We start from the raw sequence: 72,089 nt of genomic DNA on the forward strand, positions 1-72,089 counted from the left end.
GGCATTGTTTAAGCGACTTTTTAAACTTTCGCCACTACCAAGGTGAAACAGGGAATGAAATATTTTTTGAAAAATGTTGCTATTGAGGCACTTTTGAAAATTGTCATTTGATTTGTCGGTCAGAAATAAAAAAAATACGTGTTTCAACATTTTTTAAAATTCAACGCCTAAGGGTGTGAAATAATGGACGATTTTTAAAAAAATAAATCAATTTTAAAGAACTACTAAAGCATTTTTAAAGCTACATCTATGATAACTGGTATTTGACTTCTCGGTTAGAAGCAAAAAAATACGTGTTTCACTGTTTTCGGAAATTCAACTCCTAAGGGGGTGAAATGGGCGACGAAAATTTTTATGAAATATTTCGTTATATTAAAACATTTATTTAATTGGTATTTGGCTTCTCAGTTGGAAATAAAGAAACATGTGCTATGATTTTTGAAGCTAAATCTATGAAAATTGATATTTGACTTCTCGGTTAGAAATAAAGAAATATATGTTAAGGGGGTAAAAGAAATACCATCCCAAGAACTCAAAAGGGAAAACTAACAAAAAATCTCCCACTTCAGCTACCAATATATTAATTAGCGTGAAAAGTTTAGAAGGTGTTGCAGTTTGTGAACAAGATTAAAGAATGCTATTTAATAGACATCACGACAAATCAGCTCTGTCAGGTTTGCATAGAAAAAGAAACGGATTTTTAGTACATTAATTTTTCCGTAGGCCTGATGTACATTTATAAAATTATTTTTGTTAGTGTTACGACGGAAACAAATCATTACTGAGGACAAAATGGTTACCATGTTTAAATCGATTCCACGTTCAGGAATATCCGTTTGAGATGAGATCGGCTGTAAGACTGGTGCCGATGGCTATAGAACCACTTATCCGATTTGTCTCTTTCTTTTTTTAATTGGCTATATGAAATTAAATTAAACCGGTTGGAACACTTTAATTATGCAGAGATTGGCAGGCGTGTAAAGAGTCACTAATTCTTTTATAGAGAGCAGAACATAATGTTTATTGTTTCGTTTGTTGTGTGTGTTATACAAATTCGATTAAAGAAAAACAACAAGAATCTGTGCAGACCATATGCGAGAGAATCAGCGGGCATTGATGCCTATGGCACTACGGTAGTAACTGTAGATTTCAAATTTTAGTTCACTCTTATACTAAAACCTTCGTGTATTGATCGACGATAAGTTGTAAGTCGTTTCAAAATAATCACTAATAGAGAAAAAGAGATTTACCTGGTTCTTAGCCGGCCGGTGTGGCCCAGCGGCTCTAAGCGCTTCAGTTTGGAACCGCGAGAATGCTACGGTCCCAGGTTCGAATCCTGCCTCGGGCATGAATGTGTGTGATGTCCTTAGGTTAGTTAGGTTTAAGTAGTTCTAAGTTCTAGGGGACTGATGACCTCAGATGTTAAGTCCCATAGTGCTCAGAGCCATTTGAACCTGGTTCTTACTCTTAGAGGATATTTGCATTTAATTTTGTGTTGCTACAGTAAGATTTTCTTTGCCATTAATTATAGACTATATTCTGATTCTTAAACTGACAAGGAAGAAATGTAAGGTAGAGGAATAGGAAGGACAATTACAGGTATCTAGACGCACGAGTAATTTCCTTGAAAACATGATCGACCCTATCGCCTCGTAAAACTCAACTTTCGAGATTTGATAGTGTGTCACTTCAGAATTTACTAAACAATAGATACATGCCGGCACTGTTTTCTGCTGGGCGGCAGTTGAGGGCTGTGAAGGGGAGAGCATTTTAAGTACCCTAGCAGAAGCGGTGCGCAGACGTCCACCTCGGCTGCTGCAATGTTTTCAGCGTGAGTACCTGCCAGTAGTTTCTCCTCGTCAGTGGAAACTTACCAGGCGGGTTCGCTGAATGATCACGCCGTGCTGCATCAGCTTTCATTCGTGGAAGCGATTACAGTGGCGGCTCTGCCCTCGGGGCTGTAATAATTGTGCATCACGCAGAATGTCGCCAGACAGTTCTTTCGCTCTTTTCGTGTGAAGAAAGTTTACTTCTGCAATTGTAGCTGGTCTCATACATTGACTAGAAGTTTCATCTGTGGGCTACCGCACTATCACAAATTATCCTAAGTGGCGTTATGAGACAACGATGTTTTATTAGGGTTCTGTACTTTAGTATAAGGAAACCTTATAGGATCACTTTTATTGTCCGTCTTTCTATCTGTCTGTCTCTCTGTGTCTCCGACTGTTAAGAGTCCTTTTTCTCAGGAACCGATAGAGATATGAACTCCAAATTTATGTCACATATTAATATCTACGGTCCCTTGGTAGTGTGAAAAATATAAGCTTCTACGTCAATGTAACCAAAAGATATGGCCATTTATGTTAAATATTTCGATACTCGCAAACTTACTCATCAAAACCTATAGGGCACTTCCCGTTTAATCAGAATCACGACATTTGACTAGAAGTAAGGTTTCACAGTACAAGTAAAAGAAAAAAATCCTAAAATTGTTGATTTGTAATTATATCACATAGAAATTATTTTTTGATATTTGTTATACAGTTGTCTGGCCATCCGTCTGTTAAGAACCTTTTTCTCAGGAACAGGTGGAGGGATCAAGTGCAAATTTATGTCACATACTAAGGTCTACGTTCCCTTGGCTACGTAAAAAAAAAAAAGTGCTTCTAAGTCAACGCAGTCAAGAGGTACGGCCACATACGTCACATATTTTTGTAATATCTTTCGTATGTGTTGCACCTGGTTAGACGTAAGAGACGGTCGTAAGTCTCTAATCTGGTTAGGCTAAATAAGCGATAAATATTTTTATGCTCGCAGACTGATTCAGCAAACCCGATCTATTTACAAGTCGCACGTGGTGGTGTAGCAGTAAAGCCGTGTCTTGAAAGCGAGAAATCGCGGTATCGAACCTCGGTCAGACCACCCATTTTTCAGTATTTCTTTTAACCTCGCCTTCGCCTATCAGCGATGTGAGGAATCACCAGAAACAGCACGTGATTAGGATACTACGTTAAACTGTAGGGCCCCTTTCCCCCATTGGATAACTGGGGTAGGTTAGTGACACCCAAGGTGCCGAAGTGGCGTCCTGTAGAGAGATTTGCATGGGGCCGCTGGCACCCAAACCTTCAGGTATCAGACATTCAGATCGGTACGAAATATTGTGTGTTGATAGAGTATCAACCAAAACACCGATTTAGTTCGTGCCACGTACTGTCGACCAGTAGAACATACGTAAACTGTAACTAAAAGTAACACCAGGAGTACGGAGCACAGGAAAAGCGTGTCTGTGAATAATGTGTTGAAGATCTTCAACAGACTATTCACAGATACGCTTTTCCTGTGCTCCGTACTCCTGGTGTTACTTTTAGTTACAGTTTACGTATGTTCTACTGGTCGACAGTACGTGGCACGAACTAAATCGGTGATTTGGTTGATACTCTATCAACACACAACATTTGGTACCGATCTGAATGTCTGACATCTGGAAGTTTGGGTGTGATCCGCATGAGAGTGTTATTATCTACATTAATAACTAGCTTTTATCGGCGGCTGTCCTCGCACGTCAGTAGTTACGTTATGATGAGCCATGGTGAGGGAGTCTGCTAATAATTTATAAATACCGGGGCGTATAGTGGTGAAGATAAGTATGTCTGTACGAATTAATTATACAGTGCTGGTATACAGGTACAAAATAACTGTGCTTTTTTTTCGTATGTCGAATCTTCGTCAGAAATATTAAAAACAGAAAACATTTTACTTTTGCATCAATTACTTATTACAAGATCTTAAGAAAGTCGTAAAAACAATGTTTTTGGTCTTGTTTTCTTTTCCAAGGACATAGATATTTTGCGTGTGCGCGCCGTGTACACGAGAAAAAGACATTTTTTGTAAAAGCACACTGGTAACTTAGAGCCCTTGTGTTTTATTTATATTCATTCCAAAAGAAATCAAGATTTTTGTCATTAAGAGAACTGGAACGTCAGCCTTTAACCTCAGTTTATTAGAAGACAGTCCTGGAAATTCTGACTCTACAATATCTCCAGCTACTTGTGACATAATATCTTTCATTTAGCTCTCCTAAAAATTCTTTAGTCGGCGCCAAAATTATCCTCTCACACAACCATTCGTTGTTTCCCATGTTTGCTTGCTGTTCAGGATGAACTTTCCACTCCAACTCTTATGCACTGTGAACAATATCACAGAATTCACGATGTAACGTGATAATGCCCTTGGCATCGGTATCAGTACGACCTTCGCCGATTTTCAGAAGAGCATTCCACATATTGTGCAGACTATGTGTCACTGTGCGCTGGACGCGTATGTTTGTTGTTAAACTAAATTTTTTAACAAGTTGTCATAAGGTTGACGCCTTTCAGCATGCAATTACTTCATCTGCCGTTGTGCCTTTAGTTATTACGGGCAGAGTATGTCAAGACATTGTAAACGCTTGCCAACAGCTTACATTACTGCAACATCTGTCCTCGATCGCTATTTTTATTGATGTTACAAGCAGCTATTATCTTCGTGAGCTAAGTTCAACGACAGCTTACGTACTTAGTATGAAGTACGGCCAACATTTTGAGCAGCGTGGGAGCTGTTCCTGAGGAGGCTACCGCAGCAGCAAGTCTTCTATTTTTCCATATTAGGACTAAGAGCAAATTGAAAAAAATGTCTTGCCGGTTCCCCCGGCCGCTTGGTACAGATCTTTTTACTTGACGTCATTTCAGCGATTTATACATGGATGATAAAATACGAACTCAGTCGCGAACGAAAAAAATCCTACCTCGTCTGCGATCGAACCCGGAACTCCACGACTGAGAGTCAGCAACGCAAACGACACAACAACCTGATTATTTTAATCAAGATGCGTCTCAGAACCTATAAGAGATGCGAGACGCTGAGCGTCTAAAATGGGGCGGGCTTGTCACTGATATTACTATGGAAGTATGGATTGAACACATAGATGGTTGTATAAGCATTTTATTCATTACGTTGAATCGTATTGTGCAGAACATATCAAACACTAAAAGCATTTGCAGAAACATGACAAAATTCTGTATTCAAAGAGTAAATAGCTTTTCTAAGGATAATTATTGTTCCATATTTCGCGGTATATACTTCAAATAAATAAATGTGTTGTACTTCACACTTTCTAAAATAGCCTATTTTCTTCCTCAGCATTCAGGCTATCTCCATACTAAATTTCATCAAAATTGATTGAGCGGTTTAGCCTTGAAAGTGTAACAGACAAAGTTACTTTATCATTTACTCTGAAGAGCCAAAGAAACTGGTACAGCTGCCTGATATCGTTTAGGGCCCCTGCGAGTACTCAGAAGTGCCGCACCACGACGTGACATGGACTCGACTAAAGTCTGAAGTAGCGCTGGAGATAGTTGACGCCGTGAATCCTGCAGGGCTGTCCATAAATTCGCAAGAGTACGAGGGGGTGGAGATCTCTTCTGAACAGCACGTTGTACGGCATCCCAGATAAGCTCAATAATTCTCATGTCTGGGGAGTTTGGTAGCCAGCGGAAGTCTTTAAACTCAGATGAAGAGTGTTCCTGAAGCCACTCTGTAGCAATTCTGAATGTATAGGGTGTCGTATTGTCCTGTTGGAATTGCCCAAGTCCGTCGGAATGCAAAATGGACCTGAATGGACGCAGGTGATCAGACAGGATGCTTACGTACGTATCTAGACGTATCAGGAGTCCCAATTCACCCGAACTGCACACGCCTCACACCATTACAGGCCCTCCACCAGCTTGAACAGTGCCCTGCTGACATGCAGGGTCCATGGATTCATGAGGTTGTCTCCATACACGTAGACGTCCATCCGCTCGATACAATTTGAAGCGTGACTCGTCCGACCAGGCAACATGTTTCCATGCATCAACAGTCCAATGTCGATGTTGAAGGGCGCAGGTGAGACGTTAAGCTTTGTGTCATATAGTCATCAAGGCTACACGAGTGGCCTTCGGCTGCGAAAGCCCATATCAACGATGTTTCGAGGAATAGTTCGCACGCTGACACTTGTAGATGGCCCAGCACTGAGCTCTGTAGCAATCTGCCAAATTGTTGCACTTCTGTCAAGCTGAACGATTCTCTTCTTTGAGTCATCGTTGATCCCGTTCTTGCAGGGTATTTTTCCGGCCTCGGCGATGTCGGAGATTTGATGTTTTACCTGATTCCTGACATTGACGGTACACTCGTGAAATGGTCGTACGGGAAAATCCCCAGTTCATCGCTAGCTCGGTGATGCTGTGTCCCATCGTACGTGCGCCGACTATAACGCCACGTTCAAACTCGCTTAAATCTTGACAACCTGCCATTGTAGCAGCAGTAAACCGATCTAACTGCGCCGACACTTGTTGTCTTATACGGCTGTTTGGGGAGGAAAGGTCGATATTTTAAACAGTAATACTATAAGTAATTCTGAACAAAAAATGTTATATGAACATAGGTCCGCAAATGCTTCGTTAGGGAAGGGTGGGTATTGAAAGGAACTTTAATTATGGAAAATTGATGTGCACAACATGAACTTATACGCAATACAACTGGACCGTAACGTGATTTTCATGCAAACAATGCACGAGTACATGCCATGTTTACGCCATGCAACCTACCACGTATTATGACCATGTGACGTACGTAGTACAATCACCCATTGTTTGCGCAGTTGTGCCTTGTAAGCCGCATTGTGTAGTGTACCGGCGACGGATCGGTTAGCTGTGTAGAGTATGGTGTTAACTGTGTTCGTACAAGCGCTACTAACAATGCCACACGTCTACAGTTTTGAGGAATACGCAGATATGGTGTATGTTCATGGCTTCTGCGACGGTAGTGCTACCGCTGCAAGGGAAGAATACCACAGGCGCTTTCCGACTCGACGATTACCTGATTGCTGGGCATTTACCAAAGAGTTTATAGCTTTGCGTGCAATAGGCTCTCCCAAGTTGACATTTTTCGTCAGGGCGTGCACGTCAACAAACTTTGCAAGAACAGGAAGAAATTATCGCAAGTGTTGAGTGAAGTTCCAGTACGAGCATATGAAATTTGTCCCTGCGTATGAATGTCCCACAGACACGTGTATGGGAAACATTACATGCGGAAAACCTGCATCCATTTCACATACAGCCTGCCCAAAATCTCCACGTTGGCGACAGTGCCCAACGACTTCAATTCTGTAACTGGGTAAATGAGAATAGTCATTTGCTTCCATATATACTATTCATTGACGAAGCCCAGTTTTCACTTCATGGAATAAACAACCCACGCAATAATCATCGATGGTCATGGGAAAATACACACGTTTCAGTGGATAGCAGTTTCCATGTTCGTTTTGCCATAAACGTTTGGTGCGGCGTGACCAGTAACCTTTTGATAGGTCCGTTTATTATTAATCAGCGATTGACGGGAGAGAGGTACCTGCATTATTTGGAAAAATCATTTGTGGTACTATTGGAAGACGTTCCTTTGGCCAAGGGAAATGGAATGTACTTTCAACATGACGGTGCCCCTGCACATTTTACCTTACGTGTGAGGCACCATCTCAACCGCACCTACCCTAATCGCTGGATTGGACGTGGCGGTGCTATTAACTGGCCTCCAGTATCACCTGACCTTACACCTTTAGATTTCTGTTTATGGCGTTGGATGAAATCAGAGATGCACAAAGTGAAGGTAAATACACGAGATGAACTGCTTCGTCGCATCATGGACGCTGCTGAATTGAACCAACCACAGGCAACTGAACGGGCAATATAACATGTTATCGCTAGAGCGCAAAAGTGCATTGACGTTCATGGTGGGATATCCGAACCTGTTCTGTGAACTATACAACATCTTTGTGATAAGTGTTGAAGCCGTTTGTAAAAGACGTGGTACGTCTTTTTCAACTGAATACATGTAAGATGCATGTTGTAATGCATTATGTACTAAATACAAAGTAAATAAACATTATGTAAAAATGTGTAGCAAAACTGTACTTCTCTGTAACATTGTTTTCAAGAAAGTCACGTTACTGTCCAGTTGTATTGCGTGTAAGTTCACGTCGTGCACACCAAATTTGCAGAATTAAAGTTCAATACCCATACCTCCCTAACCAAGCATTTGCGGACCTTTGTTCAAATAACATTTTTTGTTCAGAGTTACTTATACTGTGTAAAATATTGACCTTTCCTGCCCGAACACCCTGCGTAGACTTTGCCGACCGCAGCGCCGTATTCTGCCTGTTTACATATCTCTGTCTTTGAATACGCATGTCTATAGCAGTTTCTTTGGCGCTTCACTGTATAACTATTAGTATGGATTAAGTTTGTACGGAACCGTCAGAGGTGGATACTACTCGCACTTGTCAGCTTTTTTTTCTTAATTTTTATATTTTAACACCGTCTTGGAACCCTCTAATTATTGCCATTAAGAAATTTATCTTCCTTAAACAGTCTGTTATATTTGTGTGTTTAATTTTAGATTTCGAAAGTAAAATAAGCACAACGAGGGGCAGACCTCCTGCTGTGCCACGATACCGGCTGAGCTATTATTTATTTATTCTTTATATTTTGCATTACATTCATAATGACTGACGTTTTATAAGAGGTCTTGCACCTAGTACGGAATCTAATCCTTAGAAATGCGTAGGCACTTCAGAAGCTGAGGTACAAGTGTGGTCACACGCTAGGACCATTGCGCTGCAAGCGTGGCGCATTGTCAGAAGAGAGTACGTCTCCCGGGGTTCCAACAGGCAACAGCTCTGCTGTCTTGCGGATAACAGACGCATCAGAGTGTGCGAGTGAAATGACGCAGCATCCTCCACTGAAGCATGTGGACAGTACGGCTCTTGTGGGGAAAGCATCTAAACTGCGCACATATTCACCGTTAAATTCTGGCGGCATATGGACGAAAACCAGTGTCGCATGCAGCCGTAGTGAAATGGTGCCAACAATCGATCACGCCTCACAGACGTGGCTGATGCTGATTGGGAAGTAAGGCCATCTACTTCGGTCACAGACGACTGTCCGAGAAACGAGGAACCCATTCTCAGTAATCTCAGAGTGATTATGGCGGACAGATGAGCATCTCAATAGGCAGAGCTCTTTCCATCGTCCGAGTTCGTCTGCAGCGTCGAAAATCGAGCTCATACTGGGTCTGCGGTCACTGTCACTTGCACGCAAAGGCGTAGAGTTTATGGCGCCTCTGGACTTCCTTCCGTGTTACTCCGTGGAACGCAATGACTTTGTAAGGCCATTTTCTAGGATGGCTGTGTGTCTGAGAAGGGCTGTGTGGCGTATTATTGAGGTTCTAATAATTGTACCACAATGGTCTGTATCTACCCTGCCTAAAATCGTAGTACCTATGTGCGCATCTCACACCATTAGGCATAAATACAAACTCCCTATATAAGAAATTACCCGGACGACCTGCGCCTGGCCTTCCTTGTTCCTACCACACAGCAACGAATCGACGATTTAGCTTTAACATTTTATGAAAATAAGATTAATTATGCAGCTGCTGTAATTGAATTAGAGTTTGTATTTATGCCTAATGGTGTGAGATGCGCACATAGGTACTACGATTTTAGGCAGAGTAGATACAGACCATTGTGGTACAATTATTAGAACCTCAATAATACGCCACACAGCCCTTCTCAGACACACAGCCGTAGGCCATCCTAGAAAATGGCCTCACGTCCAGTGAGGTCTCCAAGCCAGGGTAGACAAAAATATAGGCTTGTTCACAAGTTGTCCAAGGAGAAAGTGGGTAAGGTGGCGTCCGTACGCTTCTAGTTTGTAACGTATTGTCGAAGGACGTCCAGTAACTGTTAATGTTAAAAATAAGCCAGGAATGGTTATAAAACACAGAGGGTTGGTTATATTTGTGTCTAACGAATTTACTATTGGTGATGAGGCATTAATATCACGTTTGAATGTTGTTCATGCTGACTGCCACATAATTCATTTCACAACTGCAACGAAGAATGCGTCTATTGAATGGAGATACACATCTTCGCCTCCGTGGAAGAAATGGAAAGTTGTACCATCAGCAGGGAAGGATATGGCTACTGATTATTTCGACTGTAAAGCAAAAGGCTCACTCATTAAAGCCGGTTAGTACTATGCAAAAGTGACATCGCTGCGTCACTCTATAAAGAACAAGAGGCCTAGAAAATTAAGGAAAGGCATTGTTCCCCCGCACGGAAATGCAACACCCCTCGCGGCGCACACACCTCGGGAACTCTATTTCAAACGTTTGCGCCTAGGGTTTTTCAAGCACCCACCATACAATCCAAACCGTGCACTCTGCGATTCTCATCTTTTCGGCTAGCTGTGGGAACATGTAGGGGCAAGAAATTTTCCAGTGACGAGGACGTTCAAACAGCTGTTCTGGAATGGCGGAGCGGTGCTATTAACTGAACGATTACTGGTATGTTCCGACTACTATTTATAGAGACCTGGTCACTATGTTGCAAAATAGTGTTGTTTATCTGTGTTGCTTTGAATTAGCGTAGTGCAGCATTCCTTAAAAGTTAGTTGGCCCGCATAGCAATGTGTTAATTACTTTTTAAGTCCCCTTGTAGTTATGACATGAATAGTGATAACAGCAATAGCAACAGCAGGGAAAAAATACACTTATTATATTTGTTTGTGAAACGAACAATCAGGATGATAAATTAATCCAGACAAGTCTAGACTGTGGGTCGTTGTAGTTACAGACGAGAGAGAAGAGATTGGAGAGGAAGAGAGACAGAAAAACATGTCAGAACACGAGTAATGAAAATACGGGACATGGAAACTATTAGAGAAAGAAGTAAAACTTATAATTTGCTTCGCTGTTTGACTGTATGTTTATCTTCCAAGAATGTAACCGGAAGAAGTAGTTTATCTTCTTAAATGAGACGGGATATCAAATTATGAGCAGAGTGGAAGATTGCGTGTTGCAGGGGCTACTAGCTGCGATGCAGGCGCAGTTTCATTTTCTTGTACTGATGAGTATAGTCAGGATATACCAGATAAGTGAAACTTTTGGGTTATGATTATCATGAAATGACAGGTAGAAACCTCAGTGAATTAGCTCCACGCTCCAAGACAACAAGCAGCGAAGACGGGGCTAAAAGTGTTCTTCTTGCACATCACAGCCGGAGCAGGGAGAGACCAAGAAGATGAACAGGGTAAATACCTGAGTGAGTGGTTGGAATTCAGTCTTTTCAAAAAATGGCAATATCGAGCAAACAAGCTGAGCCTAGAATACAAAGTGACCAGAAACAGCTGTAACTAAGGGAGTCTCTCTCCTGAAACAAAAATTGCGCCCTACCATACTGTCATCCGCTCCGGAGCTCTGTATGCTTCATAATGCCTAGGGTTTCACAGACAAACTATAAATCCAGGAGCGAAAGATAACGACGAAGATACTGGGACCAGACAAGGAAGAACGCATATAAGGGACCACCAAACCAGAAGCTCTACAAAAACAGTCAATATATCACGACGTGGCTAGGAAGACAGGTCTATCTTTATATGGATGTGCCTACAGGATTCATCCCAGCGGGCTGACCTGTCAGCTTCTCGCATACTCGAAAAGGAAGCATAACCAAGGTTGACGGAAGTGACCAAAGAACTGCAGGAACTGAGAGCTACATAAATAGACTCAAAAGACCGGACACCTCTCGAGAGAATGCTTAAGCAAATGAGATTCCAGGACGAACCACCAAGAAAGAAGCTAGTTCGCTCTGGACAAAGGAGAAGAAGGAACAAAACAGCTAGAGGGTGCGCAACTACTGGGCGAACGTCAAAATACACTCCGAACACAATAGTTGAATATGGTGGTCCTTAGTAGGCTTACACAAAACGAGGATAGGAAATGGTAGATATATGACCTAGGATGCCGAGGGGCTGCGTGAGTAGTCACACCGCGTAGTAGTCACTATTATGTTTGTTTCTAACTATCGTCACTAGGGAGATGTAGCTGAAATAGGTGTACGATGTTGGTTATCCTGTTAATGTTTATCGAAAGCAACGAAGCACTCAAGATAAAATCCTGAGATACCTGCACCAGAGTTTCTGCAGTTTCAAAATATGTGTTGGGTATAAAACGGATACAAAAATGTAATTTACAGTGCTGTGCTAAAATGTGATTATTCGACCACTGACCATATACAGCTACACCTTGTAATAACAATTAACAATTATTAAATAAAATTCATCATAATGTTGTACAGAATTACGACAGAGTTGTGCATTTTTTCATTCATATAATTCACCTCCGTGGCTGCTTGAGTACTTAACAGCTACGAACGGATTCTGGCTTAGATATACAACATTTCTTTGATGGGTGGACTGGCACGCGTTTCGGAAGGAAATGATGGTGGAAAAGAGTTTGCCAATTAAAATGGTGGAAAATAATACATATGTTATTAGTTAAAAGGGTAGTTAAAACTAAAATAAAATAATGTTATTGCAGCCGCAAAACTGTCCCTCCTTAACATGTTTAAAATCGTTTTAATCTATCTCCACCCTCTGCAAGTTTTGAACTCAGTTCCCGCTGGCAACTTTACCTAGTGACATGCTCTGCGGGTTTTAATACGCCTGTAATCTGTATGTTCAGGTGATTGTAGGAACACTCATAATAATACACTGTTAGGTATCAAAACCTCTAGAACTTGACGGCGGTATGTAAGAAACGTCAAACTGGTATAAATTGGGCTACATGTTTGGATATGCAAATGATCAGTGCTACAGCGCAACCGGTCAGTGAAGCTGGGAGTAACGCTAGGAGTACATTCCATATGCAGGAGAAGTTTTGGCAGCAGTTTTCTCCTTCGGATGTCACGTTTGAATGTTAGTTATTTTTCAGAAGATCGGTTATGCCTCGTGTAAGAAGGCGAAACGTCTACCATGACGTGACAGAAGTCTACAGAGGCAGGATAGTGTCAAATCGAGACTGGTTTACCCTTTTGCGACATTGCTGTTCTCGTTGGTCTCGATCCCACGGCTGCCATGCGAATATCGAAGCGATGGATCCAGGGCGGCCACACTCAACGCCATGCAAGAGAACTCAGCGGCCGCACACGACTAGCGCCTAAGGGGACTCGCATATTGTTCACTCGGCCGTCCACTGTCGTTCAGCTACGCCAGGAACACTGGTGTGCAAAACTGAAAGATGAAAGTAACTTTCGCATGATGTGTCACTGCCGACTAACATACAGGGTGACCATTATTGAACTATATGAAAAAAACGTAAATTAGTTACAAACTGCGGGATGCACACACTTTATTCAACATGTTAACGTCACTGCAGATATTCGGATTTAAATTATGACGTGTTCGATACGCCTGCCATCAATGGCGAAGACGTGGCACAGATGAATAGCAAAATTCTGCATGACCCATGGAACATCGATGTTGCCAATAACCTCCTGAATGGCTGTTTTCGGCTCAGCAATGGTTTTGGGGCTATTGCGGTACATCTTGTCTTTAATATAGCCCCACAAAAAGGGGTCGCATATGTTCAGATCCGGGGAATATAGCGGCTGGTCGACGTCCACGCCAGTGGCCTCTGGGTACCCCAGAGCCAGAATGCGGTCCCCAGAGTGCTCCTCCAGGACAACAAACACTCTCCTGCTTCGATGGTCGAGCTCCGTCTTGCACGAACCACATCTTGTCAAAATCAGAGTCACTTTAGATAATTGGGATGAACCTTCACGTACCGTTCGGTACTCAGCGTACCATCATGGAATATCGCGCCGATTCTTCCGTGAGTGGACATTGCACACCACACAGTCACCCGTTTAGGGTGTAGAGACTTCTCGATCGCGAAATGCGGATTCTCAGCCCCCCTCATATGCGCCAGTTTTGCTTATTGACGAACCCTTACAATTGAAAGTGGGCTTCGTCGCTGAACCAAATCGAGTTCACATCAAAGTCCCGTTCGCCAGGTCTGTGGACAATAGTGTTGGGGAAACACAACCACTGTTCCATGACCCTGGGGCCTAATGGCTGATGGGTTTGAATTTGTATGGGGAGAGATGCAGGTCCTCAACAGCAATTTGTCGCAGTGTCTCGCGGTTCATTTCTGTGGTGTCACCGCCAGACACCACACTTGCTAGGTGGTAGCTTAAATCGGCCGCGGTCCATTTAGTACATGTCGGACCCGCGTGTCGCCACTGTGTGATCGCAGACCGAGCGCCACCACAAGGCAGGTCTCGAGATACGATAGAGCACTCGCCCAGTTGTACGACGACATTGCTAGCGACAATACGGACGAAGCCTTCCTCTCATTTGCCGAGAGACAGTTAGAATAGCCTTCTGCTAAGTCCACGGCTACGACCTAGCAAGGCGCCATTAGCCTTGCCTACTTTGAGAGTTATCGTATAAATGTCTCAAGAAGAACGTTGTAAACCAACAAAGATTAAAAGTTAAGTATAAAGCAGCTACGTACTTTTCTTGCTACCATTCAATAGTTATCCTGTTCCAGACTTGACGCCAGTCGGCGTGTGTGTACGCGTGCCTTTCGGCTCCCTTCTCAATGTGGCGTAGCTAGCTTGTTACGCCACAACAATTTCCACATGCTGCGCCGGCCGGTGTGGCCAAGCGGTTAAAGGCGCTACAGTCTGGAACCGCGTGACCGCTACGGTCGCAGGTTCGCATCCTGCCTCGGGCATGGATGCGTGTGATGTCCTTAGGTGGGTTAGGTTTAAGTAGTTCTGAGTTCTAGGGGACTGATGACCTTAGAAGTTCAGTCCCATAGTGCTCAGAGCCGAGCCACATGCTGCACAGCCCGTCTGATCGATTTCCTGGGGCTGGTTTGAAACACAGCGCGTGTCTTCACGATGTTTTCAGGCGTTTTCACCTTTTATTGGAAGACCGACATTGCGAACACAGCCATCGCGAACACCACCCATTCTCTCGAAGTTGTGAATGAAATTCTTGATTGTTAGCACACTTGGACCCCTTGTCTTCAGCTCGAACTTGGTCGCAAATTTCCTTTGAGCTGCAGTTAGGTTGTTATTGCTCGCATAGTATACCTTCACAACCACTATATGCTCAGGTACTGTGACGGCAGCAAAGAGATACGTAACGAAAATACATTTATTCTGGCGTGAATCAAGTAATTGTTATTAATAAATATTTGCTAACAAAAATTGTCTTTTGCTACTCAGACATTAGGAGGAGTCTACGGGTCATAAATACTATTTTTCAATAATTTTACAATGCCAGGAAACGTTGATGTTAATAAACAAATGAATAACTTTGGCATAACCGAAGATGTAGGATCTTGTACTAAAGTAACCGACTGTACGCTCAAGATGCAGACTGTGCGCCATTGTCGGGAGCCGTCGGTAGGATGTCTTTTAATCTAATCAAGCGGTGGACCATATTCTCGTACCGTTAATAGCTTATAATCAGTGTGAACAAGTTCATTTTGAGGTGTTTCTTGAATAAACGTACCATAATGGCATCCCGTGTAAAAAATATTTGCACAAAAAATCTTCTTCTCTCTTCATTACATAAAGCATAGACAGTGGTGTTGCACTTTCCGACGTCGCTGCCACGGCTCTGCGAGGGGACATAAACTTACGAGAGCATCTCTACATAACAGGCAGGAAGAATTCCTACGCGGCGGCTCACTAACTCAGTTCGAGGACAGGGTGACTCAGTTATTGCAGAACAAGGGCGGGAAAGCGCGGCCAGTTATACTGTACGTCCCTTGTACTACCGTCTATCGACTCGCCGGCTAAATTGAGACATTTACGGAGGTTTAGTACGAGAGGGGTTTCCTGCACCTCCCTCTGGATTGCCCACAGCGTGCAGCGTTATCCACCGCTCCGCATCACTTGTTTCCACTCATCCAATATCCAGTGGTCTCGCTCTTTACCACACTTCAAGTGTCACTTAGCACTGACTACACAAATGCGAGGCTTACGAGGAACTGCTCGACTATCGTATCCTATTCTAACTTCTTACACACTCTGATAGCTGGACTGCTAGTACCACTTTAGAACTCACGAGTGCTTCCTTCCGCCGACTTCATGCGTCTTTTTAATAACCACCCTCCGCAGTGATCGTGGTCTGCGTGCTCTTGTTTTAGCCGTGATTGTTCCTTCGCCTTTCCATTTCACAGTCACGTCACCAACAGCCAACGTGGGCAGTCTGAAAAGCATCGAAACGTCCCTGACGGACGTGCGACTCGGTCAGTTCAAATGACTAGTCCACACTGGAAGTCACTGAGATCTTCTAATCGAACCACTCCGCTGTCGCTGCTTCTCTCCCGACAACACAACACTTCCTGGCTGCTTTTGTACTGGCGGGATCGCCTCTCATGAGATGTACTGGTCAATTCCGCATTGTATAAAGGTGGCCGCATATTTTCGATCAGATAGCGTATGTATCTTTTCATGCTCCACAATCAATTGGAATAGCAAGAAAGCCTAGTCTATCAATAATACACTGGAAATAATGTTTTTAGATCTTAGCCTGTGACGAAAAGGTGTTAATTGTTTCGGCTTGAACACTCTCCAGTACGATAGTAATGAGTTTTGTTCAGGGAAACTGCGGCGATTTCAGCTGGAGTCCAAAATGGATAATTAATGTGGAAATACAAGGAACTGTATTGTACTTTTATTACATGCCTTCATCTGGTTCACCTAATCGTTTAAATTGTGTAAATGCTCTCAGGTGCATTACTTTAATCAGCCTCCGGGACAGCTCATTCATAAGGGATAGACGACCCTGAACCACCAGAAATTCTGTGATATAATTTTATTCTGTGTGTTTCTTTCAGTATTTCATCAAACAGTTTGAGTGTGACATGGTTTAGGTTTAGCACTAGTGACAGAGACCAGAGGTAATTAAGCCCAGTTACCAACGCTCCATTACAGAGATACATTGTTACCTGAGTTGCCGGTAGCCCTGCCCTGCCAGCCGTCGCCGCTATCCCTCTCTCACCCCCTCCCCTCCGCGCATCCTTCGGACTGTGACGAACCTGTTTTCCTTTCCTCGCCCAACGCCGCGTGGCCAGGGTCTCGTGGGCAGTAAACAGTCCACGCCGCTGGATACGAAAACAGCAGTGACATGACCGAGCTATCCCCCTCCCCCTCCTTGCCCACCTGTCCACTCGTCTACACAAAGTCTGGGGAAACCCGGCTTGGGCCGATGGGCCGTAGCACAGACAAAGATACTCTGTGGCCGTAACCAGAATTTTCCCTCGCATCACTTTACGCGCCTGTCTCTATCGCTGTCACATGCCTTACTGCGTTCCCCCCTCCCCCCACCTCCATCCCCACCCCCAAACCTACTGCCTTTCGTCAACGAGAAATATCGCAGACAGCAAACGAGACCATCTCTCAGCAACGTTTCTTGTTCTGGAGCTGTGTGGATGAAACGCGAATATTCTTATAACTATTTCAAAGTGAATGAAATTTATACTAAAATGTAGGCTTTCACGGTCGGAAATGTCATGTCCATTATAATTATCCGGGCTGTTATGCCGTGGTCGGTTGATGAATTCTGTGTTAATTCCCAACGTTTCGTCCCCGTCTGCGGAGGACTTCTTCAAGGCGGTCTGTAGCTCGATGGAAGGTCCAACACACCCACTGGCTCGCTACTGACACACAGAATTCATCCACCGACCACGGCATAACAGCCCGGACAATTATAATATTATTATGAATGAAGTATCTGTATATTGTTTGCTAAAACCGTCCTTTAATTTATTCAGTATGGAAGAGAAGCTAGAAATCAAGTGCTCAGGCGTGTATCAACAAACTACAACATCACACCCACCCACCCACACACACACACACACACACACACACACACCAACAAATTGCTGACTTAACTTCTGTGTATATTTCATTTTTAGCCTCCCCTCCCCCCCCCCCCCCCCCTTCACATAACGTTGACTCAATTTATGTGCATTTGCATATATCTTATAATTAGCTACAGTATTTCGGGATTATGCCTATATTTATAACTGTGTAATTACCATATTTACTATTTTTCTAAATGAAGGTTATATACGAGAGAACAATTCGGAACAATTCCGCAATAAAGATTACTGACTTTGTAGCTGGACCTCACCAGCGAAAATGAGCACCAGCACTGATTATCCTGCGTGACTGCTGTTTCCTACAGATAAGTGCCCTACATTTAATTACCAACGCAGCTAATGTTAATTACCTTCCCAATCCGGACAGAATTATATCTTCCATCACCACATATAGGTCTACATGGAGTATGCCCATCGAGAGATAACCACGTAAAACAAGGTTCCTTGTGGGTCAAACAAATTCACAAGAGCCCAACGTTCCCATAGAATCTGGACACTTTCATTCAGCGTACATGAATGAGACATCTTGTGTACATCAACATCCGAAATGTCAATTCCCAAACGTTAATGAACCTTACGGTCTCATCAGTGATGTACATTTCCATTGGTGCAGAGGCCTGTGAACAGAATACTGTCGGACTGTCCAGCACTTCATCAGACGACTGAGTGCCGTGCCTGAACATTGTCACTATTTCCATAGAACTGCAACGTAGTTGACACTATTCACGAGCGGAGTGCGTCATTTTTCTGTTACTGTTTCGCATATTTTCAAAATTTGCCACTTGAGTGAATAGACGTTCCGAAGACATGCTGACAACAGCACATTGCTGTCAACATCATTCAATTTGTACTCCACATAGAATAATGTGACTCCCGTCTTCAACAGGCCCTAAGAAAATGAAAAAGAAAGGAAAAATATGGTACCGATGAGTAGCTTGCTGCAACTTGCAGAGGGATGGGAGTAAAAAATAAGTTGAAACATAAGGAAGCTACTGCGACTTCAGTACGGTCCTCTTTTCTATGCTACGCGAATACCTTTCCAACGCTGCGATTTTTTCTCACGTTTCTAACATGATGCAGTGATGATAAAATTACTCTTGTGTCAGCGTCCATACTGGCACGAAGTCCGACACAACTGTAGGGAATGTCACGTTTATAAGATAATTGCGGAGAAGTAAATGGGAAGTTAAGTTAAGAAGATGTTTCGACTCATCCAGATTACTTCATGAAAAAAATTATTTTTTTCATTCTACTGTTGCTAGATAGAGATATGCAGTTCAGTAACACAAAGGAGTTAATAATTTTACAGTAACCTCTCTAATTTGTATCAGCCAGCAGCCCACAGACTCTGAGCATCTCAGAGATACTAGTTTCACATGTCAGTTATTTCAACTGAAAAACTGGGCTATTCGGCATTATCTACATCTGCATCTACATCTACATGGATACTCTGCAAATCACACTTAAGTAACTGGCAGAGGCTTAATCGAACCACCTTCACAATTCTCTATTCTTCCAATCTCGTATAGCACGCGGAAACAACGAACACCTATATCTTTCCATACGAGCTCTGATTTCCTTTATTTTATCATGGTGATCATTTCTCCATACGTAGGTCGGTGTCAACAAAACATTTTCGCATTCGGAGAAGAAAGTTGGTAATTGGAATTTAGTGAGAAGATTGCCCCGCAACGAAAATCGCCTTTGTTTTAATGATGTCCATCCCAAATCCTGTATCATTTCAGGCTCTGAGCACTATGGGACTTAACATCTGAGGTCATCAGTTCCCTAGAACTTAGAACCACTTAAACCTAACTAACCTAAGGACATCACACACATCCATGCCCGAGGCAGGATTCGAACCTGCGACCGTAGCGGTCACGCGGTTCCAGACTGAAGTGCCTAGAACCGCGCGGCCACACCGGCCGGCTGTATCATTTCAGTGACACTCTCTCCCATATTTCGCGATAATACAAAATATGCTGCCCTTCTTTGAACTTTTTCGATGTACTTCGTCAAGCTTATCTGGCAAGGATTCGCCACCGCGCAGCATTTTTCTGAAAGAGGACGGACAAGCGTTATGTAGGCAGTCTCCTTAGTAGACCTCTTACATTCTCTGTGTGTCCTGCCCATAAAACGAAGTCTTTGCTTAGCCTTCTCCACAACATTTTCTATGTGTTCCTTCCAAGTTAAGTTGTTCGTAATTGTAATTCCTAGGTATTTAGTTGAATTTACAGCCTTTATATTTGACTGAATTATCGTGTAACCGAAGTTTAACGGATTTCTTTTAGCACTCATGTGGAAGACCCCACACCTTTCGTTATTTAGGATCAACTGCCAATTTTCGCACCATGCAGATATCCTTTCAAAAATCTTTTTGCAATTTTTTTTGATCTTCTGACAACTTTATTAGTTGATAAACGACTGCGTCATCTGTAAACAACCTAAGACGGCAGCTCAGATTGTCTCCCAAATCGTTTATATAGATAAGGAACAGCAAAGGGCCTATTATACTACCTTGGGGAACGCTAGAAATCACTTCCATTTTACTCGATGGCTTTCCGTTAAATACTACGAACTGTGACCTCTCTGACGGGAAATCACGAATTCAGTCACATACTCAGACGATATTCTATAAGCACGCAATATCACAACAAGTCACTTGTGTGGTACAATGTCAGAAGCCTTCCGGAAATCCAGAAATACGGAAGCAATCTCAAATCTCTTGTCAGTAGCACTCAACACATCATGCGACTAAAGAGCTAGTTGTGTTTCACAAGAACGGTGTTTTCTAAATCCATGTTGACTGTGTGTCGGTAGACCGTTTTCTTCGAGGTAATTCATAATGTTAGAACACAATATACGTTCCAAAATCCTGCTGTATATCGACGTAAATGATATGGGCCTGCCAGGTTTCGAGACAAAGTATCGTTGTGCGAATCACTGTACGCATCTTGCATTGAAGTCTGCGCTAAATTTCAAGCTTCTGTAAAAGATCGCCAATCTTGGGAATTTTGCCTCTATTTAAATTTGGCATGTTTGTTTCGTTGTTTCTGCAACAGTGTTCTAACACGTTTTGTGTACCAAGGAGTATCAGGTCCGTCGGTTGTTAATTTATTTGATATAAATCTCTTAATTGCTGCCGATACGATTTCTTTGAATCTTGATAAACATCTGGTCTACACTTACATTGTTAATTTGGAAGCAATGGAGACTGTCTCTCAGAAAGTCGACCAGTGAATTTTTATCTGCTTTTTTAAATAGATATATTTTTCGTTTATATTTGGAGAATTTGGGGGTTACAGTATTCAATCTCGCTACGATAACCCTGTGTTCACTAATCCCTGTATCCGTTTTGGTGCTCATTTTTAACTCAGGATTATTTGTTGCTAGGGGGTCAAGTGTGTTTTCACAACCGTTTATTATTCGCGTGGTCTCATGAACCATGTGACATTCTGAGCATGTTTGTGTCCATGTGTCACGTATTGTGGAGAATAATTATATTTTCTTAAGAACAATTAAGATGCAGCTGAAGGCAGTAAAAATTTGACTACATTCAACAATTTTTTTTCTGCCATGGACAACTAACAAGAATAGAAGTTGACATTCTAGAACAACTGGTCTTCTTATACAGAATAAAAATATAATCTACCATAAAGAAACTATTTTACACCTCTTCAAATTACAAAGTGGCAGTTGTTCATCAATACCACTATAGTATTTCGCTCATATCTGGAATAGTTTTAAACGTCTTAATGTATGTTAAGTTTAGTTTGTTGGCAAAATACATATTTCAAAAACAGAGCGTTTTTAGTTACTTAGCACAATAAATAATATTTGTAATTACGTTTCAAATTATGAGTTATGTTTTTTAAACTTTTTAAACACTGTAATATATTTTTAACTGAGAAACTACTCAATAAAATGATCTGATTTTTCTTGATTCTGTTGATATTATATAGTTGCACACACCCAAAAAGTTTCAGATGTTTACGTTGCTTAGTTTTTGAGTTATGAAGGAAACGGATCGACAAAAAGTGAAGTGCAGAAAACGGGCGATAAACATTGCTAATGCATTTTTCGTACTTTCGTTGTTGCACTAATGTAAATCAAAAGTCACCAGCAGGGTATGTTGCCCTTTCTAATGATTGGTTTCTGTCTTGTCTGATCTGAGCTTTCTCCTTCTTTCCCTTGCCTCTTTCGCTTTTTCTAGCATGCTTTCTCTGATAACTTTCTTAACACTATATCCGCTTGGTACAATGCAAGTTTGCAAAACTTCCCAAGCTCAATTTCTAACTGCTTAATTATTTCCAGTCTGGCTTTCATGCCTTTACCGAATGTAATTAGTGCATCATTAGGTGTAATTTTAATGATAATTTTCCCACAAAATCCAGTTTTGGGACAAACTTAACAAATTTTACTGTTCAGTGACTCAATTACGTATGTGTATCAGCTCCAACACCTGTTTTTAAGATCTCTGTGGCAACCAAATTTTTAAACGCAGGCTTCATGGATTACATCACTGCATGTGGTAAAGTATTTTTATGCCTATAGGTATTAACAGCTCCTTCAGACGTTATAAGCTGACATGGACGCCATGGCTCATTACTCTGGGGACAAAAGTAACGCATCGGGTTGGAACCAGAAGAGCATTTGTGGTATCATATAGCTCGTACAGCTGCTCACGTGTTAATAACATAATCAGAATTTCCTATAATTGCATTCCCATAACATTAGGTTACTGTACTTTTGACAGCATCTGTCAGTCTCATTTTACCACATAGAGGCTTTCCGTCGGAAAGATTTTTATCCTTGTACAATTTACTTTACAAAAGACGGCTGCAAGTACGAGAAATATAGCTTGCAAACTGATGACTACAAGTAAGAGACATTTAGTTGCGAAAGAGTATACAACAATATGACAAATTTTGTGAAACGCAAAATTAGACTCAAGGAAAATTAAAAGTTACTCTCGCGGGACTTGGCTCTCGACAAACGGATCGGAGCGGATTGCTTTACTGTTCAATCGATGACTCGAAAACCATTACAGATATTGCAATACCTTTTCACAAAATGTTCCTAGACATTTGCGCGCTAAATTTTTTTTTTTTTTTTTTTTGAAAAATCGACTTTTCGTAAATCGTTGGCTGTTTATTCCCCATTATAGTAACATTTAAACCCACAGTAATTCATTTGATAGTGAAAACTGGTAAATCTATTATTGTTTTAGATGGGACTGCTTCGTGGGTTGTTATTGTGGCGCAAGCGGCCCGTTTTGCGAGGGACACGGGCGTGACTTGCTTGGCGTGTTGTCCTTTGGGACAGTCCTGGCGTGTAGTCACGAATGGAATAAAGCGAATTATATCTTTAAAAAGTGATTATTTTTTGCCTGATCGGCTGCATATGTTTCAATAAATATCATGATTTCACGCAAAGACTGGCGAAGAACAGAACGGTCACATCCGTCCCCCAGAGAGGTAAAAGTAGATAGCAACATTTACTTGAAGATTTTGAAGGCAGCAGTGTCGGTTAACATTATAAGGTGAAAAGCATTTTGGTGATGATAGGCATAAGGAATAATTACAACGAAGGGAAGGTTACAAACTGCGACCTTGCCAGCTGTTAATGCTTGCAGTTATAAAGTGAGCAATGGCTGTTCAGAAGGAGACCGGTAATGACTGTAGTCACGATACCCAGATTCGGCTTCCTCTTAACGCGGTAACAATAACTTATTTGCCGACACATTGTTTGCTAGACGTGAGTCTTCCGTATCACTCAAAAATTTTGCGAAGAGAAGCCACCTTCGATGAAAATTCAAACTTTGCAGCATGTGACAGATATTTGTCTATAGTAGTAAGCATTGCTATGTCAAGAGAAATAATTTCCATATACAAACATCGGTCCTATGTGTTTGCAACTTATTTTGCACATGCTTAGAATACCGTCATCAATCAGTAGGTGGGTATAAAACTCATCAGAGAGTAGAGGAAAGTGCCATTCGTTGTTTACTGATCAGAGACTGTCAAATCATGTAGATCAGTGGTTGTCAAACATTTCTGTTTGAGATTGTAGGACGACACCTCGGGCTGCATGGGAAGGCTTCGGGATGATGGTGAGGGGGAAGGAGGGGGTGGGGAGTGGGGAAACTGGGAGTGGCCACTCAAACAGAAATTCAACTTTCACCAAATCATGGTCATTGATAGAAGCTTACCACCTACATATTTTGAATCTATATATTATGATGTATCCCATCAAACATTTTTCAGTGAAAAATAAAATAATATATTGGAACTACGTACATTTTTCTGAAGGCTTACATACTGACCGATCTTCCGCGCATAAGCGAGTACTATGCGCAGTGCCATCGTAACAGGACCCCATGCTTGTTTTTCTGATTTCTGGGCGCATTTTCCAGGTATCTTTAAGCCCTAATATCTGAAAGGATACGAAGCGGCTGCAGCAGGTCGTTTCCAAAAGGACTTTTTCGTTAGTCCTTATAGACCAGAGACAGTTTTAAGTAATATAATTTAATTAACTTTAAGTTGTCATAAAGAGATACATTGGCGGATCATAGATTTGCATACAAAAGGGTTCAAAAGTCAGTTTTATATGTTGTATTATGCACATTTGTTGTTAGTAAGTAACTACTATTGGGATTCATACCTTGGTGATTTTTTCCGATCGGACACCATGTCGGCTTAGTGATTTGCAGAAGAAGCTATCATACTGAAATAAATAACCAGAAACTACATTTGTAGGCTAGAAGACGTTATTTAAACAATGATACAGTAAAATATTACTACTCTGCAGAAAAGTGAGGAAACAATTAGAACTAGTCTGGGCACTGTTCACGACAAAAAATGTGCAATGGCTGCTTTTCCTGTCCTGGCCACTTTAACACACTTTCCTCCACCTATCTTGCTATTAACTGGCAACCTATATTAATTAATGTATTATATTAATTAACTACAGTAATTGCAATATGAGACAAGATCATGAATGTTTACTAAATGTCTTGAATGTAATTTTCTTTTACTCATTACGTTGTATTACAACAGCCTTAATTTGATTTCGCAATACCTGCTAAACATTTGAAGATGACCCCTATAATGCGCATTCACGATTCCATGTTACTTCCGTTTGACACTTACACCATAGCAGCTGATCCACCTGTGCACGCTCATGCGTTACCAGCATTGGAAGCCCCCTGCTGTTAACCCTGCAGCGGCCGCGCCACATACCACTCAGCCCCTTACGTAAGCGGCAAACTTACTCAAGGCCGAATTCAACACACACAATTAAAATTAAACACATCTTAAGGTGTTACTGTCCCTGTAAGTAGTTTTATTTGTTACTGACCAAGAAAAATACATTTGTAAGAAGCTATTAACGTTAAATGACATTTCTGGATTCTGCTGTTAATTGCTACAAACATATTACCTGTATAATAAAAAGGTATGGATCTTATACTGCAGGCATCGTTAAGAACGATTTTTCCCAAATTCCAACCCTAAGGGATTGAAATAGGCGATGAAATATTTTTCTGAAAAATGTCACTGTTAAGGCAATTTTGAAGCTAGACCTACGAAATTGGTATTTGATTTCTCGTTCAGAAATCAAGAAATACGTGTTTCAACGTTTTTCAAAATTTAACTCTATAGTGGTGACATAGTGGATGAAAGCTCTTCTTTTTTTTTTTAAATATATCATTATTAAAGAATTACTAAAGTATTTTTAAAGATACATCTATGAAATTTGATGTTTGATTTCTCGATTAAAAATTAAAAAAATACGTGTTTCACTGTTTCTGGAAATTCAACCCCTAGGGGAGAGCAATAGGGGACGAAAATTATCTGCAAAATATTTCTTTGCATTAAATAAGATATAAAGCTTCATTACTGAAAATTGGTGTTCCACTTCTCGGTTGGATATAAAGAAATATTTGTTAGGGGATGAAGAACACAGAAGGGATGATAAACAAAAAACTTTGTACTCCAGCTACAAGAATCGCTTTTTGGCCAGAAGTACATTCGGCAAAAACCATGCGTATATGGTCTCAGTTAGGATGAAAAGCTTAGAGGGTGTTGAAGTTTGTGATCATAGAAATTAATTAAATAAAAACTAAAAACTCTGCAGGCCAAACAGCGTACGCGAGCGAAACAGCTGGCACTAAGCTAGTCATAAAATCCGACTGAGCGCCGCGAGCCGCGCGAACACTTGATTCGGGCCGCAATTTGACAAACACTGCTGTAGATGGTCTTCAGACATATTTAAATAACAGCAGCATGACAAAATCAAGAAATAATGTGCCTTAATTATTTATGAAAAACTACGAGTAGCAAAAGCAATGTTCCTACACTTCAACAAGATTTGAATGAATGAAACAGCAGTATTACTTACGTAACTGATCAAATCAACATCGATTTGCCAGTTTCTGTCTGGTACATTGATCGTCCCCCTAAACCCCTCACCCCAGCCTCAAGCATTAGCGACAAACCACATTTTCTTTTCCTGTCTGCCTGTTCCGTGGGCAGCCACCTGCTACACCACGGTGCAAGTGCCGTACATCCAGGAGGAGAGGTGGTTGTGAGATGATCGAGACAGGTTCTGAACTTCTTCCAAAGCGAGGTGAGCCACGTGTTGTTAGTGAACCTCAAGTCACCTCACTCCTTCCACTGCGTCGAAGGCCAAATCCCGTTAGTAAACACAAGAGAGCACGACAAATATAGAAGACTGCAGGACGCACAACGGCACTTGTCTCCAGGGAAAATTCGGTATCTGTACAAGCTGTGGACAACATTTCGCACTGTGTGTGTCTTATGCTTGAGAAATTCAGGATTTAAACAAGTGTATCCTAGTCAACACTGTCAAAAGCTTTCTCTCAATCTACACATGCTTGATTCGTATATTCGTACGTTCCTCTCTCTTCAGTGTATATTTTAAGATAAGTCGTAGGGTCGGTATTGGCTCTCGTGTTCCTACATTTTTTCTGGAACCAAACTTCTCTGAGATCAGCTTCCATCAGGCTTCCTATCCTTCTGTAAGTAATTCATCTTAGTACTTTGAAAACATGATTTATTAAACTAATGATTCGGTAACGCCGGCCGGTGTGGCCGTGCGGTTCTAAGCGCGTCCGTTTGGAACCGGGTGACCGCTACGGTCGCAGGTTCGAATCCTGCCTCGGGCATGGATGTGTGTGATGTCCTTAGGTTAGTTAGGTTTAAGTAGTTCTAAGTTCTAGGGGACTGATGATCTCAGTAGTTAAGTCCCATTGTGCTCAGAGCCATTTTTTTGATTCGGTAATATTTACACCTGTTAACACACAACTTCCTTGGAACTAAGATTACTACGATTGTCTTAAAATCGAAGGATACTTCTCCTGTCGCATACAGTTTACTCTGATAAGCCGAAACTTTGTTTGTCCGTCTTTGGAAAATGGTTCAAATGGCTCTAAGCACTACGGGTCTTAACATCTGAGGTCATCAGTTCCCTAGAACTTAGAACTACTTAAACCTAACCTAAGGACATCAAAATGGTTCAAATGGCTCTGAGCACTATGGGACTCAACTGCTGAGGTCATTAGTCCCCTAGAACTTAGAACTAGTTAAACCTAACTAACCTAAGGACATCACAAACATCCATGCCCGAGGCAGGATTCGAACCTGCGACCGTAGCGGCAGCGCGGTTCCGGCCTGAAGCGCCTAGAACCGCTCGGTCACAGCGGCCGGCGTCCGTCTTTGGAACTAAATACGTCACTGATTCTGCATCTCACGTGTCCGATCGTTTGCTGATAGATTTGTGGTGGAATGTGGATTAGGTGTCTAAGCACAGGTCGTGTAATTTGCGCAAAATATGGCGGGGCGCTGATTTGCGTGCGCGGTGATAGCGCCCGATAACAACCTAGGTGTTTTCCATAGGATTTACACCAGACGAATTTGGTCACCGAGGTATCAACGTGAGTTCACTATAATGCTCCTGCGACGACTGTAGCACGGTTCTGGTTTCGAGACACATACAGTTATACTGCTGATGGATGACGTCGTCGTCGGGGAAGACAAAAAGCACGAAGGTTCAAATGGTTCAAATGGCTCTGAGCACTATGGGACTCAACATCTGAGGTCATCAGTCCCCTACAACTTAGAACTACTTAACCCTAACTAAGCTAAGGACATCACACACATCCATGATCGAGGCAGGATTCGAACCTGCGACCGTAGCGGTCACGCGGTTGCAAACTGAAGCGCCTAGAACCGCGCGGTCACACCGGACGGCCAAGCACGAAGGAATGCAGGTGGTTCCCAGCTGCCAGTGTGTCTTCGATTACTATCACAGGTCTGATGCAAGCACATGAGAATGTCTCCAATAGTACGATACTGCTCCCACCATCCTCCGTCCGAGGCACGCTGCGCGTTTTGAGCCGCCGTTCACCTCTATGACAACGTTTGTGGAGACGACCATCGACCTAGTGTAGCAAAAGTGCGATTTATCCGAACTATCGACACGTTCCCATTGATGGTCGAATTCGATGGTCTGGTGCCCACTGCAATAGTAGCTGACAATGTCGCTGGGTCAACATGTGAACACTTGGGGACGATCTGCCGGGGAGCTCCATGTTCAACAACGTACAATGAACGGTGTGCTCGGAAACACTTGTGCGTGCACCAGCATTGTGCTTTTTCTATAGAGATACCACAGATCACTATCTATCCTACTTTACAGAGCAGACAAGCCTCCGAACCCCAGGTACTGTGAAGAGTCGTGGACGTCCAACCATTTAGCACCTAGTTGCAGTTTCACTGTTCTTTTACTACTTTCTGTTTGTTAGTTAATTAGTTACGTGTTCCATTGATCAACTGCAGGGAAAAATCGTTATGATGTGGAACGTGTCAAATGCACAAGAAATGCGCACAGGCAACAAGGTTTCTTTTTATTTTTATTTTTTTTTACATTACAGTGTTATACCGAAATATTTCTATTATCTATCCCATACCCTTAAATGGCACAAAATGCATATAATATATCTCCAGATTTATTTACTCATATTCAAGAATTCATCTACGGTATAGAAGGAGTTGTCAAGGACGTATGATTTCAATTTGTTTTTGAAACTATTACTGCTGTCTGTCAGACATATTATTTCATCTGGTAATTTATCAAAAAGTTTTATAGCAGCATATTTTACCCCTTTCTGTGCCAAAGATAGGTTAAGCAAAGGATAGTGTAGGTCTTTCTTTTTTCTGGTATTGTAATCATGAATGTCACTGTTGATTTTAAACTGGTCCATGTTGTTGAGAAAAAATTTCATTACTGAGTAAATGTACTGTGAAGCAGTTGTAAGAATCCCTAACCTTTTAAACAGATGCCTACAAGATGAGCAACTATGATCCCCACACGTAATTCTAACTACTTTCTTTCGAGCAGTGAATACCTTTTGCCTAAGTGTTGAGTTGCCCCAGAATATTATTCCGTATGACATCAGAGAGTGGAAGTATGCAAAGTATGTTAGCTTACTTAATTTCTACATCCTCACTGCTGAACCTAGTCGCTTTAGGAGATACAGAATATGTTTTTTCCAATTAAGATTCTCATCTATATGTACATCCATAAACTTAGTATGCTCTACCCTGGCTACTCACTTCTTCTGATGTGTTATGTTTATTGAAGGTATAATGCTCACGACAGTAACACGTGATCATTCGACCAGCTTCACCGTTTTCGAGATACTCGTTCACACGCTCTGCGTAATAATAATCTGCCCTTTGTCAAAGTCGCTTATCTCAGTAGATTTCCCATTTGCAGCCCACGTCTTCGCTAGGGTGACCCGTGTCTGTTGCGCTTACATACTTTTGTTACTGCGTCACGTGCCCACAACGCCACCAGATGGCATCTAATGTCGCGGTGGGAAGTAGCCATTATGTTTCGGCTTATCAGTGTACGTACCCGGTGGACTATTTCATCGATGCTGGTTCTTCCAAAGATGTCCACTACTCCAGGCGCCTTATTTCGACATAGGTCTTTACTGCTCTGTCGAATTCTCCTCACAGTACCATGTTTTCCACATCATCTTCATTCTTTTCCTTTCCATAATACTGTCCTCTAGTTTCCTTCTTCTGTATAGTATCTCTATATAGTACTTCTATATGTGCCTTCCTTAATTCAACTTTCCCTTCTTTGCTTAGTACCGGCTTACCATGTGAGCTCTCGATAACCTTCTCTTTTCTCCAAAGATTTCCTTAATCTTCGTGTACGTGGCGTTCATCTTTCCCATAGTCATTCATCCTTCTACAACTTGCATTCCTCCTCTAGCCATTTCTCTTTTGCCATTTTGCACATTCTGCCAGTTTAATGGTTTAGACGTTTGTATTCCCTTTTGTCTGCTTCATTTGCTGTAATTTATACTTACTCTTTTCATCAGTCATTGTAGTATCTCCTGTGTGATAAGGTGTAACGGACCCTATTTTTTTAATATGAAAACTTGACAAAGAATATATTTTATCATTTCCCGACAGTGTGCTGTCCCATAATCACCACAACTGTCTGATACTGATTTGCGATGGTGCCAAGAGCATCGGACTGGATCAATGAGGAGTGGAGTCACGTGGTCTTTTCGGATGAGAACAGATTCAGTCTGCGTAGTAATTCAGGACGTACCCTCATATGGTGAGAGGTGGGAACACGTAATGCACCCAGGAACATTTTCGAACACGAGCGTTTTGATGTTCCATGTGTTATGTTGTGGGGAAGCATAATGCCACATGGGCGTACTAACCTCCAAATCTTTGGACGCGATACTCTCACCTATCAGTGTTAGTGTCACACTATGTTCCTTCCCCATGTGCGTCTTTCCAGCCCTGAATTCATTCTTTATTAATGACAATCCGTGTCCGCATCAAACAGTGCTCCTGGAGGAGATCGTGGAACGAGAGAATATTTGGCGAATGAATTGGCCAGACCGTTCCCCCGATTTAAATCCCATCTGGCAGTGTGGTATGCATTAGAGAGACGTACTGCAGGACGTCCATGTGCAACGGTTTTTTGTGTCATCTCGTTGTCACTGTAGGCTTGTACCATGGGAAGCCAGGAAAGGATGTTGTTTGGTGGCCAGTATCCTTTCCTAAAAAAAAAAAAAAAACTGCTTGCATGTATTAACAGGGTTCTATATTCATAAGAACAAGAAGTAACTTAAGATAGTCCAGGTGTTGTGGTACAAGCTCTTCCGTAACAGTCCACGTTAGCCTCACTGCTATGTACACCGCTATGTACACTAATCCAGCCACTAGGTACTGACTGAGCTAGAGGCTGAGCTAAATGCGACTGCAACTCCCGCTGGGCTGCGACTGATGACTCGCCGCGTTCCCTCACTGGATGACTGATTGACTGGATCCTCCGGTCCGCAGCGGCGATCTAAATACCGGCGGTCGAGAGGGCGTTGGCAGCGCGTTTCTTGCGAGTCTGTAGTTGGCCTTTCTCCTGATAGGCTCGCTTGCTTGAGTGTCTACTCCTCACAACAATGTAGTTTAACAGCTATGGTACGACAAACACAAACCATGCACAAAGCATCACTCGTGAAAGTAATATGAAACCTCACACAAAAGTCTGTACACGATAAACGGGTTAGTAAGAGACAAGTTTAGCCAAGACTGGGGTAACAATGTTCAAGGCATCGAACTATGCGTATGTGGAGTGATAGACATCAACTACTGCTGCCTATAATTTACACTGAGGCGACAAAAGTCATGGGATACCTCCATTATCGTGTCTGTTCTCTCTTTTCCTGGCAAAGTGCAACAGCTCGACGTGGAATGGACTCAACAAATCGTTGGACCTGCCCTGCAGAAATATTGAGTCGTGCTGTCTCTATAGCCGTCCGTAACTGCGAAAGCGTCGGCGGTTCCGGATTTCGCGAACGAGCTGATCTCTCGATTATGTTCCATAAATGTTGGATGGGATTCATGTCGGGCGATCTGGGTGGCCAAATCGTTTGCTCGAATTGTCCAGAATGTTCTTCAGACCAATCGCGAACAATTGTGGCCCTCTGAAATGTTCGGGAACATGAAGTTTATAAATTACTCCAAATGGTCTTCAAGTAGCCAGACATAATCATTTACAGTCTATTCCATGTAAACACAGCCCACACTATTGTGGAGTCACCACCAGCTTGCACAGAGTCTTGTTGACAACTTGGGTCCATGGCTTCGTGGGGTCTGCACCAACCTCGAAGCCCACCATCAGCTCTTACCAGCTGAAATCGGGACTCATCTGAACAGGCAACGGTTTTCCAAAAATTTGGGGTCCAACCGATTGGTCACGAGCCCAGGAGAGGCGCTGCAGGCGATGTCGTGCTGTCAGCAAAGCCACTCGAGTTGGTCGTCTGCTGCCACAGCCCACCAACGCCAAATTTCGCTTCACTGTCCTAACGGATATGTTCGTCGTACGCCCCACATTGATTTCTGCGGTTATTTCGCGCAACGTTGCTTGTCTGTTAGAACTGACAACGGTATGCAAACGCCGCTGCTCTCCGTTGTTAAGTGATGGCCGTCGGCAACTGCGTTGTCCATGATGACAGTTACTGCCTAAAACATGGTCTTCGCGGCACGCTCGTGATACTGTGGATCTCGGAATACTGGATTCCGTAACGATTTCTTAAATGGAATGTCCAAAGAGTCTAGCTCCAACTACCATTCTGCATTCAAAGTGTGTTAACTGCCGTCGTGCGGCCACAGTCACGCCGGAAACGTTTTCACATGAATGACCAGACTACAAATGACAGCTCTTCCAATGCACTGCCCTTTTATATCTTGTGTACGCTATTCTACCGCCATCTGTATATTTGCATATCGCTATAGCATAACTTTGTTACTTCTGTGTAAACGAGGGACTCAAAATATAGGATCTTGAAGCCTTTCCCTGACATAAACTGCACTGAAATAGAAGGGATTAAACACTTCTGCAAATTGACTATTTCATTCAAATACCTGTACCTTCTACCAAACAACACAGCTCACAAGAGCGTGTCCATTCTCTTACCCAGACGTTCCGTTACGTATTAGCAACCACCACATGACGAAGTTCGAACCTGAAGTTTATCTTTTACTCTGCTCTCAACTATCTTTCTTTGCTGAACCTTCCCACAAGGTTAGGTTGGCAAGGAATGCATGCTACGCATTCTAGCTCTGGTTTTCAGATGCACACGTATTTGCTCACACATGATCCCTTTTAGGGTACAAGGGTATTGGAAAGGCGGCGTATACAAGTACGCAAAATGCAAGATTGATGAAACGACTCTGACTGACCCGTTTCATTGTGATCCGCTCTTCCTTACACGTTAATAAATTTGAACTGTGACGTCGACTGGACTTTCACGTCGGGGCCTACGTGGCAATCACGAATGTGTCACACATCTATTTTCAGCAATTAAATTCTTTGAGCGTGTGTCGTTTATTTCTTGTATATCTGCAGGTTCGCTTCGTTTGGGGAAGAATAAGGTAAAGAAAGATTCTTTCCTACGATTAGATCCAGGAAACGTTTTAAAATTCAGTTACTTATTGTCCAGATAACCAGCGATAATGCTTCAACATACTTAATAAAATCGGTGAATCGATGCCCTCTATACTAGCGTCTTCTTTATTAATGTATAATTTGTAGCTCTTTGCTGCCCCATAAAGACCAATGTATTTTTTCGTAAATTCACGTGTCAAAGTACTCCAACACCAAAGATATACTTCTGACTTTTGACACTTCTCAGAATTAAGTAGCTTTCTCCTACACATTACATAATAAGTGTGTGTCTGTGGTTTGAGGTTTTCGGGCGCTAATACGACTCAAATTATCTTCTTCTTTGGTAAATAAATATGTAAGTATCAATCAATGAACATCATTTTTCTCTATAATGCACATTAACTTGGTTATTCACAACAAGGAGATTGGACACATAATAAAATGTTTGAACTTCAAATCATAAAAGTGAGCTTCATTCGAGAGTGGCCTAGACGAGAGAATGTACTGAAATGCAGGAGGATCTGCAGCGAATTGAGGCATGGTGCAGGCAATTGAATGTCAATGTAGACAAGTGTAATGTGCTGCGGATACATAGAAAGAAAGATCCTTTATCATTTAGCTACAAAATAGCAGGTCAGCAACTGGAAGCAGTTAATTCCATAAATTATCTGGGAGTAGGCCTTAGGAGTGATTTAAAATGGAATGATCACATAAAGTTGATCGTCGGTAAAGCGGATGCCAGACTGAGATTCATTGGAAGAATCCTAAGGAAATGCAATCCGAAAACAAAGGAAGTAGGTTACAGTACGCTTGTTCGCCCATTGCTTGAATACTGATCAGCAGTGTGGGATCCGTACCAGAAGGGGTTGACAGAAGAGATAGAGAAGATCCAACGGAGAGCAGCGCGCTTCGTTACAGGATCATTTAGTAATCGCGAAAGCGTTACGGTGATGATGGATAAACTCCAGTGGAAGACTCTGCAAGAGAGACGCTCAGTAGCTCGGTACGAGCTTTTGTTGAAGTTTCGAGAACATACCTTCACCGAGGAGTCAAGCAGTATATTGCTCCCTCCTACGTATATCTCGCGAAGAGACGATAAGGATAAAATCAGAGGGATTGGAGCCCTCACAGAGGCATGCCGACAATCCTTATTTCCACGAACAATAAGAGACTTGAATAGAGGGGAGAACCGATAGGGGTGCTCAAGGTACCCTCCGCGAGACACCGTAAGGTGGCTTGCGGAGTATGGATGTAGATGAAGATGTAGATGTAGAATATATGCTGACGGAAAAAAAACGCACCTGCAAGAAGGAGTTGTGCGACATAAATGAAAGTTGTTGGGCATGTTTCTACATCTGAAAGATGGTGTGTATTCAAATTTGACGCCTGTCGTAAAAATGTGGCGCTAGTACTCCCATTATGAGACCGCAAATCAGGTTTGCATTAAATATACGCCGTAACGTTCGTGAGCGGTGGTTATCGTTGACACTGGACATGTTGAGTCAAGACTGCATTTAAGGCCATAAAGACGCTATTATCGTCACCTTACTGAGTTTGTACGAGGTCTTGTAATAGGGCTATGAGGAAATTGACGTTCATTCTGCGATATTGCAGAAAAACGTGGCAGGAATGTAGCCACTGTACATGATTTCTGGCAGCGGTAGTCATGGGAATGTACAGCCGCAAGATGATCGGACTAAGAATGGCCACGTTGCACTACCGAGAGGAAGACCGTCTTGTTTAGTGTATGGCTGTGGCGCATCGTACTGCATCTGCAGCAGCAGTTTGAGCAGCAGTTGGCATCACAACGACACAACGAACTGTTACAAACCAGGACAGATCCGAGCCAGATGTACTGTAGCATGCGTTCCACTGACCCCAAACCACCGCCATTTACAACTTCAGTGGTGAGAATCAAGAGCTCGTTGGAGGGCAGGGTAGAGGTCTGTTGTGTTTTCCGATGAAAGCTGCTTCTGTCTCGGTGCCAGTGATGGCGGTGTGTTGGTTAGATGGAGGTCAATTAAGAGTTTACAACCAACCTGCCTGAGTGCTAGACACACTGGAACTACATATGCCTGGAATTATGGCCTGGGGTGCGATTTCGTATGATAGCAGGAGCACTATCATGGTTGTTTCACTCAACCTGATTTGCAAATTTGTACGTCACTCTGGCGACTCGACCTATTATAATGCCATTCATGAACAGTATTGGGAGGGTTGGGTTGTTTGGGGGAAGAGACCAAACAGCGAGGTCATCGGTCTCATCGGGTAAGGGAAGGATGGGGAAGGAAGTCGGCCGTGCCCTTTCAAAGGAACCATCCCAGCATTTGCCTGGAGCGATTTAGGGAAATCACGGAAAACCTAAATCAGGATGGCCGGACCCGGGATTGAACCGTCGTCCTCCCGAATGCGAGTCCAGTGTGCTACCACTGCGCCACCTCGCTCGGTGAACAGTATTCCAGGGGGAGTTATCCATCAGGATAACGCTTGCCCACATGCTGCTATTGGAACCCAACATGTCCTGAGAGTGTCGACATGTTGCCTTCACCTGTTCGATCACCAGATCTGTGTCCAATCGAGCACATATGGGACGTCATCTGACGACAACGCCAGCGTCATCCACAAGCAGCATTAACCGTCGCTGTATTGACCGACCAAGTGCAACAAGCATAGAACGTCATCGTACAAACTGACATCCGGCACCAGTGCTACACAATGCACGCTCGTTTGCATGCTTGCATTCAACTTCCTGGCGGTGACACACCTGATATTAATGCACCAGCAATTCACATCTGCAATGGCTTACCTCCCGCTTACATTAACCTGTGATCTTGCAATGTTAAATCACTTAGTTGGACAAGTGTATTCCCGAAATTAGATTACTCTACGCCGGCCGTTGTGGCTGAACGGTTCTAAGCGCTTCAGTCCGGGACCGCAATGCTGCTGCGGTCGCAGGTTTGAATCCTGCCTCGGGCATGGGTGTGTGTGATGTCTTTAGGTTAGTTAGGTTTAAGTAGTTCTAAGTCTAGGGGACTGATGACCTCCGATATTAAGTCCCATAGCGCTTAGAGCCATTTTTTTATTACTTTACATTAATTATTTTTTTGTTTTGCAATTTTTAAGACATACCTTACATTCAGTTTTCATGAATTTATTATGCTCTTATATCAGAGTCAGTACAGGAGACGTGGTACAGCTTCAGGCGTGTCTGACGGCGGTCGACCACCTGGGTATTGTACCTGGTAACGTGATGAAAAGTGACGCGCGATGCACCGTCGTCAAAGTTCGCCAGATTCCTGCGACGTAAATGCAACAAATAAAAACAAATTAAACGCTTGGTATTTTATGATAAACGTAGTATTATTGTAATAAACTCGTTAGTCTAGGTATATACAGTACCACAAATCGTAAACGGCGAAGTTCTGTATGATACCACGCAACTTACGTTTCAATAGTCATCGAAGAATTCTATTAGACTTTACTTTCTGCTTACTTTAACCTTCTCTGTCTCATTTATTTCATCTCTCGAAGCCACCCATTCGTATTCTGTTGCATTCCTTTCTCTTATTTCTGTCAATTGTTGGCTAATGCTGCGTTTGAATCTCTCAACGATCACTGGTTCTTTCAAATTATTTCACTTCCTCAATTTGCTACCTTTCTGCAGTTGACAGTTATGTCGAAGGCTACGACTGTTCCTGGAAATCTTTCATTGTTAAAACTAAAGTTTCGAAATTTCCCTGATGACATTACATAATCAGTCAGAAACCTACTGGTGTCTCCAGGTCTCTTCCACGTGCAAAACCTTCTTTCATGATTTTCAAGTATCTGCAATGAGTAAATTGTGCTATATGCAGAATTCTACCTAGTGGCTTCCTCTTCCTTTCCCTTCCCCCATCCTCCTTCTATTTTTCCTTCTCTTCTTTTTCCTACTGTCGAATTCCAGTCCCCCATTACATTCAAATCTTCACTGCCTTAACGAACTGAATAGTTTCTTTCTTCTCATCATACGCTCTTCCGATCTTCTCATCAGCTGCGGGGCTAGTAGACATATACCGGATGTTTTGAAAAAAGTTTTCGACATTATGGTGGTGGTAGTATGGACCAAAACAAGAAAATAAGTTACGGAAACATGTGCTCTGAAGTACCTTAAAAGTATGCGCAGTTGTTCATTTTCACTACTGTGAGACATATACCGCAAGCTCGTTGCTAATACGAACGACCTACGGAATGCAGTAAACAAATGAGAACACATTACTCTGTTACTGTGAAACAACAGAGCTCTTAATGTTATCAGCTTGCTGTTAAATACGAACTGCATTGTGAGCAATTGCTAAAGGTGCTCAACATGGTGTCCACTCATGGTACTGCCTGCTTCCGTCCGACGTCTTAGGGAATGACGCACACTCTGAAAAAGTCCAGGTTGGTAACGGATGCCATAGCAGGCACTGAGGACGCGTTCCTGTAGTGTTTGTACATCGCTAACGGGCTTGAATGCACCAAAGATTTCAAGTGTCCCCACAACTAAAATCCCGAGAGATTAAGTCTGGGGGAACGAGCCGGCCAGCGTCCTGAACGTCCCCAACCAACCCATTGTCCATTACATGTCTGTGGCGGGTGTGGGAGAAAATGGGCTGGCGCTCGAGCGTGCATGAACAACACATCTCCAGCCGTTGTTGGAATGGTACGGGGTGGGCCAGAAGGCAGAGCAGGATTTAATAAATAAACAACTTTGTTAGCTGTGAACCAGTTTCATTAATATTCGATACAGTCAATGTTTAACACATGGAGATTATGCATGGAAGACAACATACTTCAAAAGGCATCCACTTTCAGCCTCTCAAAGTCGTACTCTTTCAATTGCATTGTTCAGAACAGTAGTTAAAATCTGAGCGGTTAATACTCGAATTTCTGCACAAATGTTCTCCTTGAGCTGATGAAGTGTATGCGGTTTTTTCACGTACACACGTTTCTTAAGATATCCCCCACAGGAAGTGATGGGAGGCGTAAAGCCAAGGGAACGTGGAGGCTAATTATCATGGGAATTTCTTGGAAGTATCCTCTCACCGGACAGTCACCTCAGATTACTCATTGCGGCTTTGGCTGTATGTGGGAGGGGGCTGCTCCATCCTGCTGAAAGCACATATCGGGATGATTTTCTAGTGGAGGACGTAAAAAAATTATCAATCATATCCCCATATCTTTCACCAGTAATTGAAAAATTGTCACCATTATCACTTTAGAAGAAATAAAATCCGATAACTTCCTGCGAGATCACCCGTGTACTTGATAGAATGCAGTTGGCGCTGATGAATTATACTTGGATTTGCCGTACCCTCGAACCGACGGTTCTGTTTGTTGACAAAGCCATTCAGATGAAAATGAGCTTCGTCTGACGTGATTAGTTGATGAATAGATTCGTTGTTTTCTCTGGATAATTCTTGGATATGAATCGCAACATTTCGGCGCAGTTCCTGCACCTTCTGTATTTTTTATGGAAACATCTTTAAATCATGTTTTAAAATTCTCCATAAGCATGTTCAGTACATCCCTAATTCCCTAGAAAGTTTTCTCTCTGATGTTTCTGGTTCTTCTTCGACACTGAACCTGACTGTTTCCAAGTTATCTTCGTTGGAGCCGAACGTGGTCTACCAGCAGTTGGAAGGGTATTGACAGAACACTTTTCCTCTAAGTTTCCAAATCATCGTCGCTGAGGGTTCGTGTCTGACTTGGAAATGGTTGCGATAAGCTCTTTGCGTCAGAATAACAGACTTGTTATTTTCAAAACAAAATTCCACTATTCTTAGTCGTTCTTCCTTGGTGCAATTCATCATGCACAGTCTTCAGAGCATCAACTGCGATATGCATTTGTAACAAAAGATGCAGAGCCATTGGCAAACAAGATATATACATGTTAAATCCCACTCTGTCTTTTGGCCCACCCTGTACCTTGTAACAACAACAACTGTACATATAATAATTTTTTTCTTCTGATTTTCGATAAATTAGTGTAAGCAATGTTTTGATTTATTTCTTTTTCTTTTCGTGTCATTATGTTAAAGAAACTATAAGCAACTTTCGATGTGAATATTAATATTTATGTCAAATTTCAAGCAATGCTATAACAGAATTGAAGTGTAACCCATGTTGAATCTATTGTAACATGTTTAAAATTGTAATTGTGCGCCTGCTCCATACGTAGGCAATGTATTAGGATATGTAGAATGCAAAACCTTTGGTGAATACCCTGTCTGTAGGGGAGCGGTAAAAGGTGGATGGCAGGCGAGCGCGGGAAAATGCACACGGGCACGGCATAACGGGCTCAGCAGTCGTAGTCGGAGTTGGGCATCGGTCTGAGAAACACGCTCTGGATCGAGGAGGCTCTCCTGGAAAACGTGATTTCATTGAGCCTCGGATGTGCTCTTCCCGACGACTATATAGCATGGCTATATTCCATAGGCACTAAATGGAAAAGGATTGCGACGCTAAGAAGAAGCAAAGTGCCGATACATCAAGAGCCATAGCTGTGATTGTACGTGTGCTGTGCGCCTCGCCATCTCGCCGCCCGCCAACCGCCGCATCGACACGAACAGGTTGAAATATTTAGTACTGTATTCGTGTGGACCAGTGTTACTTTTGTTCCTGACTGTTCAATAACAACTTAACTTTTACCAGAATTGTCCTATCATTTATTTATTTATTTATTTATTTATTGTTCCGTGGGACCACATTTAGGAGAAGTCTCCATGGTCATGGAACGAGTCAATACATGAAATTATAACACGATTGTAGAAACAGATAAAATGAAATATAAGAAACATATTCAGGCGACAAGTCGTTAGTTTAAATAAAGAAAATCAAGAATGTAACACTGGAATTTGCTTAATTTTTTATCTCTTCCAGGAGCTCCTCGACAGAATAGAAGGAGTGAGCCATGAGGAAGCTCTTCAGTTTAGACTTAAAAGTGTTTGGGCTACTGCTAAGATTTTTGAGTTCTTGTGGTAGCTTATTGAAAATGGATGCAGCAGAATACTGCACTCCTTTCTGCACAAGAGTCAAGGAAGTGCATTCCACATGCAGATTTGATTTCTGCCTAGTATTAACTGAGTGAAAGCTGCTAACTCTTGGGAATAAACTAATATTGCTAACAACAAACGACATTAAAGAAAATACATACTGTGAGGGCAATGTCAAAATTCCCAGACTATTGAATAGGGGTCGACAAGAGGTTTTCGAACTTACACCATACATAGCTCGAACAGCCCGTTTTTGAGCCAAAAATACCCTTTTTGAATCAGAAGAATTACCCCAAAAAAATAATACCATATGACATAAGCGTATGAAAATATGCGAAGTATACTACTTTTCGTGTTGAAATGTCACTTATTTCAGATACTGTTCTAATGGTAAATAAAGCGGCATTTAGTTTCTGAACAAGATCCTGAACATGGGCTTTCCACAACAGCTTACTATCTATCCGTACGCCTAGGAACTTGAACTGTTCCGTCTCGCTTATAACATGCCCATTCTGTCTGATTAAAATGCCAGTTCTTGTTGAATTGTGGGTTAGAAACTGTAAAAACTGAGTCTTACTGTGATTTAGCATCAAATTATTTTCCACAAGCCACGAACTTATATCATGAACTACATTATTTGATAATGTTTCAATATTACACACAAGATCCTTCACTACCAAGGTGGTGTCATCAGCAAACAGAAATATTTTTGAATCACCTGTAATACTAGAAGGCATATCATTTACATAAATAAGGAACAGCAGTGGCCCCAGCACCGACCCTTGGGGAACGCCCCATGTAACAGTGCCCCATTGGGACTGAACATCATTACCACTCTCAATATTGCGGAGGATTACCTTCTGCTTTCTGTTCTTAAAGTAGGAGGCGAACCAATTGTAAGCTACTCCCCTTACTCCATAATGTTCCAACTTCTGCAGTAATATTTTGTGGTCAACACAGTCAACAGCCTTCGTTAAATCAAAGAAAACACCCAACGTTCGCAACCTTTTATTTAATCCGTCCAAAACCTCACAGAGAAAAGAGACTATAGCATTTTCAGTTGTTAAGCCATTTCTAAAACCAATCTGTACATTTGACAGCAAATTATGTGAATTTAAATGCTGCAGTAACCTTGTATATACAACCCTCTCGATAACTTTAGCAAACACCGATGGCATAGAAATAGGTCTATAATTGTCAACATTATCCCTGTCTCCCTTTTTATAAAGTGGCTTCACTACCGAGTACTTTAATCGGTCAGGAAACCGACCACTCCTAAAGGAAAAGTTACAGATATGGCTAAGTACTGAGCTAACATACGTGGAACAATACTTCAGTATTCTGCTAGATACCCCGTCATATCCATGAGAGTTCTTGGTCTTTAGTGATTTAATTATTAACTCAATCTCCCTCTTGTCAGTATCATGGAGGAGCATTTCAGGTAACAGTCTCGGAACACTTTTTTGTAAGAGCGCTACATGATTCCCTGTTGGGACTAGGTTTCTATTTAGTTCACCTGCTATATTCAGAAAGTGATTATTAAGTACTGTACATATATGCGACTTATCAGTAACACGGACATCCCCACTACGCACTGATTCTATATTCTCGACCTGTCTCTGCAGACCAGCCACTTCCTTTACGACTGACCATATGGTTTTAATTTTATCCTGAGACTTAGCTATTCTATCTGCATACCACATACTTTTTGCCTTCCTAATAACTTTTTTAAGCACCTTAAAATACTGTTTGTAATGGGCTGCTGCATTTAGATTTTGACTGTTTCTAACGTTCTGATATAATTGCCACTTTGTTCTGCAAGATATTCTTATCCCTTTAGTCAGCCACCCAGGCTGCCTGTTTGTGCTAGTACCCTGTTTTGAACGTTCTAACGGAAAGCAACTTTCAAAGAGCACGAGAAAAGTCTTGAGGAAAGCATTATATTTATCGTCTACTGTATCAGCACTATAAACATCTTGCCACTCTTGTTCCTTGATAAGGTTTACAAAAGTCTGTACAGCAACTGGATCAGCTTTCCTAAAAAGTTGGTAACTATATTTAACGTGTGTTGCAGCACAAAAATCTTTTAGACTTAAAATTTGTGCATCATGATCTGAAAGGCCATTCACCTTTTTGCTAACAGAACGCCCTTCTAATAATGACGAATGAACAAAAATATTGTCTATGGTTGTTCTACTGTTCCCTTGCACTCTCGTTGGAAAGAATACGGTTTGCATAAGATTATATGAATTAAGGAGGTCTACCAGCATCCTTTTCCTTGCACAATCACTTATACAATTAATATTGAAGTCACCACATATAACTAACTTTTTGTATTTCCTATAAAGTGAACCAAGAACCTCCTCTAGCTTTAGCAAAAATGTTGTGAAATCGGAGTCTGGGGATCTATAAATAACAACAGTAAGAAGTTTAGCTCCACTAAATTTAACCACACCTGCACAACATTCAAACACCTTTTCAGTGCAGTACTTTGAAACATCAATTGACTCAAATGGGATACCGTTTTCCACATACATGGCTACTCCCCCACACCGCAAAGAGCTCCTAGAAAAGCTGCCAGCCAACCTGTATCCTGGTAAAGGAAGCCTCTGAATTATCTCCTTATTTAAGAAGTGTTCAGATGTACCAATAATTTCAGAGTCAACATCTATAAGCAGTTCACTAACTTTATCTCTAATACCTTGTATATTTTGATGAAATATACTAATTCCCTCATTAATCGGATACCCAAGCTTTGTAGAAAGTGGTTTCTTTGTTAGAGAGACTTCCCTTAAGCAGGAATACCTATCAGCTGACTTAAATCTAAAAAAGGTACAGCTCTAACACCCACAACTACCGGAATTTTCCCATGAGTGATCCCACCATCCCCACCTATGCTGTCACCTATAAGTTTTGCCAACCTCCCCTTCCCATACCTGTTGAGGTGCAGGCCATGTCTAGTGAAACCCGTCCTACTGATAGACTCCACCGACACCACTGAAATGTGACTCATGCCTTCTGTCATCAGCGCACCCCCAAGTCTCATGTTATTTCGCCTGACGGCTGTATTAAGATGAGGCCGATCGTGACGCTGAAACAGTTCCACAAAATGCACATTCGTGTTGCCAGTCTGAGTGGCTATCTTTTCCAGGTCACCATCTATGTCATACTCCCCATCCCTATCAACACTATTACCAGCCCCACCCACAATCACTACCTGATCCTCTTTAGTAAAATCCCTACATAACCCCCCTATGTTAAAAGTCACCTGAGCCAATCCTGCATTAGGCTTCACAATGCTGGTGACCTGGCACTCACTCCCCAAAACTTCCTGCAACTGCTGGCCTACACCTCTACCATGAGAACTACCTAACAGCAGAACCTTCTTCTTTCTCTTAGACTTTGCAACTGTCCTAGACACCGTAACTGCTGAGGTCTGCTGCATACTTTCTACATCTACAGCTACTAGAGATTCCTCTCCACTAGACTCTGACAGTTGGTCATATCTATTACAAACACCAATAGTAAAACTATCTGAAAATCTCCTTCTCCTAGCAGATCTCTTGCCAACAGCCAGCTCCCATTCCCCAACCCCCTTCTCCCTCCTCATCCTATCTAGCTCCTCCTGTGCGTTTTTCAACTGCACCTGAAGGACACAGATCTTATGCTCCTGCTCCTCTATCAACTTGCTCTTGCTACATAACCTGCAGTTCCAGGAGAGGATCTCACCAGAATGCCCACTGGCTTCCCCACTGCATTCCCCCCAGTGAAAATACTTCGAACAAGTCTCACACCGCAATCCACTACTCACGAACCTACGGCAAAGCCCACACTTCTCACTCATGGTAAAATTTTACAATTATTGAAACAAGAAAACAACTTTATCTAAGTTCCGCTACTACAATAAGAAGATGTTAAAAACTGACTACAATTATCACAAACTTGCTCTACAAGGGAAGTAACTACTATTATTGACAGTATTAATCAACAACAAATGAGAAAATAACAAAATACTAACACAGAAAGAAAATCAAACGTCTAATGACAGTAACGAAACTGAAAGCAGTTCGCAAAAATTTCTTCTGAAGTTATTTCACCGGAAAACACCAAGAACACCGGTTGAAGACTACTAAAGTTCCTAAATAAACTACTATACACAAACAATTAATTAGTACTTCGCTTTCGATGCGCCGCTACAGCTGCAACTGGTCAGCGCGGAATGTAAACACGGGTAAGAGGTTAAGTTGCTCGATACGAAACACTCACAAATATCAGGCCACAACACAAGAATTGCAGAGGTGAATGAAGAAACCACTAATAAGTCACTTATATAGTAAATATTATCACAAAAACAGTTAAAATATATATCTGAAACCTAAAAATAGATGAAAACTTAGAGAGCGATCTCACACGCAGTCACGCGCTTATGACGTCACACCAAAGACCATCATCACTAACCTAGACAGGGTCCTTTCCACGTGTTGTGCAATCCGAGTGTCCCGAAATGAAGATTTAAAGTTTATGTTAATAAGAATTACCTGCAGACCTATCTATGCTAGAATGATGTTTAAGGAACTTTATTGTTAATGAAGACACAAGTAAAGAACATAGGTCTGACAAAGTTGGAAGATAATGTTGAAATTGGTTTAGTAATGAAGTTTAATTAATTTGAGACAAAATTAATGGTAGATAAATGAGCAAGAAATAAGGCAAAAAGAGTAATAACTCATATATTGGAAGTCTTGAGTGCTTAATGATTGCAATAAACAAAAAAAAAAAAAATTCAGTACAGTGATCATAACAGTTTCAGGGCCACCCCCCCCCCCTTCTTTTCTTTTCTATTCATTTAAATTCTGAAGTGTACTGAACTAATTTGACCAGCAAAGTTAAAGTCAATATAAAACCAAAATTTATTAGTGTTTTACCCTTTTCAAGATTGACATTGTATGTGTGTTTCGAAAGTGCTATTTCTAGGGTAACCTATGCCCGATTGTAGTCAGATCAATAGACAGTACGAAGTTTGTAGTAAACATTATAGTGTACTGTTGTGTATTTTTGGCTTGTCCGTATTAGTACAGAAAGTGAAATTATTAGTTCAGTAGATTTTCTGGTTCTAAAATTTACCATATTATGCAGTGTTATTACGTGTTGTTTTGTATGAACGTACTTCAACTTGTACTGGGAAGAAACTCAGTTAATGCCTAATTAGGCTGGCGACCGTATTATCAACAATTTGGTAGCATCTGCTGTGTTGTTTCTTGTCCGCCCTAACGTGTAGTTGCACTTCAGAATTGATTGACGTATCATTGTTGTTACTGAGTGGGTGAAAGCCTGATTTTGCCTCCATTCAGGTGCACGCGGTCAGCATATATACCAAAATCCTTTCTTATAAGGTGAAGCCCGTCAACGTACCATAGTACAGGCTTTAATAAGTATCGTGCGCAGTAGCGCAGTGTAACAACCTCCTCTTGTACGTCAAGCGAGTCCTTCGACTGGAACTGACGATACCGTGCTCCAGTCTTCCTGTTTGGTAATCTGCAAGACCCTACCGCAATTCTATTCGTACCGAGTGTAGACATGTATGGAAGTGAAACGTGGCCGATAGATAGTTTAGACAAGAGGAGAATAGAAGCTTTCGAAATGTCGTGCTACAGAAGAATGCTGAAGATTAGATGGGTAGATCACGTAACTAATGAGGAGGTACCGAATAGAATTGGGGAAAAGAGGAATTTGTGGCACAGCTTGACTAAAAGAAAGGATCGATTGGCAGGACACGTTCTGCGACAACAAGGAATCACCAATTTAGTATTGGCGGGCATCGTGGAGAGTAAAAATCGTAGAGGGAGACCAAGAGATGAATACGTTAGGCAGATTCAGAAGGATGTAGGTTGCAGTAGTTACTGGGAGATGAAGAAGCTTGCACAGGATAGAGTAGCATGGAGAGCTGCATCAAACCAGTCTCAGGTGTGAAGACCACAACAACAACACCGCCAACTCGTCTGCGAACAGCATCTTTGTTGGAAATTTTTTTGTGGTAAGCACTATGGGACAAAACTGTTGAAGTCAACGGTCCCGAGGCTTACACACTACTTTATCTAACCTAAACTAACTTACGCTAAGGACGACACACAAATCCATGTGAGAGGGAGGACTCTAACCTCCGACGGTGGGGCGGTAGGGGTGGGGGGGGGGGGGGGGGAGGGGAGCCGCGCGAACCGTGACAAGGCGCCTAAGACCGCAGGGCTACCTCACGCGGCATCTTTGTTGTCAAAAGTGGATCTTCACCACATCTTTGCCACAGCCACTGGCGGAAATGCATTCTGGCCGGCTGATTTTGTTACCTAAGAGCAAATGATACGGGTATGGTAGCTGTTCTTGCAGGATCGCTCAGACAGGAGGATTCCTAAAGCAAAAGTTCTACGTACACTAGTTACACGATCTTCGTCGAGTCTGTATTACTCTCTCCTCCACGACAGGAGTACGAATAGTGCGAAGTCTGCTACGATCTGCTGTTGTTGTAGCTACGGAGCAAGAATTTATTAGTAACTGAAACAGAATGCTGAATAACTATGGTACCTTGGGTTCTAGATATTTTTGAGCATATAGGACACAGACTCCACGGTCGCTTCCACTTGCAAGACCATAACAGAAATCAGGTCAGCCGCTTCCGGTGTGGAATAATAGGCACCTCATGATAGTAGCGCAAAAATTAAACTACAATGTATAAGCATTTCATAAACTTATCGACACACAAAATGGTTCCATCAGAAGTAATGTATGCGCTGCACTGAACCAGAACTGTAATACACTGAGGTCGCAAAAGTCATGGGGTGCCTCCGAATACCGTGTCGGACTTCCTTTTGCCCTGCTAGTGCAGCAACCTGACGTAGCATGGACTGAATATGTCGTTGGGAGCCAACTGCAGAAATATTGAGCCAGGCTGCCTCTATAGCCGTCCATAACTGCGAGATTGTTGCCGGTGCAGTATTTTGTGTACGAACTGTCTCCTCGATTATCTCCAATAAATGTTCTATGGGATTCATGTTAGGTGGCCAGATCATTCGCTCGAATCGTCCAGAATGTTCTTCAGACCAATCGCCCAGCAACCTGGCGTAGAGTCATCCAAAAAAATTCTATCGCTGTTTGCTGCAAACGGTCTTCATTTAGCTGAGCATAACCACTTTCAGTCAATCCCCGGTCCAGTTAGACCAGAGGACCCAGCCTTTTCCATGTAAACACATCCCACACCTTTATAGAGCCCCACCAGCTTGCGCAGTGCCTTGTTGATAACGTGGGTCCATGGCTTCGTGGAGTCTTACCCACACTTGTACTGTACTATCAGTTATTAGCAACTGAAATCGGGACTTGTCTGACCAGGCCAGGGTTTTCCAGTCGTCTCGGGGCGAACATACATTGTCACGAGCTCACGACAGGCTCTGCAGGCGATGTCGTGGTGTTAGCAAAGGTACACGCGTCTACCGTCTGCTGCCGTAGCCCATTAAGGTTAAATTTCGTCGCACTATCCTAACGGATAGGTTCGTCATACGTCCCACATTCATTGTTGCGGTTATTTCACGCACTGTTGCCTGTCTGTTAGCACTGAGAACTCTACACAGACGCCGCTGGTCTTGGTCGTTAAATGAGGGCCGTCGGCCACTGCGTTAGCTTTGTCCATGGTGAGAGGTAATTATTGAAATTTGCTGTTCTCATCATTCTCTTGACACTTTACAAGATGCTGCTCCTGGTGGGAGTAAAATTAGTATGCGCAACGGAAAATAATGAACGCTAAAATGATTATTTGGCCCTTCTTAATATCCCTCTGCAGCAGACCTTAGGATCTCTTAATGCTCTTTAACATAAAAATTACAACCTAAACATAGGTGAATGATTAAGGCAACTAATACTACTAAATGATAAACATTGTTTCTTATTATACATTTATTGTAGATTAAAAAACAACCCTTTATTACAAATGTCTGTATATCATTGCTAAAATTTCTGATCAATTGCCCAACTCCGCCCCTTTTTATGGCCACGCGATCTAACATAAATAACGCGAAATGACTGTCATCATCTACGTACCAAACACTAGAAGACACTACTTTCAAATACGATCTACGGTGGTGTGGAACCTCAGGGGAAATAAACTAGCGTGATCACAGGTGTTTACGTTTATAGCCCTAATAAGCTGAAGCAGTGAGCAGTATCACCGTATGTACTGCGTCCGGTTCGTCGGAGTGATGGTTCTCATACTCGTCTGCGACTATGGAAGAATTCCAGCCACAAAGTATAACTCAACACGAGGACGGCAGAAGGCGGTCCTCTGACTAATATACTCCAATACTGTCTTCTCCCCTCTGTGTTCTACTGACGAGAAACGCGAACTCCCAACCACAAGGACGGATTTCAGATAACGTCTCAACGTAAGTATAGGCAGAAGAAGTGCTCTTAATCACTGTACGCTATGTACTCACCGACGACTTCCAACCCGGAGGCGAAGTCCAGAATCTTATAAGTTCGCAACAGTACAGTGCCTAACCTTTCTAACTATAAACTCTCCTGACAAGGGAATCTCCCCATCGCACCCCCCTCAGATTTACTTATAAGTTGGCACAGTGGATAGGCCTTAAAAAACTGAACACAGATCAATCGAGAAAACAGGAAGAAATTGTGTGGAACTATGAAAAAATAAGCAAAATATACAAACTGAGTAGTCCATGTTTAAGATAGGCAACATCAAGGACAGTTTGTACTTAGCAGTGCCGTGGTCCCGCGGTTAGCGTGAGCAACTGCGGAGTGAAGGGTCCTTGGTTCAACCCTTTCCTCGATTGAAAAATTTAATTTTTTATTTTCAATTTATGTCACAAACTCTTATGTTTTCATCACTTTTTTGGGAGTGATTATCACATCCACAAGCAAACCTAACCAGGGCAAGGCAGAAGAATATTTTTACCCATTCGCCAAGTGTACAAGTTAGGTGGGTCGACAACATATTCCTGTCATGTGACGCACATGCCGTCACCAGTGTCGTACAGAATATATCAGACGTGTTTTCCTCTGGACGAATCGGTTGACTATGGCCTTGCGATCAACTGTTTTCGGTTCCCATTGGAGAGGCACATCCTTTCGTCTACTAATCGCACGGTTTTGCGGTGCGGTCGCAAAACACAGGCACTAAACTTATTACAGTGAACAGAGACGTCAGTGAACGAACGGACAGATCACAACTTTGCGAAAATAAAGAAAATAAATTTTTCGATCGAGGGAAGACATGAACCAAGGACCTGTTGTGCCACATCTGCTCTCGCTAACCACGGGACCACGGCACTGCTCAACTTACAGGGTCCTTGATGTTGCTTATCTTGCAGATGGACTTCTCAGTTTGTATATTTTGCTTATTTTTCCATAGTTCCACACAACTTCTTCCTGTTTTCTCGATTGATCTGTGTTCAGTTTTTCAAGCCCTATCCACTGTGCCAACTTATAACTAAATCTGAGGGGGGTGCGATGGGGAGGTTCCCTTGTGAGAGCAAAGACAGAAAGTCCACCTCTACCAACAAAGCTGATACTGAGCGACTGTCAGACGCCCGCCGCGGTGGCCGTGTGGTTCTGGCGCTGTAGTCCGGAACCTCGAGGCTGCTACGGTCGCAGGTTCGAATCCTGCCTCGGGCATGGGTGTCTGTGATGTCCTCAGGTTAGTTCGGTTTAAGTAGTTCTAAGTTCTAGGGGACTTATGACCTAAGTGTTGAGTCCCATAGTCCTCAGAGCCATTTGAACCATTTTGGCTGTCAGACAACGGGCGCTGAAAAACGGAAGACCACCGCTAGCCTCCCAGCACAGCTCAGCTCCGCCTCCCTCGTAACTCAGAAAACGAATCGTTTTCTGGAAACCACGGAATATTCTCCCTCTCTACAGATTGTTCCGAACGCCGACCAACCATATTTTAGCCTTTGCTGTCCAGCGCGGAAAGTTTGCGGGGAAATACCTATACTCACACAATGGTAGGCTTCTGAGTAAAAATCCGCGGAAATAACCCAGCCTGCATGATTTCCGAGGTGACGCTTCCTCGTTCCTCTCAGCTGCGCCCAAGATTTTCGTAGTTTCCGAAGTATAACCCTTCCGGCCTAGCTACATCACCGGCCAGCCGCCGCTGTATTGTGTTTCCGCGCCCAGGTGTCCAGACTGTCCGTCTTGGCACTTCCTGTGTGAAGCAGGACCAGCACACCTGTGCGGGATGTTTTTCCACCCAGGGCTTGAGTTCCGCCTGCTGTTTCATCTCCACTGGTGTTCCAACCTCTACTAGTACAGGCAATTAATCATTACGCCGTTTTCATAACAAAGACACTCCGTCACCTTCTATGCAAAAGCGTTAAGAATTATTTACAAGGCGTTCGTGAGAACGTCAGTGTTCTTTAAATATTCATATATACGATGTGCAACCTATCAAATGGTACCTAATTGTCGTTTTAGATCGCGGAAAAGTATGAAGATGAGTGATTGTAAGGTGCAAAATTATAGCCACCTTATAACTTCTGATCTCGAAGTATTGACTTCTCTAACGATTTACGAAATGGAATGTCCCTTTCGTCTATTTCCAACCAGCATTCGCGTTCAAAGTCTGTTAATTCCCGTCGTTCGGTCATAATCATGCCGGAAACCATTTCACATGAATCACCTAAGTAGAAATGAAAACTCCGCCAATGCAATGCTCTCTTACACCTTGTGTACTCGATACTACCGCCATCTGTATATGTGTATATCGCTATTCCGTGACTCTGGTCATTTGAGTGTTTGGTTTACAGTGTCAACATTAACAGATTTTTACAGCGAACTGTATCCATTAAAAATAAAAGAAGAGTCTCTGCCGGCCGGTGTGGCTGTGTGGTTCTAGGCGCTTCAGTCTGGAACCGCGTGACCGCTACGGTCGCAGGTTCGAATCCTGCCTCGGGCATGGATGTGTGTGATGTCCTTAGGTTAGTTAGGTTTAAGTAGTTCTAAGTTCTGGGGGACTGATGACCACTGATGTTAAGTCCCATAGTGCTCAGAGCCATTTTTTTTAAGAGTCCCTCCTCATTTGTTTATTGCATTCTGTAGATCGTTCGTAATAGCAAAGAGCTTTTAGTAGAAGACATGTATTTCACAGTAGCCAATGTGAAAAAGTACTCATAGCTCTTAAAGTATGCATTTTAGAGCCCATCTCTACTGGAGTCTTATCTTGTTTTGGTCCATACTACTAACTTTCAAAAATATGGAATACTTTTTTTTTAACTCCCCTCATATTTGTGTCACTCTGGTGGATGTACGCTTTGTGCGTTATCTTGGGTACCATAATGCTCTCACTTTGCTGTTCATACTAGTTCACCCGAATTCCTATTTTCTTCTTCAATGTGAAACCTACTGTTGTGTTTTTTGTTGATAATTCTTGACCAGAAGTCCTGCCGTTCCTGCCAGCACACTTGACTAGTTCCCACTATATCTAACTACAACTATCCATTTGTGTTTTAGGCTCTTTTACCTCCCCAGCCTATTAAGGAATGCAACCTTCCACTCTCCTATATGTGCAATGTCAGGTTTGCTGTCCCTGAAGACAATGTCCTGTTGAGTAATCTTCGCCCAGAGATCCAAATAGGGGTCTATTTTATCCAATAGAATGTCACTGTTAAATCATAAAGAGGAGATGCATGTCCTCGGGAAATACAACAGCAGTAGTTCCCTTTTATTTTTTCAGACGTTCGCAGTTTCAACATAGCAAGACCATGTCGGATTGTTAACAGTCCAAATCAATCCACACTTTTTCTCCTGCTACTACTGAAGACGCTGCTGCCTCTCTTCAGGAACTACAGATTTGTCTGGTGTTTTCACAGATACCCGTGCCAAGTCATTGTTCCTACGGTATATCTAATCAAAAGCCTCCAGACAGTTATTAGTGGATATTAATATGGGGTGTGCAAGCCTTTCGCCTTTACGACGGCTTGAATTCATCTGAGGACACCCCCCAGGGGGTCCGCAACTCTTTTGTGGATACGTGCGTGGCGAGCACGGGGCCCCGAGCCATTGCAGCCTTCTTTCTCTCCAGGGCTGCATTTCCTTTCCCTTCCCTTCCCATCCTTTCCCCTCCTTGCTCCTTTCCCCTCGCCCTCTCCTCTCCCTGTCTTGGTGTCCCTGCTTATGTTGGCCCCACTATCCTCCTGGTTCTGTTGGTTTTCTAATTCGGCTTTCTTGCATGATCATCTCCTCCTCTTGACATTCCTTGGTCCCCCTCTAGGGTTTGACCTCCTTTACAAAATTTCTCCTCCGTAGTGTGAGCCATTTGGGGAAGAGCACCTTACCTAGTGTCTCCGACGTGCGCCCTCCTAGTACATTCCACCTTTTCTTTCACGTCGTTGTCTGATACTAGGGTGCATAGCCAGCACGCTAGCCAGCCCGTGTGGTGGGGTCGCTATGTACCCTTTTGGTTGAGCCCCCTGAACACACAGGGATCACACTTCTGATACCTGAGCTGTGACCTCCTCATGCATGCCTTGGAGTGGTTGCTCGTCATTCTGGAGCATCGGAACTCCCGGTAATGGCCGCCGTGCCAGACGGCCCTTGCTGTGGCTGGGTGGCGCCCGTGAGGAGAGCCCCTGATCGGAGTGGGTGGTATCAGGGCGGACGCTATGCACATGAAACGCATACGGGTCCAGAACTCTGGCCGTTCTTCTGCGGCCGTCTCTCTGCACGGAATTGATTCCTCAAATGCTGCTTCTCTTGCCCCTTCGGCCTTCCCTTCCATGGCTACCCCCTGGGAAGAGAGTCAGGCTCGTCGTCTAGGGGCAAAACCTTTCCCCCATTATCTAGTTTGCACTAGGACTGATGGAGATACTTTCACCAGTCTCAAACCTTTATTCTTTGTGGAACACATTGAAGACAAGTTTGGCGAAGTGGACTCCCTGAGCAAGATGCGGTCGGGTTCGTTGCTGATAAAAACTACTTCAGCTGCCCAATCTGCGGCTCTTCGTGCCTGTACCCATCTTGGCACAATTCCTGTGTCCATTACCCCCCACCAGTCTCTAAATATGGTACAAGGTGTGATTTTTCACAGGGACCGCATCCTTCAAACTGATGAGGAACTTCGGGAGAATCTCGGACGACGGGGTGTTCACTTTGTTCGGCGTGTTCAGAAGGGTCCTAAAGACAATCGTATTGATACTGGTGCCTTTATCCTGGCCTTTGAAGGGGATACCCTCCCTGAGAAAGTTAAGATTATGGTCTATCGCTGTGATGTGAAGCCGTACATCCCACCTCCTATGAGGTGTTTTAAGTGCTTGCGTTTTGGCCACATGTCTTCCCGCTGTTCCCAGGCCCCTCTCTGTGGTGACTGTGGACGTCCGCTCCATGAGGGGAGTCCCTGTGTTCCCCCTCCTGTATGTGTAAATTGTCATGGTAGTCATTCTCCACGTTCACCAGATTGCCCAGTATATAAGAAGGAAAAAAAGATACAGGAGTATAAGTCCCTTGATCGTTTAACCTACACAGAGGCCCGTAAGAAATATGCACGACTTCACGCTGTGTCTATGACATCTAGTTACGCCTTGGTTACATCTTCACCCCTTCCTCCCCCTTCCTTACCCCCATCCCGGACCCCTCTCCTCCCCCCCCCCCTGCGGCTCCCACACCTTCTCCTCTGGGCGCTGCTCCCCCTCCCCAGCCGGAGAAGTGTCCCACTCCTTCGGCGTCTGCCGGTCAAGGGCGCCTCTCCCGGGATGCCCCTTCCCGGCACCTTCCAGGCCAAAGGTCTGCTGTAGCGCGACGACCGCGAGAGCCGCGGTCTGTCGGCCCCCAGGTCGCCCGGTCTCTTTCTGTTCCTGATCTTGCTGCAGCTGACTCCTTTATGCCACACAGCCCCCCTCGATTCAGCCTGAAAAGAAGAAGAAACATAAATCCCAGGACAAAGAGCCTCTGGCTCCCCCGACTTCACAACCGGATTCTGACCTGTCGTTCATGGATGTCGTCCCCTCCTTGTCGGTGACGGGTGGGGACCCGGCGGTATGACTGGATTTAGCCTGTTCAGCCCCCATTTAAACCATCGTTCTGTGGTTCTCCAATGGAATTGTAATGGATACTATCGTCACCTTCCGGAATTGAAATCCCTTCTTTCGTCCTACTCTGCAGCTTGTGTGGTTCTCCAGGAATCTCATTTTACTGATGCTCACTCAACGACCCTCCGTGGGTTCCGTGTTTTCTGTCGAAATCAGGTCGGACCCCTTCGGCTTTTGGTGGCGTTTGTACTTTGGTCCGTACAGACATTGCTAGCACGTGGATTCCTCTTCAAACTACATTGGAAGCGGTTGCTGTTAGGGTCCACCTAGACTCTGCAGTCACAGTTTGCAATCTTTATCTCCCTCCTGACAGGACTCTTCCACCTGCTGCCTTAACCACCCTTCTTCAGCAACTTCCTCCTCCCTTCCTCCTCCTTGGGGATTTTAATGCTCATCATCCTTTGTGGGGCAGTGCCTTTCCATCTAGACGAGGTCTTCTTATAGACCAATTTATTTTGCAGACCACGACCTGTGCCTTCTTAATGATGGCTCCCCTACTCATTTCAGTGCCGGTCATGGTATCTTTTCTGCCATTGATTTTTCTCTTTCTTCTCCCTCTCTCCTCCCTTCATTACACTGGTCGCCACACGACGACCTTTGTGATAGTGACCATTTCCCGTTGATTATCACGCTCCCTTCCCGATCCCCGATGGACAGGTTACCACGTTGGTCTTTCCAACGCGCCGATTGGCCTCTATACACTGCACAGGTCGTGTTTTCTCCCTCTTTGTTGGGCTGTGTTGATGACGTCCTACGTGACGTGTCTGACGCGATTGTTCGCGCTGCTAGCCTTGCTGTCCCGCGCTCATCTGGACCATTTCGTCGTCGGCAAGTCCCGTGGTGGAGTACGGCCATTGCCATTGCCATCCGTGATCGCCGTCGAGCTTTGCAACACTTTAAGAGGCACCCACCCGTAGCCAGCCTTACTACCTTTAAACGCCTTCGCGCTAAAGCCCGTTATTTAATCAAACAGAGCAAGCGGATATGTTGGGAACAATTCGTTTCTTCCCTTGGTTCTACTGTCCCTCTGTCACAGGTATGGGCTACACTTCGCTCTCTCCAAGGTTGCCATCAGCAGTCCACCCTCCCAGGCCTTCACCTCCCATATGGCATTTGTACGGACCCATTAGTTCTTGCAGAACATCTTGCGACCCATTTTGCAGTGGCATCAGCGTCAGCCTCCTATCCAGCTGCTATCCTTCATCAAAAACAGCGGGCTGAAGCTCCCACCTTATGTTTCACCACTTGTGAGTCAGAATCTTACAACGAACCTTTTACTGTATGGGAATTTCTTTCTGCTCTGTCTTATTCTCATGATACGGCCCCTGGCCCAGATTCCATTCATAACCAACTGCTTCAACATCTCAGTGCTCCACAACGGCAACATCTTCTTCGGGTATTTAACCGTATCTGGCTCCAGGGTGACTTCCCTTCTCATTGGAGGGATAGCATTGTGGTTCCTGTCCTTAAGCCTGGTAAGAACCCCCTATCTGTTGACAGCTATCGGCCAATTAGTTTGACCAATGTTGTTTGTAAGTTACTTGAACGGATGGTAGCCCATCGGCTCAATTGGGTCCTCGAATCTCGGGATCTATTGTCCCCTTACCAGTGTGGCTTTCGAGAGGGACGATCTCCAATCCATCATTTACTTCGCTTGGAATCCACAGTTCGGCAGGCTTTTTCCCAGCGCCACCATTTGGTTGCAGTGTTTTTTGACCTTCGCAAGGCCTATGACACAGTCTGGCGCCATCACATCTTACTTACCCTTCATCAGTGGGGTCTTCGGGGCCCACTCCCGATTTTTATCCGCCAGTTCCTGATCCATCGGTCATTCAGAGTTCGAGTTGGTACTGCTTTTAGTTCTCCACAGACCCAGGAGACGGGCATCCCACAGGGTTCTGTCTTGAGTGTCCTTCTTTTCCTCATTGCTATCGATGGACTTGTGGCCTCTGTCGGTCCCTTGGTCGCCCCTGCCCTGTATGTGGATGATTTCTGCATTTGGGTTAGTTCCTCCTCGATGGCATCTGCAGAACGGCAGCTCCAGGTGGCTAAACGGCGTGCCTCTGCATGGACCCTCTCACATGGGTTTCAATTCTCTCCTTTAAAATCGCGAGTGGTCCACTTCTGTCGCCGTACTATGATCCACCCTGATCCAGAGCTCTATCTCGCTGCACAACGATTGCCTGTGGTGCCACAGTTTCGTTTCCTGGGTCTTCTTTTCGACAACAAGCTCACTTGGCTGTCCCATATCAGACTCCTGAAGGTAGGATGTTTCCGTAAACTCTATGTCCTTCGCTTCCTTGCCCACTTCTCTTGGGGTGCGGACCGTTCCCTCCTCTTCCGTCTTTATCGTGCTCTAGGTCTGTCTCACTTGGACTATGGTTGTCAAGTTTATGGTTCAGCTGCTCCTTCCACACTGCACGTGCTGGATTCAGTCCACCATCGTGGTATCCGTTTGGCCACCGGTGCCTTCCCTACTAGCCCTGTTGATAGTCTCCTGGTTGAAGCTGGGATCCCCCCCCCCCCCCCCTTCGGCGGTCCCAGCTTCTGGTGTCTTATGCACTCACTATCCGTTCCTCTCCCACTCATCCTTCCTATTCTATCCTGTTCCCAGACCATGGACGTCGCCCACCCGACTCCCGCCCTCGGGCGGTTTTACCGGTTGGGCTGCGCCTTTCGTCTCTTTGCCGTGATTTTCAGCTTCCTTGTCCTGTCTTCCTCGCTCCCTCCCCTCCACCCCTCCTTGGTTTGTTCCTCGGCCTCGAATTCGGATTGATCTCCGCCGAGGTCCGAAAGATTCCATCCCGCCGGTGGTGTTCCGCTCCTTTTTCCGCCAAATTTTATGGGAGTTTCGGGATGCTGTTGTTTTTTACACTGATGGCTCTAAATCTGCTGATCATGTTGGGTATGCCTTCACGTCCTCTGTTGGAACGGAAAGTCATCTGCTGCCACCTACATGTGGGGTGTTTACTGCGGAATTGATGGCAATTTCCCAGGCCCTTACCTTTATTAAACAATCCCAACACAACCGCGTTTTGTTATGTACGGACTCGATGAGTGGCCTTCTTGCTATTGACCGGTGTTTTTCGCGCCATCCCTTGGTGTCTGCCATCCATGACCATCTCGCTGTTATTCACCGTGCTGCTTGTTCCATTGACTTCCTTTGGGTCCCTGGCCATGTGGGTATCTCGGGTAATGAGCTCGCTGATCGTTTGGCTGGAGGAGCAGCTACTTACCCCCCGTTTCCTGTAACCCCTCCTGCAGCGGATTTACGGCTTCACATCAAATCCCACTTCGCACAGTCATGGGTCAATTCTTGGGAGGCTACTCCCCTGTCTAATAAACTTCATGCAATTAAGGTGATACCAGGCCCGTGGCGTTCTTCCTTTCGCCTCTCCCGAAAGGACTCGACCACGCTGTGTCGTATCCGCATTGGCCATACCAGGCTGACCCATGGTCTTCTTTTGCGTGATGAGCCACCCCCACTATGTGGTTGTGGAGCCTTCCAGTCAGTAGCCCACATTTTGGTTGAATGCCCCCTTCTTTTGGCTCTGCGTGCTAAGTACAGACTCCCCCACACTTTACCTTTGATGTTGGCTGATGATTCCTGTATGGTCTCTCTGGTTCTCGGTTTCCTTCGGGAAAGTGGTTTTTATTCTCAGTTTTAAGGTTTTTAATCTCTCTCTGGTGTTGGGGCAGGGCGGTGAGTGTTTGGGTGTCTCCCACTGTAGGCAGTGTTCGGAGATCCCCGATTCACCTCCCTGACCAAAATCCTCTTTTCTTCCCCTTTTACTCTGTTTTTACCCTTCCCATACGTACTTTCTACACTATAGCAGTTGTACCTTTTAAGTCACAGGTGGTCTTGCCTATGCTGCTTCAGCATAGTGTTGGGTTCGTTCTCTTGCCGACTTCCCTCATTTTGTTTTTTTTACCAATGACAACGTGACTGCCCTTTTACGTTTTTCCCTTTTTCCGTTTTATTGTTCTGACTTTACTGAGATGTCCCATTAGCGGAATGGTGCATATTTGAAACAAGGGACTGATGACCTTGCTGTTTGGTCCCTTAAACCTCAAACAACCAACCAACCAACCATCTGAGGACACTTTCAGAGAGGTGTCTGAATATCTATCGAAGATTAGCAGCCCATTCTCCCGCTAGACCTGAAACCGGAGTAGGTAGTGATGTTGAACGCTGGTTTGTGGAGCGAACTCGACGTTCTGGCTCACCGCAAAGGTGTCCCATTGTGTTCAGATCGTTACTTTGGGCAGATATTGTAATGTTTTGTCCACAGACTATGGCCTCACATATGCCGCTTCAGGACAGTGCGTTGTCGTACTGATACCATCATCGCCTCCGATCTGTTCCTCTACTGTATGCAGTGAAGAGTGCTGTAAAATCTGTTCATATCTTCCTTATTTAGGGTTTACTTGAGCACAAAATGGATATCGCGCCCTGGCCTCGAAAAACTCTCCATGCTGTAACAGCACCTCTTTGTGCCTGAGTGTTGGCACTACACATGTTGCCATGCAACGCTCTCCAGGCATTCACCAAACGCAGACCCTTACATCGGATTGCCCCAGCGTACAGCGTGATTCCCCATCCCCCGTCACTCGTTTTCAGCCATTCACTGTCCACTACACCACCTAAAGCGTCGTTTTGTACTGACAATCAGAAGTTCCCAGCGGCGGCATCGACTTTTTGAAACCATCTACATCTACATATCTACATACATACTCCGCAATCCACCATACGGTGCTTGCCGGAGGGTACCTCGTACCACAACTAGCATCTTCTCTCCCTGTTCCACTCCCAAACAGAACGATGGAAAAATGACTGCCTATGTGCCTCTGTACGAGCCCTAATCTTTCTTATCTTATCTTTGTTGTCTTTCCACGAAATATAAGTTGCCAGCAGCAAAATTGTACTGCAGTCAGCCTCAAATGCTGGTTCTCTAAATTTCCTCAGTAGCGATACACGAAAAGAACGCCTCCTTTCCTCCAGAGACTCCCACCCGAGTTCCTGAAGCATTTCCGTAACACTCGCGTGATGATCAAACCTACCAGTAACAAATCTAGCAGCCCGCCTCTGAATTACTTCTATGTCCTCCCTCAATCCGACCTGATAGGGATCCCAAACGCTCGAGCAATACTCAAGAATAGGTCGTATTAGTGTTTTATAAGCGGTCTCCTTTACAGATGAACCACATCTTCCCAAAATTCTACCAATGAGCCGAAGACGACTATCCGGTTTCCCCACAACTGCCATTACATGCTTGTCCCACTTCATATCGCTCTGCAATGTTACACCCAAATATTTACTCGACGTGGCTGTGTCAAGCGCTATACTACCTATGGAGTATTCAAACATTACGGGATTCTGTTTCCTATTCATCTGCATTAATTTAGATTTATCTATATTTAAAGTTAGCTGCCATTCTTTACACCAATCACAAATCCTGTCCAAGTCATCTTGTATCCTCCTACAGCCATTCAACGACGACACCTTCCCGTACACCACAGCATCATCAGCTAACAGCCGCATATTGCTATCCACTCTATCCAAAAGATCATTTATGTAGATAGAAAAGAACAGCGGACCTACCACACTTCCCTGGGGCACTCCAGATGATTCCCTCACCTCCGATGAACACTCACTATCGAGGACAACGTACTGGGTTCTATTACTTGAGAAGTCTTCGAGCCACTCACATATTTGGGAACCAATCCCATATGTTCGTACCGTAGTTAGGGCTCTGCAGTGGGACACCGAGTCAAACGCTTTCCGGAAGTCATGGAATATGGCATCCGTCTGATACCCTTCATCCATGGTTCGCAAGATATCATGTGAAAAAAGGGCGAGTTGCGTTTCGCAGGAGCGATGCTTTCTAAAGCTGTGCTGATGCATGGACAGCAACTTCTCTGTCTCAAGGAAATTCATTATATTCGAACTGAGAATATGTTCGAGAATCCTGCAACAAACCGATGTTAAGGATATTGGTCTGTAATTTTGAGGATCCGTCCTTCTACCCTTCTTATATACAGGCGTCACCTGTGCTTTTTTCCAGTCGCTCGGGACTTTACGTTGGGCAAGAGATTCGCGATATTTGCAAGTTAAGTAAGTAGCCTATGCAGTAGAGTACTCTCTGTAAAACCGCTGATGTAGGTTAACATCCCAGATATTACACCCTGCATGCAGGCATTCACTCTGGTGGGCCCTCGTTTACGAGTAATTAACGAAAAAAAATTCGGAAATTTGTGTGGCGCTCAGTAACTTTAAAAAAGTTGAATTACGTAGCCTGGTTGAGTGGTGTACTGGTTAGGATATTAGCTTCTCAGCAAATAGTTGTGTATTCCTGTGCAGTTAGGAGCATTAGCTTTTTTATTTTTAAATCTTTATCGAAATGACTCTGATCATTATCTTTATTCAATCAATTGGCTTCAATGTAATTTTTTCTATTCTTATGTCACATCATTTTAATCACCGTATGAACTTTTTTCATTTGTTCCGTTTTCTTCTTCGTATCATTTTTTTCCAACCGGAATTTTTGTGAATATGAATTAATCTATTTTAATATTCAATTATTTGAAAATTCCGATCCAGTGGTAGCGTTCTTGCTTCCCGAACACGCGGTCCCGGGTTCGATTCCCGTACGGGTCAGGGTTTTTCACGTGCCCGAGATAACTGGGTGTTGTTGTGTCGTTTTCATCGTCATCATTCATCCCCATTACGCTCTGAGGAAGGCAACGGCAAACCACCTCCATTAGGACGTTGCCTAGTACGGCGGTGCGAGTTTCCCGCATCGTTTCCCTACGCTCTGTCAAGAAGTATGGGACTTCATCATCATCATCATCATCAGTTAAAAAACAAAAGACCAAATAATCTGTGGAGTGGTGCGAAAAATGTATTTTTCGTTACCAGATGCGCAATTTTTTTTTCATTGTAATCGTCATACTATCATTTGAAACGTAACCTGAATACCTATTGCACTATGGACGAAGAAGGGTTTGTAAGTATAACGAAATTCAAACCGAATGAGAAATAGACATAATAAAATCAATAATGCGGATGAAAGAACAGTGTCATAAAAGAAAAGAAATTAAATCGGAATTAAGACATAAAATTAAGGAAAAACACAAGAACAAAGATTTCAAGTGGAAAAACCGTGACAGGAGAAAAATGAGAGGAAATGAAAAAGTTGATATTATGATTAAAATGAAGTCTTGAGGGAATGGAAACAAAAAAATACATTTAAATCAATTAACCTCTTGAGACCCAAGCAAAAGTTTTCTATTGTTTCATTTATCTATTGATTAGAGTGTGGCATATGAATCTCATAAATGAACATTTTTGTTATTGCTCTCATCAGGATAGAGATTTTCCTATCCAGTTCTCTGGACACTTGGATTCAAATTTACTGTTCATGATTTATGGCCATGAAAGTAATAAGACAGATGTATGTTTTTTTAATTTAAATAACATGTAGATTCATTACTTACAGAGTATTACAAAAATGACGCAAGAAAAGCTGTTTCAGTTAACAATATTTCTGAAATTCTGGTGGTACATCACAATCACTTTTCAGTTGTGGAAATCAAGATTACTGATACACAGATATACTTGGTATTCGGAGCATATGAATTTGGTTTTAGCAACACAGCCCTTGTTTCTGCATCTCATCCATTTACTCTTGTCTGTAATTGGGCAGAGAGGCAGATATCTACTCTGACTTTTCCTATCATCTCTGTTTCGACCTTGAATTATTCACGCATTTCCTAGGAAGCTACATCATGAGATTCATATTCAGATTCTGAAGAGCAAATGACCTGCCATGCTGCAGAGGTTAGTGACTCAGGCGTATAAATTTTAAAAACCAATAGATCAGTGACTAATTTCTTGCTAGCACGAAGTGCCTTATGATCGTTCCTGTACTCAGTCCACGAGTTCACAATCAGCAAATCAACAAAATGGAAGAGGACTCTCACAGGCCCTTTCTTTGTGCTGCCGTGACGCAATGACAGGAACACCTCAGTGTAGCCAACAGCAGAAACAAAATATCACAGAGGAAAAAATTCCAGAGGCAGGTAAAATGTCCAGCATACTAGACACATGGTTTTAGTGTAGAAGAAGTGTAATTGCACTTACAGAAAAATATAGAAGCAATGTCCAGCTGTCTGGACGCAAGGGCTGAAGAGGTTAACTGAATAAAAATAACGATCAAAGTAATTTCAATAAAAATTTACACATAAAAGAAATTCTTGTACCTGGCCAGATTCGAACTCACAAACTCCTGCATGAGAAGGTGCTATCCTGTCCACTACAACACGCAACGTATTTGCTGCAGCTCTTTTAACGCTATCGAGTACCACACAAAATTACGTAATTTTTGTTAGTCAATTATTCTCGAACGTGGGCCCAGCGAGGTGAATGGCTGCAGAGTGTAACACCTGTGATCTTGACCTGCACAGCCGTGTAGGTGGCTTCAAAAGTCGTTGCCATCGCTAGGAGCCTCTCCTTGTGAGTGTGTATGTGTGACGCTCATGAGCACCTGCTCCACCATTGCGCCCCATTCGTCTTAACTCGCTACGTACATTGTATTTGTTGGAATGCTGGTAGTGTTTCCTTCCGCTGATTTCACGGAATTTCTTACACTGCTCTGCCCCTTTTTCCGTCAGTAAATGAAGGTCTGGCTGGACTTTGGTTTAGCTGTGGTCGTTCCTTCGCGTTTCCAATTCAGTCACGTCACCAACAGTCGACTTAGGCAACTTTCGAAGGGTTGAAAAGTCAGCGAAGTATTTCTTACTCAGGCGACATCCAACGATTAGACCACGTCCGAAGTCACTGAGCTCTCCGACCGACACATTCTGCTCGGCAACTCGCCGCCTACTTATATAATGGCGGGTCCACTTCTCGTGACACCTAGTGGTCAATTACGCAATACATAGGAATGCCCGGATCATTTACCATAGCGCTTTGTTCTAGATGCTATGCTTTTATTGTGATGGTGTATTTTTCGCTACGCAATAACATCCATACTTCGTGGGATAACTAAGGATTATAACCACCTTGTGGATCATAGTCAAGCGTAATACGCCGGCCGGAGTGGCCGAGCGGTTCTAGGCGCTACAGTCTGGAACCGCGCGACCGCTACGGTCGCAGGTTCGAATCCTGCCTCGGGCATGGATATGTGTGATGTCCTTAGGTTAGTTAGGTTTAAGTAGTTCTAAGTTCTAGGGGACTGATGACCTCAGCAGATAAGTCCCATAATGCTCAGAGCCAAGCGTAATACGAACTGCTAGTTGAACTATGATTACAGATTGACTCTTTGCAAGCTCACAGAGCTTTCTATTCGGGAGTCGCTATCTTCATTAGAACTACTTTTAGGCAGGAAATTGCGGAAACAGCACACGGGCGTGTGCACAACTTTATCGATGTCTCTGTTGTTGAACCATCGCAACGAAGGCGTATAGACAATCATTGTAACCACGCTATTCTTTTTCAGACACCTTGCATGATCTTATCGGTGAGTGACGTAGGTGTTGCGGCAAAGAATATTAAAAAATCCCCAAACTTTCACTTTTCAAAAATTCTGTAAAAACCATTTTCTCAACAACAATTAATCAACACAGATTCTTTAGTCATCTCTGTATTAGTTTAGACTTGGTTTGAATAAAGTACTGTATCTCATCGGTTCCCACTCTGGGGTAGTTACCGACCAAGGGATAACATGAAAATTTTTGAGAGATAAACATTTTAAATGGTTCGATTGTGTCTCAGACATTAACTATATTTAAAAGATGTTTAAATGATGAAGGAATGTATGAAAAACATATTCACATATCTATCCCCTTTTTATTCAGTATTGTGCATATATGACAAAAAAAATGAGACACGTAACAAATGCTACATATCCCCTGAAAATTTCTTCTCTGAGTTGTGGGTAGTTCCTGGAGTGGATTAGAAATTACTTCAGTACTCACTTTGATACAAATAAACGATCTAATTGACAGCAAAACAGAATAGTAACTATTTAAACGCTACCATAGTGGTGTACATATTACTAGTATTTATTATTGCCAACGGCCTTGCCGCAGTGGTAACAGCGGTTCCCGTCAGATTACCGAAGTCAAGTGGGGTCGGGCTGGGCTACCACTTGGATTGGCGATCATCGTGTCTGCCGTGCGGTGTTGGCAAGCGTGGTGCACTCAGCCCTTGCGAGGCAAACTGAGGAGCCACTTCTTTGAAAGTAGCGGCTCCGGTCTCGTAAACTGACATATGACCGGGACAGCGGTCCATATCCGCATCCAGTGACGCCTGTCGGCCGAGGACGACACGGCGGCCGGTCGGTACTGTTGGGCCTTCATGGCCTGTTCGGGTGGAGTTTAGATTTAGTAGTTATTATAATTAGCGGCAGTGGTTAGACACAAATCATCAGCAGCATGAAGTCTTTCAATTTCTGTCAATTCCGAAGTAAATAGCCCAGCAACCAAGTGTATTACAAACAGTAACTGTACTGCAGACGCTTTAATTAAATTGATACTACATAAGGATGCAGGGCGCTGGTGAAAAAACTATAGCCAGGCGCTGGAGTGGTGAAGTGGAAACGTGTTTTTTAACAAGTGTCTACCCTCACTGCGGCTAAAAGGCTTTCGCTTCTGAGAAGGTGTTGTAGGTAACACAATGCAGAGACAATTGCTTCATCATTCATTCTGACACACACACACACACACACACACACACACACACACACACACACACACTATTCGAACACAGCACATAGAAAAGAAACGAGACGTTCATTATTTATTTACTTCTTTAACGTTAAATTTTTAACTGACAATGAAAACAAAAGCAAGAAACTGGATGGACTTCGAGCATGTTTCATGACGTGCACCATTAATAACAAACCAAGTATAAAATAGGTTGCTAGAAATGAGCAGTAACCAATTCCTTCTTTGAATTCGTTCATTGACCTGCAAAAAGAAAATATAATTTACGTTGAGTAATTTTAAAATAAAAGTGTTCAAAGACAATTCGTTTTACTTCTAAAGTTTAGTTAATCACCAATGCTGGCGATAGGTGGGATAGAGTGGGGGGTACCACCTAGGGGTAACGTTCTCGAAAAGGTTGGGAACACCTGCTCTACATTTTATTCAAGTTGAAATCATCCCATGCAAATACCATTAAAAAATCCGAATAACTGCGAGTTGGACCCGCCTACCGAGGGTTCCCTAGAAACTTAATTATGTATGCAGCGTAGTTCATCCATGCCGGGAATCGAAAATATCAACGATTTTTGACTGTTATCGATATCGACACAGGCAAGATATACGTCTACTCATTCCTGATTAAAAGCAGTCTTAGCGAAATTGCAGATGGACGGTCGAGTAAAAAGTGGCAAAAAGTATATTTTTTTCGTGTGATATAATTACAAATTAACAATTTCGGTTTTTTTCCCTTTAGTTGTACTATGAAACTTTGTTCCTTGCTGAATTTCAAGATTTTAGCTTGAAAGCTGGACGTTAGTATTTCCTTCGAAAGTTATCCAGTGACTCTGCTGTGGTGTGCATGCACAAACTCTGTCTGACATTATCATCGCGAGTAACAGCGAGGGAACACTTGCTGAGAGTAGTCGGACGTAGGCTGCGGTGGAGAGAAGCCACGCGACAGATGAGGTCGCAGCCTGCCATGACCGTTCTGGCAGCGCCGGACGAGACATTGGCATTAAATGAGGATTTTTGGTAATTTGCCTTTTTGCTGCACGTAGTTGTTGCTGGAGGGATTCTGTTGCTGGAGGGGTTTCGTCAGATTTATGTATGCATACATTGAGAGTAATATTCGTATTTTTGTTGTCATCAGACACGTGATTATTGATTATAGACATCGTGGAATAATTAATGTTGTTGCTAATTATATAGTCGAAGACAAGGAAAGGTCCGTGTAAAGATTCTCACTGTTGAAATCGTCAAGTTTCAGAATATACACTACTGGCCATTAAAATTGCTACACCACGAAGATGACGTGCTACAGACGCGAAATTTAGCCGGCAGGAAGAAGATGCAGTGATATGCAAATGATTACCTTTTCAGAGCATTCACACAAGGTTAGCGCCTGTGGCGACACCTACAACGTGCTGACATGGGAAAGGTTTCCAACCCATTTCTCATACACAAACAGCAGTTGACCGGCGTAGCCTGAGAAACGTTGTTTTGATGCCTCGTGTAAGGAGGAGAAATGCGTACCTTCACGTTTCCGACTTTGATAAAGGTCGGATTGTAGCCTATCGCGATTGCGGTTTATCGTATCGCGACATTGCTGCTCACGTTGGTCGAGATCCAATGACTGTTAGCAGAATATGGAATCGGTGGGTTCAGGAGAGTAATACGGAACGCCGTGCTGGATCCCAACGGCCTCGTATCACTAGCAGTCGAGATGACAGGCATCTTATCCGAATGACTGTAACGGGTCGTGCAGCCATGTCACGACCCTGAGTCAACAGGTGGGGACGTTTGCAAGACAACAACCGTCTGCACGAACAGTTCGACGACGTTTGCAGCAGCATGGGCTATCAGCTCTGAGACCACGGCTGCGGTTACCGTTGACGCTGCAACACAGACAGGAGCGCCTGCAGTGGTGTACTCGATGACGAACCTGGATGGACGAATGACAAAACGTCATTTTTTCGGATGAATCCAGGTTCTGTTTACAGCATCATGACGGTCGCATCCGTGTTTGGCAACATCGCGGTGAAAGCACATTGGAAGCGTGTATTCGTCATCGCCATACTGGCGTATCACCTGGCGTGATGGTATGGGGTGCCATTGGTTACACGTCTCGGTCACCTCATGTTCGCATTGATGGCAGTTTGAACAGTGGACGTTACATTTCAGATGTGTTACGACCCGTGGCTCTACCCTTCATTCGATCCCTGCGAAACCCTACATTTCAGCAGGATAATGCACGACCGCGTGTTGCAGGTCCTGTACGGGCCTTTCTGGATACAGAAAATGTTCCACTGCTGCCCTGGCCAGCGCATTCTCCAGATCTCTCACCAACTGAAAACATCTGGTCCATGGTGGCCGAGCAACTGGCTCGTCACCATACGCCAGTCACTACTCTTGAAGAACTGTGGTATCGTGTTGAAGCTGCAAGGGCAGCTGTACCCGTACACACCATCCAACCTCTGTTTGACTCAATGCCCAGGCGTATAAAGGCCATTATTATGGCCAGAGGTGGTTGTTCCGGGTACTGATTTCTCAGGATCTATGCACCAAAATTGCGTGAAAATGTAATCACATGTCAGTTCTAGTATAATATCTTTGTCCAATGAATTCCCGTTTATCATCTGCCTTTCTCCTTGGTGTAGCAATTTTAATGGCCAGTAGTGTAGTAAATTAAAAGCTTTTATTGGCTCTTTCAAGCTTTAGGCTTGTTGACCAACCCGCTCCTGATCATTCAATTTCTGTATAAAAAAAATGGCAGTAGTTGCAATAGTAGTTGTGACTACATGTGTAACTGCATGGATCGCAGTACTCCTTTTCAATTATTTTAAAAGAATAATATTAATTACAAATAAATAAACGAGGTCAACGGGACTTTGTAACGGGACATTCTCCTCTTGCATTGTTTTCTCTCAATAGTAGTTATCGATACCAGTATTATTCTTCGAATTCTGGACAGCTCAGCATTATCCCAGTTGTTTTTCTGAAAACGTTCATTTAATTTTATACACAGTATGTTATATTTCAAGCTAAAACTTATGAAAAGGAATTACTATATGAAATATTTTAGGTTCGATGTTATAATCGATAAGTACTACTTCTGCATGTACAGTTAAAATTATTATTTTTAAAGACATTTGAAATTACGTATTATTTGCACACTTAAAATTTCTATTGTTAATTACGCAATCCTCTACTGTTTACTATGTTTATTGCTGGAGTAATTTATGAAATAATAATCGAAATTAATAATGAAACGAAAAGTAGAACGAATTCACTTGTTAAGGAAAATTGAAAACTCTTTGGAATATTGTTATTTCCGCAGAGTGTGAGAGTCGTAATCTTGCCTCTAATGCGACCGGATGTATTTTGGTATAATAGGTGCGGACAAAGTAATTGCAGCTTTGTTAATGTGAAAAATCAGAATACTGTATGATATAGTAAAATGTGAGAAGATCAGTGGAAAATATATTAACGTAAAAAATTCTACAACAACAATCTTCCACTTTATTTAGTTCAAACCAACCTTGAGAAGCCGATGTTAGATTTTCAGTTTCAGGAATCAGACCCCTAGACAAGAAGAACTGGAGCCATCTCAGCGTGAAGTAAACTTGGAAGTTTATTGTAGTCTTCGCTCCTCTCAAATCTTCCTAAAAGACACTGCTTATTAACTACTTGGACTGGGCATTGTTTAATGAGGACATTAGACGGAAGAAGGAAGAAGGGGGAAGATTATAACGTACACTATAGGTACTGATGAGTAAGTTTGCGAGTATCAAAATATTTGACCCAAATGGCCGTATCTTTTGATTGCATTGACTTAGAAGCTTCAATGTTTTTCACCGCTCAGAGGCTGTAGATCTTGATAAGTGACATAAGCTGGCCGGTGTGGCCGAGCGGTTCTAGGTGCTACAGTCTGGAACCGCGTGACCGCTGAGGTCGCAGGTTCGAATCCTGCCTCGGGCATGGATGTGTGTGATGTCCTTAGGTTAGCTAGGTTAAAGTAGTTCTAAGTTCTAGAGGACTGATGTCCTCAGCAGTTAAGTCCCATAGTGCTCAGAGCCATTTAACCATTTTTTGAACGTGACATAAATTTGGAATTGATACGTCTACCAGTTCCTGAGAAAAAGGGTTTTTAACAGTCGTACAGACAGATAGAGAGACAGACTGACAACAAAGTAGTGCTATAAGGGTTCCGATTTCGCCGATTAAGGTACGAAATCCTTCAAATTAAAACCTGTAAGTTATAAACTAACGTAACTACTTGCCTTGTGATAGTGTCCATTGGAAAGTCGTAGTGACACATACTAAAGTACACGCAAACCATTGCAATAACTCTAGTCTCCCATCATGACGTTTGTTCTAAGATGCAACGGAAAAGACTTTTTTTGCCGTTGACTTTTGGTGTACAGCAAGGAATAAGTTCAGAGCCGCAAAGTGGCCTTACATTACTGGCCTCATTTTGTGTTGTAGCTCCTCGGCTTCAGTTTAACCGGGTTCGCGCCCAGTTCTCGCAGTAAATGTCGGCAATATACATGAAAATGATCTTTCCCGCGTTACGGCTCACCGCAGGCGTTAAACACTGACCACTGGCACGGTCTCTTTAAAGCCGCGGTGGCTGCGCCACCTCGCCGGAGTGGAGTAGAAAGTAGAACGTGCAGCGAGCGGTAATGGGGCGTTTCCCAACCGCTACGGCCGCACTATAATAGCGCACTGTACCGTATAGCGCGCTGAGCGAGACGTTCCAGCGAGCGGCCGCGCTAGCGAGCGCTCTGTCTGACGTAGACAGACGCCGCTAACCGTTGCACGGCGCGCTGGAGCCAGCAGGTATAATTTGCCTGCGTGGCGCACAGGGAAGGTTTCCCGACTCTGGATCCTTACATAATGGCCCGGTGGAGGCAAAATACCTCCTGGCTGCTGGGAACTCGCGTCGGATCACCACCACAGACATGGGACGCGTTTTTACTCACGTACGATGGCCAGTCATAAAGCAGCGCCTCCAATTTATTTTACGTGAATTTAAAATACACAGGATAATAGCTAAGACATTCACTATCACTTGTAGCTGGGATGCACAGTCATAAAAAGTTTTTTGAAGGACATCGTCTTTGCCGGCCGGAGTGACCGTGCGGTTCTAGGCGCTACAGTCTGGAGCCGTGCGACCGCTACGGTCGCAGGTTCGAATCCTGCCTCGGGCATGGATGTGTGTGATGTCCTTAGGTTAGTTAGGTTTAATTAGTTCAAAGTCCTAGGGGACTGATGACCTCAGCAGTTAAGTCGCATAGTGCTCAGAGCCATTTGAACCATTTGACATCTTTTCTCCAGTGACTGTTATAAATTTTTATTACACTATTGAAATTTCGGCCTGCAAACAGTAGTCTGCAGCTGTGCTCTAATGCATGTGTGGCTAGTGATGGATTAATGAACATGTGCCTTTACAGATTACGTTGTATTACGATGTTTGTTTACGTGTGCTCGCACTGTGTAACAACGGCACGAATGTGTTTAACAGAATTGACAACGACAGAAAAATGTGTCAGCTTACATTACGTTAACATGGCTTATAGCCATAATATCAGTACTTGATAATGGCCTGAGGCCGAAATTGCAATAGTGTTAAAATCTTATAACAGTCACTGGCGTAAAGATGACGTCCTTCAAAAAATCAGCACTTGATAATGGCCTGAGGCCGAAGTCGCAGTAGCGTAATAAAAACTTATAACAGTCCTCCAAAAAACATTCACTATCAGTTTCTGACTTCTCAGTATACTCACCGTCTTTGTCAACAGCTTTTTTTCCACCGTGAAACAAAAGCATGTATACGTGTGCGATAAAAATCATGGTTCTGCTTCGTCAGCCACTGCTCCACAGAATTTTTCAGGGTGTCTGCATCTTAAAAGCCTTACGCGAGCTTCTTTTGGTGAGTCGAACAGATGGAAATCGGATGGAGGAAGACTTTCCAGCCAAAGTTTGCAATTTCTCCAGTGTTGAGGTGACTGGCGTGTTGTCTTACATTGCCGTACAAATGAAGAATATCCACTGTTACTCCTGATGGACGAACTCATTGAAGACGTGCTTTCAACTTCTTGAGGACTGGATGTTGTGTGACGTGTCTGAAGCCACTGGCCCGCCGCTTACAGTTGGATCAGCCCCCTGTGTTTGCCCTTTGGTTTATCTACAGCGACGGACCCATCATCTAATGGTGCTGATCTCCATCGTCGCATCTCCAAACACCTCCTTCAGCCTTTCATGAACGCGATTAAGATTTGCATCTTACGCAGTAAGGAAGTGAATCCACAACGCCATCTTAAACGCAAGTCAGTGGCGACCATTTTTTAAACTTAAACAGTGCTTCGACCTTTTCATGTTGGACTCTGTTACTGGAATGGATGTAGAAGAAGGTTACCGAAAGTGAGCCCAGTCCATGATTACTGCTGCGTCTGCAGTTGCACGAGATGGAACAGAACACTGCAAACATTAATAAATGAATGAAGAATCACACGTATTACACTATTTACTGGGTCAAGAATTAATTTACAGAATGTCCCAAAATAATGTATACACTGTTTGAAGCAGAATATCTTTTTAATTAAAGGAGACACAAATACAATTTTTATGGGTAATAATTTAGAAGGCGGTGAAAAGTATAACAATGCTTTCTTTTGTTTCAGGATTGTCAGCAAACATGGCGTTAACGTTTGAACAACGGAAATCGGTGCTATAGTGTTACTGGAAAACAGAGGATGTGAGTGCGGTGAGTTGAATTTGGAACACCACCACCAACAACAGTAACAATTACAGGACTCAGAGATAAGTTTGAAGTCGAAGAAACGGTCCACAATGTGAAGAAGGGACATAGCGGACCACAGAGAAGTTCATCAGACAATGAGTGTGTTGATGCAGTAATCCTGGCATAGACACGATTCCCGAAGATATCTGGGAGGCAGTGCTCCCGTGAGAC

This window comes from Schistocerca americana, chromosome 5, assembly GCF_021461395.2.
Source record: "Schistocerca americana isolate TAMUIC-IGC-003095 chromosome 5, iqSchAmer2.1, whole genome shotgun sequence".
In the NCBI taxonomy this organism is placed as follows: Eukaryota; Metazoa; Arthropoda; class Insecta; order Orthoptera; family Acrididae; genus Schistocerca; species Schistocerca americana.